The 72,089-nt window shown below is 39.6% G+C and overlaps 2 protein-coding genes and 2 long non-coding RNA genes across 4 annotated transcripts; all 4 read left to right on the top strand.

Annotated features, from left to right (window-relative positions):
* Window positions 1-19,176: 19,176 nt before the first annotated feature.
* Window positions 19,177-48,327, top strand: LOC311002235. Its single transcript, XR_014596232.1, has 3 exons — window positions 19,177-19,214; window positions 19,318-19,587; window positions 48,302-48,327. It is a non-coding gene; the product is annotated as an uncharacterized lncRNA (long non-coding RNA).
* Window positions 25,429-27,503, top strand: LOC311002231. The gene is made up of 7 exons (XR_014596228.1): window positions 25,429-25,501; window positions 25,768-25,815; window positions 25,909-25,971; window positions 26,080-26,139; window positions 26,687-26,749; window positions 26,976-27,044; window positions 27,147-27,503. It is a non-coding gene; the product is annotated as an uncharacterized lncRNA (long non-coding RNA).
* On the top strand, window positions 33,887-36,850 carry LOC311002223 (uncharacterized protein). Its single transcript, XM_083993511.1, has 10 exons — window positions 33,887-34,027; window positions 34,757-35,020; window positions 35,130-35,243; window positions 35,357-35,372; window positions 35,457-35,518; window positions 35,636-35,677; window positions 35,806-35,853; window positions 35,975-36,016; window positions 36,330-36,389; window positions 36,506-36,850. The coding sequence occupies exons 1-10, from the start codon at window positions 33,922-33,924 to the stop codon at window positions 36,511-36,513; spliced, it is 762 nt and encodes a 253-aa protein (XP_083849637.1). The 5' UTR covers window positions 33,887-33,921; the 3' UTR covers window positions 36,514-36,850.
* Window positions 38,178-44,223, top strand: LOC311001492 (Fc receptor-like protein 5; the record flags this gene model as incomplete). Its single annotated transcript, XM_083992580.1, has 13 exons — window positions 38,178-38,413; window positions 38,784-38,816; window positions 38,943-39,209; window positions 39,544-39,816; window positions 39,902-40,171; window positions 40,253-40,528; window positions 40,604-40,879; window positions 41,069-41,557; window positions 41,790-42,053; window positions 42,254-42,517; window positions 42,835-43,069; window positions 43,851-43,866; window positions 44,185-44,223. The coding sequence occupies exons 1-13, from the start codon at window positions 38,278-38,280 to the stop codon at window positions 44,221-44,223; spliced, it is 2,838 nt and encodes a 945-aa protein (XP_083848706.1). The 5' UTR covers window positions 38,178-38,277.
* Window positions 48,328-72,089: the final 23,762 nt, after the last annotated feature.

Raw genomic sequence — 72,089 nt, 5'->3', positions numbered from 1 at the left:
AATGTATCCATTAAATGTCACACTAGTCATAGCTACTAATGAATCAGAGTCAGTCTCTGATGGGGTGTGTGGCTTTTCACACACTCTGCTGTTCATGACACTGTTCCTATTGTGCGTGAGCTCATTTACTTCCTGTGAGAAGAAAACAAAACGCATTATGAACAAACTTGAAACAAGTATTGTACTGTGAAGTGAAGAGGGTCGGTGGTGGGTGGGCTGAACACTTCTCCTCGGTACAGAAACTCACCGGAAGAATGAACGTATTTTCAGATTGAACGAAGAAGCCAGTGGATTGCCAATATTTGCTGTACTCAAGTGATAGTGGTGAGAATGACTTGGTTTCATATCTGCTTTCAAAAACCGTGCTGTAAATGGGAGGTTGATTTATTTCTACAAGGAAGTGTTTCTATATTTTGCTCCTCGATCAATTTAAATGAAGCTGCTTTTACAGTAATTGTAAAATGACCGATACTTTGTGAGGCAAATGCAGAAACAGACAGAAACAGAAATGCCTGTCTACATGTGGCCTCACAAATGGCTTTTGACATTAGTGATGTTTCATTGAGACTGCTTCAACTGTCGTAACCGTCTGACTGCCCACGATAAGAAGACTCAGTGTCCAACTTGTCCACGAAAGAGTTTTTGAGTTGTTGTATTTGATGTTTTTGATGAGGGAAACCAAGAAATTCCTTTAGCCTCCCTAGCGTAGCTCTGAGCAGCTGACGGCTCTGCTCCGCCGTTCTAAAAATAGCTTACACTGACAATTAAAGATAATGAACCTACTGCTATGATTATAGCGATTATGGCAATGGGCTAATTTGTCAAAATGTTGAACTATCCCTTTAAAGAGAATTTCAAATTTTTATTTTCTGTACAACATGTCTCTCACATCTAAATGACACCTTTATTGGTGTAATAACTTTTGATTGAACCATTTGAACTTTGCTGACTCAACATAGAGATTGTGATTTTTTATTTAAATGTATCATTTTATGTTTATAATACTATATTTACAGTAGTTTATTGTGATTTTATTCCAGGTCCATGAACAGAAGAACATCGTCGACAAAACCAGAGAGACAAAAAGACATTTTATAGAGGTGAACAACAGTTTATATTTTTTTTAAAAAAGAAAACGTTTGGATTTGTTTTTCTTTTGCATATGAAAGGGTATCGAATGCATTTTATATTGATATATTATTACATTATATTTCTATGTGATGTGTTTGTACCATAATTTGTAGTGCAGGTTTCTCATTATTAAACAATTTGTACAGGTTTAGTTTCATTTTCCTCTGTTGCTCAGTTTGTTCATCATACTGTATGATGCCTCTGCTCAAAATAATCCTATAGCGAACACTTGTTATACATTACATTTGTATCTGGGTTTGCTTGTAAATATTATTGATGCACTTTTTAAAACTTGGAAGATAAACATAAGAGATGTGGAACATTCTGGAGTTGTCCTTCTGTAAATTTTATTTGTATATATTTTTCTAAATATTTATTTTGCATTGTATTCTCATTGTTTGAACTAAAATCATTTGGATCTGTGAATAAATACATTGTAGTAAATTCAAAAACCTTGGTTGGACTTTTGATTAAAAATATTGACTCTTGCAGGGGCCCATAAACTATTCCATGCCGAGGGTCCTCCAAATACTGTAGCATTAGCTTCTTTGCAAACCCACCAAGTTTTGAGGCTTGATGTCATGACATCATGAATGATATTTTGTCTGACAGGCAAGATTAGCATGACAAATAAGGTTTTGAGATGTTATATTATTATTGTAAATTATATTTCATAATAATGCTCAAAATATAATAATTAGATTTAATTCTGTTATTTTATTCCTCACCTTCCCTCCAATTTGATGAGTACTCGGGGGCCCTGGCCACCACTTTGAAAACCACTGGACTAGTGCACCTTTACTGGTCCACATCTGGATCCAGATGAGAGAGGCCACAGATGGAGCTGAAACTCATCATAGAGCAAGTTGGAGACTGTCCTCCAGTAAAAATCAAGCCCAATGGTCGTTTGTTTACGACCCATAGTTGTGTTTTATTGTAGGGCGACATCTAGTGGCTGCAGTATTTATGACAGGAGCAGAGGGAGAAGTGTAGTGTGGAGGGAGAAGTGTAGTGTAGTGTAGTGACGTATTGTGCTGTTGCTGCTTCCTTATTGTCCTCTCCACCTCTTGATGTGGTGTTGTTCTACACAGCACTGCCACCAGGTGTCACAATAGGTGAACAGCAACAACCTAACCCTTAATGAGTCATTACTTATGAGGCCGTTTAAGAAATAATTCACATTCACTCATACACACACTACTATAGTCTCTTACACATACTATTATATTCATACACACACACCACTATGTGAGAGTGTATAGTGGTGGTATCTGTGTATGAATATGTGTGTGTATCTGAGTATAATAGTGTTTGTAAGGGAGTATAGTGTGTATGTATGAGTATAATAGTGTGCATGAGAGTATAGTAGTGTGTGTATGAGTATAGTGTGCAAGAGAGTTTGATTGCAAGGGAAGTAAATTCTCAGTTTCTGATTGGTTCTTTGCAAGACCGCCGGAACTAGGAACTAAATTAATTTCCGTTTTGTTGTTGTTTTTTTTTACGTTGATCTGTTTGATTGATTTCCACCTTATAAAAATATAAACATATGGGACACAATGTTCACAGAATTGAGGGATAAAGCAGTTGTTAGATGTGACCGAAACATGGTGTTGTGATTCAGCTGCTTCGTGTTTGCTGCTCAGGGCGACCAAGTCTCGGCTCTTCCTCCGCTGTCTTTATCCCACAATGCTGTGAATATTGTATCCAATATGATTATATTTTTATATAGTGGAAAACAATCAAACGAGTCCATGTAAAAAAAAGAAAAGAAAAGAAAAAGTTCCTAATATATTTATTAAAACAGGGATCTCAGATTTCAGAACAGTCCTTTATCCCAAACTAAACAAGAGATTTGCATGTGATAAGCATGTGGTAGTGGTACTGTATGTTAGAGTGTCTGCTTACAGGTCAACTTCCTTATGTCTCGTATCCTTGTTCACAGCAGTGGTGTCTGATGGTTTTTCATCATAATTAGACCGCTCTGCTTAAAAGTCTGGGGGTGAGATGTTTCCTGTTTATATTTTAGATCGATAACACTTCTAAATTATACCTGACTTCACCCTTAAACTTTGTCATAGTTTGATCTTTAAAAAGATGTTTATCAGTTTGCATGTAATGACAGATATGTCTTTTTCATAGTCCAATGTTGTGACTAATGTTCACCTCAGACTGTTTTTAGGCAGCAGTTTGATCAGGCCCATTCAGACAAACACCATCAAGCAGAATGACGCTGGCTTATGATGACAGATAATATCATTCTGGCTCAGTAGATCTGTGTATATGCCAAATATATATTATATACAGTATATATAATATTAGCCTTGTGCTAAAAGGAGGAAAGAAAAAAAACATTTATTTTAAGTGAAGCAGATGACTTCCTCATCTCAGGCTCAGATCTGCGTTTTCAGATTTAGCTTTATTCTTGAAGTTCAGTTCCTCAATCTCAAAAATGAGTTGTTATGAATAACTGGGGGGTATCAATGCCTCACTGGGTAGATCATGTATCACCTCAGTGTTTATCTAAGTGGCTGTGTGTTCAAGTCTGATGCATGGCCCTTTGCTGCATATCATTCTCTGTCAATATCACACTCCCACCATCACACCCACAGCCCTCACTCTCCCCCTCTCTCCCTCTTCCTGTCACTCTTTCATTGTCCCTGTCAAGTGAAGACAGTCTTCCAAAAAAAGATTCTGATATGAATTTATTGACATTTAACTAAATTAACCCTTGTGCAAACTCTCATTCTCATCCTCAACGGGCAGAAATAAACAATAATAAAAGAGTAACTGAACTGTTTCACTCAGCCACAGGATTATCTGTACCATCTCTTTACCGAAAACAAGTTGTGCAGCAGCTCCAAGAAAAAATGGTGGCAAACAAAGAAGAAGTTCAGCGTGAGATGTCAATCAAGTGACATATTTCACACCTAGCCCACCACATTTACCAGAGGGCAGTGGGTAGAGCTCAAGAACACAGTGGAAACGTTTGTGACAAATTTTCTCATGCTCAATCTTTGCTTGTTGTTTTTTTCATTATACTGTATCTCAGATATGAACCACCAGCTTCTTTATAGCTACTACTATCCATTGTTAAAAACATTAAACAATTTCAAACACAGTATTCAAATTGCTACATTATCATTTTGCATTTAACTAGAGCTCTACCACATGATACATCCTTTATTGTACTGTAAATGAGACTACTTCTTCTTAACTCTGGGAACATGATGATGAAACTGCATAGCTCTTTCTATCACAGCAACACATCTGAATGTGTGAAGAGGAACTTATTCTTTCTCACATACTAAGAAGCAGTCAGTCTGCTTGTTTCTCCTCTGGCCCTAGTTACTAAGGTTTAACGTTGTTTGAAGAGAATCAAATATATTAATGTTTCACACTGCATTTATTAAAACTACATTGATTAATTGGTGTTTTCACAAATATTAGACCTGGACATTTTAATTGACCATATGACAGAATTGAATAATCTTGCTATAGGTAATATCAGTATTTTGATGTATTCAGCCAGCTGGTTCTCAAAGTTGCATGACTTGTATGGATCCACACTGCAGCTGTCAAGAAATACTTAATGTAAGAAGTAACTGTCTTATCTGACTTTAAAATGAATCATAGTTTAAGCCTGTATTACTTTGCTGAAGGAAAAGTATTGCTGTCTTTATTGTGCCCCCCTCCTCCTCCTACACTCACACCAGATGAAGCAGCCTAGGAAGCTTTTTAACCACAAGACCACCAGGAAGCGTTGGCCTGTGAGTTTTAGCAGACTGTTCAGGGGTCGTGGTAACTGTGGTTGAGTGTCAGTAAAATTTCTTTCACTTCTAAACAGATGCTTTACACTGCACAGAAAAACTATTAAATTAATAGCTACAAACTATAGAGCAAGCTAGTTTCTAAATGGGGTTGAGTTGAACTGATCTTTACTGTATATGCTAAACCACTGAGAAATGCAAAGAAAAACTATGAAGTTGTTTTTGACTTGTATGTAGTTCTGTTTTCTGAGACTGTATGTTTTTCATGAGTTCAGTCATACAGTCATTTTCTTGCCACCTTTGGCAGAGAAGATCCACAGATACTAAACTGATGTTATGAGCTGATTTTCATCATACTACTGTACTGTGATTTCATGGGCTTTTTAACACAATGCTGCTTCTTGAATGAAATTAACTCTGACCCTAACCCCAATTAATTTGAGCAATACACACACTTACAGAGATGCACACATGGTATTTCTGAATTACAGACTCTCCTTGTAATTGCCTGCTGGAATAATAGTGTGCCTCAAAATCTTTCTATGGCCACTGGATTTGAGTGTGTGAAAATTCACCATCACTTGCTGGTTCAATGAACACATGACACATGATAATTGTGCAGTTGGTTATGGTTAGATTCACCTCATGACACTGTGTATGCCATGTTTACTATTTCATTGTCACTGAACCACTGATATCATCACCATGCGTTTTGTTGTGTCAGTTAATAAGATTTGACAACACTTCATATAAGATGCATTAGGGAGTACTATGCACAGATGTACTGTTCATACTGCAGATACACACAACACACATGTTGAAAACATTAGAGGCATTGTGGATGCAAGATACACAGTCCTTTGCACAAGAGAGTAGACAAGGTAATATATTTATTTCAATGGGCAGGAAGTGTAAACATGACAACGTGTGCTGTGGTCAAAGCCATGAAGTTGTCTGAGCTGTGTGTAAAACGGAAGGAAGAACAGAGAGGCTAAACTCAGAAAGAGAAGTTGAGACAAATTCTGATCTCATTTTGTATGAAATGTAAATTCTTCTTTATCGTCCTTCTCTCTTTCTCTTTTTGCTGCCTTATTATTCATGCAAAGTGGAAACGTTGCTGTCGGTGCTGGATGTGAAGATGGGCCACACTTTGCTCTGTGTGCTGTCATCACTCTGTAAGTACATCAGTCATTTTACAATTCTGTGTCTTTCAGAGGCAGATTCATTATTTTATAAATGTGGTACTTTTGTTAACGTGACCATGGCTGCTGCTTATTCTTTTGTTCAAAGTGGTGGACTAAATGGATAACTGTACTGGTTATTCTGGACACATTCATACAGCACATGCACAGTAGCTTAATGTTTATACATTAGTTTAAAATGTATTAGCTGCATTTCATTTGAGATGGATGTTCTCTGCCTCCTCATAGATTTACAGAATATTGTTTAATAAATTTGTCTATAAGCAAAAGTTGCCTCTTCTGAATCTCCACTTGGTTCTTAAACGCTATAGTTTATGTTGATGTTTGTCATATTGATCATGTCTGATGAAGTTTCAATCTTGATTTTAGTGCTGAATACACTCTTATACGGAGAGGCTGAAGGTAACCAGTTCTTTTTTCCTGTTTTTCTCACTTATAGTCTTTAATATTAATTTCCTATTTATTACTGACTATTACTCTTAACCATTTGTTTTTGCATATGTAATTTGTTTTACATATTAATATGAATTATTTAAATGCCTAACCCAGGTGTAGGGGTGGGCGATATGATGATAATTATATTGTGAAGGATTTGAACGTGTTGACGATCTCTTAGCTGCAGTCCTGCATGCAGCACAGATGATCTCATTTACTGAGGGGAGAAAAAATGCTGCTGAGCCTAATGTCAATGCCTGATGAAAGGTGGAGAAAGTCCAAATGTGCTGCTTAAAGATTTAAAAAAGAATCATATGTTCAGTTTTACACATGAAGTAACTCTCACTTTGAGGTGTGGCTTGGTTCAGTTAACAAAATCAATAGAATAGAATAGAAATGCTGCAGAGGCATTTCTATAGAAATATACATTGATGAGGTGGAAATATTCGGCCCCAACATCCTGTTTGAAAACACATGTGTTTGTCAACTTAACATTTCACAGTATTTCAGTCCATTAAAATGTCTAAATAGATGTGTGGTTTGGAGTCAGTGTGTGGTGCTTTATGTGTTTACTTGATAAACCTGTGAATACAAAGAGACTAAATTGGATAAAATCAGATTAATTTAAGCAGAATATGACTGAGACATGTTTGTTTCCAGACTGTGATGAAACACATGTAAATATATTTTGATGGGACATTAAAACTCTTCTCCTTTTTCTAACTTGATCAGAGCGTGAACTGAAGGCCACTCTGACAGCAGACAGGACAGAGATACCAGCAGGGGGCAGCGTGACACTGACCTGTTCTCTGGACGATCCTGATGGTTGGAACTACGAGTTGTTCAGATACACTCAGATCTATAGAAATGGTGAATCAAACCCAGTGTTCAGTGTTTCCCAGGAAGGTGTTTACAGCTGTAGAGGATGGAGACCAGAGACAAATGATATCACAGCCTATAGTGACTCGGTCACCATTTATGAAACTGGTGAGTGAACTGATTTTCTCAGAGTAAAACAACATGGATTCTTTAAATCATAAAACAATACAGGGAGTGTGGAGGAGGTCAGTGGGTCCTGATGGATGAATGATTAAGGCCCATTAATCAGGACATCAATTAATAGTTGGTTAATTAGAGGAGTTGAGGGTCCTTTTTTAACACTGACTGCTTGTGGTTATAAACATCTGCAATTGGATAAAAATGTGACGACTTCATACTGGATTTATGGACTTGATATTCAACATCTAGTTTTTATGTTTATTTAGAAATCAGCTGATCTGAACATTAATGATACTCATTTGAATTTGTGCTGAAAAGTTTTCCCCTGATTTTAAACTTCTATTTGTTTTCTAACTGTGTAATTTTCAGTTTCCAGTAGAGTCACTGTGACTCTGCTGCCCAGCTGGTCTGTGATCTACAGAGGAGAGAAGATCACTGTCAGATGTGAGATCCAGGGAGGTGGAAACACTGAGCGGACGTATGAGTGGAGAACAACCAGCTCATACAAACCTCCATCAGTCAGAGAATTCACTATCAACAGTGTTACTGAGTCTCACAGAGGAGACTACAGCTGTAGAGGTAGAAGAGACTATTTGTTAACACAGTGGAGTGGAGTCAGGAGACTGACAGTATCAGGTGAGTTGAACTGTCTCTCGTTATGTGGTGACTCCTTTCTTTCCTAATGATTAACCAGTGAATCATGTGCTGTTTGTAACTCTCATGTGATGGTAGTAGATAATTGTTGGGTTTCAATTCAGCCATGTAATTGTTATTTTTGGTTCAATTTGTGTGTCAACTGAAAATCTCAACAAGTCATTACAAAGTGTTTTTGTTCCTTTCTACTGAAACTGTATCATATAGTTTGTCCATATTGTGTCCAACTTCCCAACAGACAAACCCAGGCCTGTCCTCACTGTGTCTCCATCATGGCTGAGTCCTGGAGCCTCAGTAACTCTCAAGTGTGAGGTTGGACTTAAATCTGCAGGATGGAGGTTCTTCTGGTCTAAGGCTGTTGCTGATCCATCACAGCTCTCCTACCGCTCTGAGCTGCTCCCTGGTAGCAGCAGTGGGACTGAACAGGATTCCTACATGGTCCATGGTCAGACACACACAGCAGGATATGTGTGTCGGGCTGGAAGAGGAGACCCAGTGGTTTACACTGAGACTAGTGAACCAACGTTTGTCTGGTCTGGAGGTCAGTTGGTTGTTTCTTGTGTTTTCTGTGAAGAATCAAATATTCAGTCATTACCTGAATTCAACCATGTTCTTGTCAGTGAACATTTCCTTAAACCAATGTTAATGCTACGAAACACATAGATTTTTAAGTTCATGTTCCCAGTTGAAGAAACGTACTGACAGTGGACCAGGTTAAGATCTAAGTTCCTTCTCTCCTCGTCTCCACATCCATGAAAACATGTCAAACCGAACAGCAGCTCCTTGATTGTTATGTTTCTTCATCTTGTTCCTGCTGATGTTTCTCAACAAAAAACAGATTAACAAAGGAATATGTACAATGAACTTGTTTTAATGTTAAAATCTTTATGTGTACAATGAATATGTACAATGAACTTTTTCAATGCTAATATCTTTGTGTGTGTGTTGTTGTTCAGACGTTGATCCATCAGCGTCTCCCACAGTGAGTCCTGACAGAGTGCAGCACTTCACCTCTCAGGAGATCTTAGTGAGATGTGAAGGAAACTCTACTGAGTGGAGACTGAGGAGGTTTCCTAAGAGTGATAATCTCACCTGTTCTGATCGGAGAATAAAGAACGGATCCTCATGTAAAATTTCAACATCCCAGCCCAGTGATGCAGTTTACTGGTGTGAGTCTGGATCAGGAGAGTTCAGCAACACAGTCAACATCACTACACACGGTACATTTTATTACATTTGACTTCTAGAACTTGATTCATTTATTTTATTGCACCATGTAATCCATGGTCCGTAACATAGACGAGTTCTTATCCAATCAAAACTTAATGTCACTGTCCAGTCAGTCTTGAGTGGAATTGTTACTAGTTGTAAATAAACACATTCAAAAATTAGGTCTTAAATTAAAATTCTTAATTAAATTCTACATTGTCATGAGGATAAAAACATATACATGTGCATATTCATCATTGTCTATATGCTGGTTTTTAAAGGTCTGCACCAGCTGATCTCTGACTGAAGCTTCATGTTCTGACTGTTTTACAGGTTCTGGTTTGATCCTGTTGAGCCCCGTCCATCCTGTGACTGAGGGACAGTCTGTTATTCTGAGCTGTGAATTCTGGACAAACAAAAAACCTTCCAGTGTGTTTTTCTATCAGAATAACAAACTGATCCAAAGTGACACCAGGACGGAGCTGGAGATCACTGCAGTGTCAAAGTCTGATGAAGGTTTCTACAGGTGTGAGTCCTCAGGACAAGAGTCTGCACAGAGCTGGGTGTCAGTCAGAGGTGAGTAGTGTTAACATGTCTGATTATTTTTCTATTTTGTACATTTATGTGTATGAGCTGTAGACAAAGATTTATGCCTATTACATTTTTAGCTTTGTCAAACTTGAATTCACCTGCTCATAAAAGTTAATTATGAATAATTTCATTTGATACTTTTATTAACATTATTATATTAATGTAATGTTTACAGCTGTACCAAGACCTGAGGACTCTTCTCTTCCTGTGTGGCCAGTCATTAAGCTATTTTTTGGACTAGTATTGATTATTGTCCTGCTGCTGTTTGTCTGCAGAAAAATAACAGGTGAGATATTGACTATTGATTAATAACGGATCACTTCTGATGTCACATCATAGAGCAGTGCCTCAGTTTTTAAATATGAATTCTACTCTGCTTTCCACAGGTCCATGTGTCAACAGGTTTGTACAACAAACTCGCATCTCCAATTAAAAGCACTTCTATATTTCACATCTTTATCATGTTTTACTTTGAAATGTTCCTGCTCATCACTGCTAATAGACGTTTTTAAACTCTATGTTTCAGACTCACTCAGACTAAGAGAGAGAATCAGGACTCAGTCCACCATGATGAAAATCAACAGCAGGTTAATTCCTCTTTCCTCCACGGTCAGTTGTTCATGTAGCTTCCAACACTTTCATATCTATTTGTAACTCACAAGAGACACTTGGAAATATTTTTGACATGAGGTGACTGATGTAACTTTGTTTAATTTTGATTGGCCCACTGGACAAGGTTCATTATAAACTTCTATTAATGTCCTAGACAATAAAAACATTATGTTTTTCAACTCAGTGTCACTAATATCACTGTTGAAACTGATATAAAATATCTGCAATGTTCATCTCAACAGGTCAATGTGACGGTGCAGAGCAGAGCTCTGACTATGTGAATTCAGATCCAGCCACAGGTAAAAACATTAACATCAGCTCTTTAACTTGTTTAATCGATTTCTCTTAACTTTTTTACTAAACAAACTTTTTTCTCATGATTGCGACTTTTTATTTATTCAATTTACCCTCTTGAAATATATAAATGCTCAATGTGCTTTGGTAGATATCGTTAAAGAGAATTTTAAGTTTATATTTTCTGTTCAACATGTCTCTCACATCTAAATTACACCTTTATTGGTGTAATAATTTTTGATTGAACTATTTGAACTTTGCTGATTCCACATAGAGATTGTGATTTTTTTATTTAAAGGTATCATTTTATGTATTTAATACTACATTTACAGTAGTTTATTGTGATTTTATTCCAGGTCCATGAACAGAAGAACATTGTCGACAAAACAAAAAACAAAGTTTAGGTTTATTTTTCTTTTGCATATGAAAGAGTATCGATATCTATGTGAAGTGTTTGTACCATAATTTGTAGTGCAGGTTTCTCATTATTAAACATTTACAGGTTTGGTTTTATTTTCCTCTGTTACTCAGTTTGTAGTACATCATACTGTATGGTGCCACTGCTCAAAATAATCCCAGAGGAAACACTTGTTATACATTTGTATCTGGGTTTGCTTGTAAATATTATTGATGCACTTTTTTTAATCTTGGAAGATAAACATAAGAGATGTGGAACATTTGAAAAACCTTTTCTGGAGTTGTCCTACTGTAAATTTTTGTATATATATATTTTTTAATATTTATTTTCATTGTTTGAACTAAAATCATTTGGATCTGTGAATAAATACATTGTAGTAAATTCAAAAACCTTTGTTGGATTTTTGATTAAAAATATTGACTCTTGCAGGGGCTCATAAACTATTCCATGCCGAGGGTCCTCTAAATTAGCCTCGTACTGTAAACCAGCCTCTCGCGGAAATGCATTTCATTTCATTTCTCGGGAGAGTCTGGCCTCATCCCCCCTCTAAGTGTTCGGGGTGGGCGGGAGCTGGGCGGGAGGAGTAGCAAAGACGGTTTAATATCTTTGGTAGTAGTGTTGACAGACAACCCCATTCAGCCAATCAGCAAGTTGGTGTAGTGACGGGGCTTTGCACCACTCGGTCCCTGATTGGCCGACGTGCTGTGTCAATCACAGCGGCGACGCTGATTGGCTCGGCCTTCTGAGGGTTTCAGTCCAAACGCTTAGAATGGGGATGAGGCCAGACTCTCCCTCGGAATGAAATGAAATGCACTTCCGCGAGAGGCTGGTTTACGAGGCTACCTCCAAATAGCATTAGCTTCTTTGCAAACCCACCAAGTTTTGAGGCTTGACGTCATGAATGACATTTTGTCTGGCAGGCAATTAGAAAGATTAGAATAGAAAATAAGGTCTTGAGATGTTATATTATTATTGTAAATTATATTTCGTAATAATGCTCAAAATATAATAATTAGATTTTATTCTGTTATTCAAGTTTTTTCTTAAAACAGAAGCGATCCGGTTGTTTTGGCTAACTTCTTGTCAGCCGATGGAGTTAGCAGTCCCCGCCCTCGTTCCTACGTCACCACATTCACGCGCATCCCTTGGCGGCACACACAGAGAGGACCGCCCCTTTATGCCGTTCTCTCTCCTCATTGGATAAAGGTTGTAGGATACAAGGAAAGTTTTCTCCTCGGCTTACAGCAGAGTGACTGACAGACCCGTGTTTCGGACCAAACACTCTATATAAGTGATTGCCGTCGGAAAATAGAACTATTTAAGACTCATATTAACACAAATATTCCGCTTACTTCTGCTTTAACCTCCTTCTAATTTGATGAGGACCCCCTATAGCACCAGGGGCCCTGGCCACCACTTTGAAAACCACTGGACTAGTGCACCATTGGTTGTTTGTTTACGACCCATAGTTGTGTTTTATAATTGTAAGGCGACATCTAGTGGCTGCAGTATTTATGACAGGAGCAGAGGGAGAAGTGTAGTATAGTGACGTATTGTGCTGTTGCTGCTTCCTTCTTGTCCTCTCCACCTCTTGATGTGGTGTTGTTATACACAGCACTGCCACCAGGTGTCACAATAGGTGAACAGCAACAACCTAACCCTTAATGAGTCATTACTTATGAGGCCGTTTAAGAAATAATTCACATTTACTCACACACACACCACTATACTCATACACACACTACTATAGTCTCTTACACATACTATTATACTCATACACACCACTATGTTAGAGTGTATAGTGGTGGTATCTGTGTATGAATATGTGTGTGTGTGAGTATAATGGTGTGCATGAGAGTATAGTGTGCATGTATGAGTATAGTGTGCAAGAGAGTTTGATTGCAAGGGAAGTAAATTCTCAGTATATGATTGGTTCTTTGCAAGACCGCCAAAACTAGGAACTAAATTCAGTTCGTTTTTTTTTTTTTTTTTTTTTTTTACGTTGATCTGTTCGATTATTTTCCACCATATAAAAATATAAACATATGGGACACAATGTTCACAGAATTGAGGGATAAAGCAGTTATTAGATGTGACTGAAACATGGTGTTGTGATTCATACTTCGCGTTTGCTGCTCAGGTCGACCAAGTCTCGGCTCTTCCTCCGCTGTCAGGTGGTGATGATCATAATGGGGACAATGCTTTATCCCACAATGCTGTGAATATTGTATCCCATATGATTATATTTTTATATAGTGGAATTACAATCGAACGAGTCCATGTTAAAAACTAGTTCATAATAGTTGTAATAACAATATATTTATTAAAACAGGGATCTCAGATTTCAGAACAGTCCTTTATTCCAAACTAAACAAGAGATTTGCATGTGATAAGCATGTGGTGGTGGTATGTTAGTGTCCGAGTTACAGTGTCAACTTCCTTGTGTCCTATATCCTTGTTCACTGGAGTGGTGTCTGATGGTTTATATTTTAGATCGATAACACTTCTAAATTATACCTGACTTCACCCTTAAATTTTGTCATAGTTTTGACCTTTAAAAAGATGTTTATCAGTTTGCTTGTAATGACAGATATGTCTTTTTCATAGTCCAATGTTGTGACTAATGTTCACCTCAGACTGTTTTTAGGCACAGCAGTTTGATCAGGCCCATTCAGACCAGCACCATCAAGCAGAATGACGCTGGCTTATGATGACAGATAATATCATTCTGGCTCAGTAGATTTGTGTAAATGACAGATATGCTAAATACTGTATGTTGGCCTTGTGCTAAAAGGAGGAAAGAAAAAAAAAACATCTATTCTAAATGAAGCAGATGACTTCCTCATCTCAGGCTCAGATCTGCGTTTTCAGATTTAGCTTTATTCTTGGAGTTCGGTTCCTCAATCTCAAAAATGAGTTGTTCTGAATAACTGGGGGGTATCAATGCCTCGCTGGGTAGATCATGTATAACCTCAGTGTTTATCTAAGTGGCTGTGTGTTCAAGTCTGATGCATGGCCCTTTGCTGCATTCTCTGTCAATATCACACCCCAGACCACACCATCACCGCCCCTCTCCCTCTCCCTCTCCCTCTCCCTCTCCCTCCCTCTCCCTCTCCCTCTCCCTCTCCCTCTCCCTCTCCCTCTCCCTCTCCCTCTCCCTCTCCCTCTCCCTCTCCCTCTCCCTCTCCCTCTCCCTCTCCCTCTCCCTCTCCCTCTCCCTCTCCCTCTCCCTCTCCCTCTCCCTCTCCCTCTCCCTCTCCCTGTCACTCTTTCACAGCAGCAGTGGCTCAGGTGGTAGAGCGGGTCGTCCAATGATCAGATGGTTGGCGGTTCGAATCCTGCTCTGTCTCCCGGTTGCTGCCGTAGTGTCCTTGGGCAAGACACCTTACCCACCTTGATATGAATTAATTGACTTTTAACTAAATTAACCCTCATGCAAACTCTCATTCTCATCCTCAACGGGCAGAAATAAACAATAATACAAGAGTAACTGAACTGTTTCACTCAGCCACAGGATTATCTGTACCATCTCTTTACCGAAAACAAGTTGTGCAGCAGCTCCAAGAAAAAATGGTGGCAAACAAAGAAGAAGTGGCCTTCTGTTCAGCGTGAGATGTCAATCAAGTGACATATTTCACACCTAGCCCACCACATTTACCAGAGGGCAGTGGGTAGAGCTCAAGAACACAGTGGGAACGTTTGTGACAAATATTCTCATGCTCAGTATTTGCCTGTTGTTTTTTCATGATATTTCAGATATGAACCACCAGCATCTTTATAGCTACTACTATCCATTGTTAAAAACATTAAACAATTTCAAACACAGTATTCAAATTGCTACATTATCATTTTGCATTTTGCATTTAACTAGACCTCTACCACATGATACATCCTTTATTGTACTTGTAAATGAGACTACTTCTTCTTAACTCTGGGAACATGGTGATGAAACTGCATAGCTCTTTCTATCACAGCAACACATCTGAATGTGTGAAGAGGAACTTAATCTTTCTCACACACTAAGAAGCAGTCAGTCTGCTTGTTTCTCCTCAGGCCCTAGTTACTAAGGTTTAAAGTTGTTTGAAGAGAATCAATTATATTTCACACTGCACTGATTAAAACTACATTGATTAATTGGTGTTTTCACAAATATTAGACCTGGACATGTTAATTGGCCATATGACAGAATTGTATCTTGCTATAGGTAATATTAGTATTGTATAGTATAGTGATATATTCAGTCAGCTGGTTCTCAAAGTTGCATGGCTTGTGTGTAACTGTATGGATCCACACTGCAGCTGTCAGAAAATACTTAATATAAGGAGTAACTGCTGTTGCTATCTTTATTGTGCCCCCTCCTCCTACACACAGACACACACCAGATGAAGCAGCCTAGGATGCTTTTTAACCACAAGACCACCAGGAAGCGTTGGCCTGTGAGTTTTAGCAGACGGTTCAGGGGTCGTGGTAACTGTGGTTGAATGTCAGTAAAAATTCTTTCACTTTTAAACAGATGCTTTACACTGTACAGAAAAACTATTAAATTATAATAGCTACTAACTGTAGAGCAAGCTAGTTTCTAAATGGGGTTGAATTGAACTGATCTCTACTGTATATGCTAAACCACCAAGAAGTGCAAAGAAAAACTATAAAGTTGTTTTTGAGTTGTATGTAGTTCTGTTTTCTGAGACTGTATTGTATGTTTTTCATGAGTTCAGTCGTACAGTCATTTTCTTGCCACCTTTGGCAGAGAAGATCCACAGATACTAAAGTGATGTTATGAGCTGATTTTCATCATAGTGCTGTAATGTGATTTCATGGGCTTTTTAACACAATACTGCTTCTTGAACGAAATTAACTAACCCTAATTAATTTGAGCATTACACACACATACTGTACAGAGACACACAGATGGTATTTCTGAATTACAGACTCTCCTTGTAATTGCCTGCTTGACTAATAGTGTACCTCAAAATCTTTCTGTGGCCACTGGATTTGAGTGTGTTGAAATTCACCATCACTTGCTGGTTCAATGAACACATGATAGTTGTGCAGTTGGTTATGGTTAGATTCACCTCCACATGACACTGTGTATGCCATGTTTACTATTTCAATATCACTGATACACTGATATCATCACCACATGTTTTGTTGTGTCAGTTAATAAGATTTGACAACACTTGTGCACTATGGAGAGTACTACTGTATGCACAGTACTGCACATACTGCACACAACACATGTGATGATGACAATATAAGGCATTATGGATGCAAGAGACACAATCCTTTGCACAAGAGACAAGTTGATATATGTATTTCAATGGGCAGGAAGTGTAAACATGACAACGTGTGCTGTGGTCAAAGCCATGAAGTTGTCTGAGCTGTGTGTAAAACGGAAGGAAGAACAGAGAGGCTGAACTCAGAAAGAGAAGTTGAGACGAATTCTGATCTCATTTTTGTATGAAATGTAACTTCTTCTTTATCGTCCTTCTCTCTTTCTCTTTTTGCTGCCTGATTATTTATGCAAAGTGGAAACGTTTCCCAGAAGCGGAGAGCAGAGCGACGGTGTCGGTGCTGGATGTGAAGATGGGCCACACTTTGCTGTGTGTGCTGTCTTTACTCTGTAAGTACATCAGTCATATTACAATTCTGTGTCTTTCAGAGGCAGATTCATTATTTTATAAATATGGTACTTTTGTTAACATGACTGGTTGCTGATTATTCTTTTGTTTAAAGTGGTGGACTAAATGGATAACTGTACTGGTTATTGGGACACATTTGTACAACACGTGCACACTATAGTCTAATGTTTATACATTAGTTTATAACTTTACATTTAATAGCTGCATTTCATTTGAGATGGATGTTCCCTGCCTCTTCATAGATTTACAGAATATTGTTTAATAAATTTGTCTATATGCAAAAGTTGCCTCTTCTGAATCTCCACTTGGTTCTTAAACGCTATAGTTTATGTTGATGTTTGTCATATTGATCATGTCTGATGAAGTTTCAATCTTGATTTTAGTGCTGAATACACTCTTATACGGAGAGGCTGAAGGTAACCAGTTATTTTTTCCCCTGTTTTTCTCACTTATAGTCTTTAATATTAATTTCCTATTTATTACTGACTATCACTCTTAACCATTTGTTTAGTGTGTGATTACATATTAAGTAGGTTCGGTCGCTCGTCAAATCTTATTAATCGGACCGAATAATATTATTGGTCAGACTTTTCTCATAATTATAGGAGAATGAAAAAAGAGTTTTTAACCCGGGTTTCTCTTACATTTTAATGTATCATCAGATTATTAATAGCATTTTAACTTAGACAAAGAAATGTGCAAAAGTTCCAGAAAAGTAAGAATAGCTTTAACATGAATTATTTAAATGCCTAACCCAGGTGTAGGGGTGGGCGATATGATGATAATAATTATATTGTGAGGGATTTGAACGTGTTGACGATCCCTTAGCTGCAGTCCTGCATGCAGCACAGATGATCTCATTTACTGAGGGAAGAAAAAAATGCTGCTGAGCCTAATGTCAATGCCTGAAGAAAGGTGGAGAAAGTCCAAATGTGCTTTTAAAAAGAATCATATTTTCAGTTTTTACACATGAAGTAATTCTCTCACTTTGAGGTGTGGCTTGGTGACTGACTGATACAGTATGTTTGGTCAAGTTAACAAAATCAATAGAATAGAAATGCTGCAGGGATATTTCTATAGAAATGTACATTAATGTGGTGGAAAAATCCGGCCCCAACATCCTGAATGAAAACATATGTGTTTGTTAACTTAACATTTCACAGTATTTCAGTCCCTTAAAAATGTCTAAATAGATGTGTGGTTTGGAGTCAGTGTGTGGTGCTTTATGTGTTTACTTGATGAACCTGTGAATACAAAGAGACCAAATTGGATGAAATCAGATTAATTTAAGCAGAATATTATGACTGAGACATGTTTGTTTCCAGACTGTGATGAAACACATGTAAATATATTTTGATGGAACATTCATTAAAACTCTTCTTGTTTTTCTAACTTGATCAGAGCGTAAACATAAGGCCACTCTGACAGCAGACAGGACAGAGATACCAGCAGGGGGCAGCGTGACTCTGACCTGTTCTCTGGACGATCCTGATGGTTGGAACTATGACATACTCAGAAACACTATGGTCTATAGAAATGGTGAATCAAACCCAGTGTTCAGTGTTTCCCAGGGAGGTAATTACAGCTGCAGAGGATGGAGACCAGAGACACATGATGCCACAGCTCATAGTGACCCAGTCACCATTCATGAAACTTGTGAGTGAACTGATTTTCTCTGAGTAAAACAACATGGATTCTTTAAATCATAAAACAATACATGGAGTGTGGAGGAGGTCAGTTAGAGTCCTGATGACATGAGGAGTTGAGGGTCCTTTTTTAACACTGACTGCTCGTGGTTATAAACATCTGCAATTGGATAAAAATGTGACGACTTCATACTGGATTTATGGACTTGATATTCAACATCTAGTTTTTATGTTTATTTAGAAATCAGCTGATCTGAACATTAATGATACTCATTTGAATTTGTGCTGAAAAGTTTTGCCCTGATTTTAAACTTCGATTTGTTTTCTAACTGTGTAATTTTCAGTTTCAGTCAATAGAGTCACTGTGACTCTGCTGCCCAGCTGGTCTGAGATCTACAGAGGAGAGAAGATCACTGTCAGATGTGAGATCCAGGGAGGTGGAGACACTGAGCGGACGTATGAGTGGAGAACAACCAGCTCATACAAACCTCCATCAGTCAGAGAATTCACTATCAACAGTGTTACTGAGTCTCACAGAGGAGACTACAGCTGTAGAGGTAGAAGAGACTATTTGTTAACATGGTGGAGTGGAGTCAGGACACTGACAGTATCAGGTGAGTTGAACTGTCTCTCGTTACGTTTACCATGGTCATGTGATGGTAGTAGCTGTTTTAATAAACTCATTTAATTGTTGTTGTTTTTGGTTCAATCTAACAGCTGATAAACCCAAGGCCAGACTGGGAGCAGGCACAACAATCATACCAGCAGGAGGCAGTGTGTTACTGACCTGCTCTGTGGACGGTCCTGATGACTGGAAATACGACTGGTTCAGACGAGTCTCACACTCTTCTAGAGCTGATCAAGTTAAAGACGTTAGATCAGACAGAGCTGTTGTATCAGAGGGAGGTCTGTACTACTGCAGAGGAGGGAGAGGAGAGCCAGAGTTTCACACAGAGAACAGTCAGGAGGTCCTCATTCAGGAAACTGGTGAGTTTGATCATTAACTGTAATACTCAATGTCTACTGATGATGGTGAACAAAGTTTGTTATGTAATATGAAAAATTATAATTATTATTATGTTTAATATAAGACACATACATTCATATACACCTGTTTGTTCAGGTCATTACTTATATGTTTTCATGTTTACTGTAGCCTACTGTATGTGTATTTATCTGTTTTTGTTGTTAAAGCTGTTGAATGATGTTTGTGTTGTTTATCAAGCTTTTCTTCAAAATTCAAACTCTCACAAAAACAACTGATTCAGAAATATAAACTTCTGATGTCAACAGTTTCCAGTAGAGTCACTGTGACTCTGCTGCCCAGCTGGTCTGTGATCTACAGAGGAGAGAAGATCACTGTCCGATGTGAGATCCAGGGAGGTGGAGACACTGAGTGGACGTATGAGTGGAGAACAACTAGCTCATACAAACCTCCATCACACAGAGAATTCACTATCAACAGTGTTACTGAGTCTGACAGAGGAGACTACAGCTGTAGAGGTAGAAGAGACTATTGGTTAACAGAGTGGAGCAGGAAACTGACAGTATCAGGTGAGTTAAACTGTCTCTCACTCATTCTGAAATAATTGTTTCTTAATGTTTTTATTGATCTAATTAGGATTTGTAAATATTGATCTGTCAATCACTTGTTTTGTTTTTATCTGTGAACTGAACAGCGAACAAACCCCGGGCCTCACTGAGAGCCAGTGACACAGTCCTACCAGCAGGGGGCAGTGTGACACTGACCTGCTCTGTGAACCCATCATCTGGTTGGAAATACAACTTGTACAGAGACAATAAACTCTCTGAACCTCTGAACCCACATGATGCTGCTTTCAAGACAAGTGGAGAGATCAGAGTCTCACAGGAAGGAGTCTACAGGTGCAGAGGAGGAAGAGGAGGAAGAGGAGACCCAGTCTACTACACAGAGGACAGTCAGGAAGTCAGGGTTGTTAACACTGGTGGGTATGGAAGTAAATAAACAGATAATCTGAGACTGACAAATATTGTGTGTGCTATTATGTCTGATTATTGAATCTTTTTGTCATTTTTCTGTTAAATTCTTGACCGTGATCAGTCCCAAACAGAGCTGTTGTGACTCTTCAACCCAACTGGCCTGAGATCTACAGAGGAGAGACGATCACTGTCAGCTGTGAGATCCAGGGAGGAGACACTGAGTGGACGTATGAGTGGGAAACACCAACCTCACTCAAACCTCCAGATCAACATGAATACAGGATCAGTCCTGCTTCATCATCCCACAGTGGAGACTACAGGTGTAGGGGCAGAGTGAAAAGTGATCGACTTAATAGAACAGAGTGGAGTGATTCAGTCAGACTGACAGTGTATGATGGTAAATCACATCATGTTTCATTTAAACTGAAAATCTCAACACGTCATTAAAAAGTGTTTTTGTTCTTTTCTACTGAAACTGTATCATAGAGTTTGTCCACATTGTGTCCAACTTCCCAACAGTCAAACCCAGGCCTGTCCTCACTGTGTCTCCATCATGGCTGAGTCCTGGAGCCTCAGTAACTCTCAAGTGTGAGGTTGGACTTAAATCTGCAGGATGGAGGTTCTTCTGGTCTAAGGCTGTTCCTGATCCATCACAGCTCTCCTACCGCTCTGAGCTGCTCCCTGGTAGCAGCAGTGGGACTGAACAGGATTCCTACATGGTCCATGGTCAGACACACACAGCAGGATATGTGTGTCGGGCTGGAAGAGGAGACCCAGTGGTTTACACTGAGACTAGTGAACCAACGTTTGTCTGGTCTGGAGGTCAGTTTGTTGTTTCTTGTGTTTTTTATGTCAAGAAGCTGTCATTACCTGATTTCATCCAGATCCTAAATATTAATGTTGATTCTGCCAAACAAATAGATTTTAATGTTCATGGCCCCAGTGGCAGAAACATACTGACCAGGTTAAGATCCAAGATCCCTCTCTCCTTTAAGCTTGTTAGGTATACTGGTACTAAAAAGGTACTGCGGTACTAAAGCAATAAAAAAGGTAGGAAAAAAACAGTACTTCTCTATGTGAATACCTGAAGCATAGAGCTGTCAGTGGTGACATGGAAGAGAAAACAGCAGAGAGCGAGAGAGAAATACAGGCTTCCCGCTATGTACATAGCAGTGGCCTGTATACTATACTGCCTATATATTTTTGGCCCAAACCTGGACCGAACAAGCACAACCGGTCAGATTAGTTGGGCCCGCAAGTCGAGAATTCAACTGAGGTTATAATTTATAACCCATACGTTTAACACCACAAGCTAACATGTCCTTTGTGTTCATAATCTCCTCTCCTTCAGCACTCATAACAAACACATGGCGATGGCACCAAACTACACAACACAAATGATTGGCTGTTTGCCTGTCACTGGTAGCGTCCAGGGATATTATAGGCTATTTAAATAAGCATGTTGCGCATTTAGTGCATACATGTCAAATTATCCAGCTGTTTACTTATCGCTATCATCCAGTCTAATATTCACAACTTTAAACCAATTTGTATCAAAGTTAGGATCACATGCAAACACTGTCCCATTTACAGTCAGTCATGTGTCCTGGGAGGATCAGGGAGCTATTAGCAGGGTTATACTGTAAATAAATAAATGTGTGTGTGTGTGTGTGTGTGTGTGTGTGTGTGTGTGTGTTCCCCCTTTATTTGGAAAAGTACCCATACCAAAATGTTGGTATTGGGACATCACTACTCTCCTTGTTTCCTTCTCTCTTTCCTTTGTCCTTCAGTTAATCTGAAAGTTTTCCAACCAACCAACAGAGAGATAGGAGGTTTCCACCTGAGTGTAGCTCCACTCTCGAGGTTTCCACCTGCCACTGAGTGTAGCTCCACTCTCCTCAGTGGAAACTTTTATTGTGGATATTTGAGTTTCATGTCACTGTCCGTGTTTGTTTTTAGTCGGTCAACAGACAGGACAATTGTACATGTAGACTTTACTCAGTACTGAACCACACAAACCTGGAAAATGAATACGTTGATAAAAAGAGACATAGGTGACAGAGCAGGTACAGACAAGATAAAAACAGATATAAAGCTAAGACATCAAGACTAAAAGAGGAAAATACTTTTTTACAGAGAGAAGAAAGATTGTGAAATATGTGTGTTTGTGTTTGACATGTTTTTCTTGGATGTTATTTATCTTCTTTCACTTTCAAAACACGAAGCAGCTCCATGTTTGTGCTGTTTCTTCCAAACACTTCATCTTGCTCCTGCTGATACTCAACAAACAACAGATTAACAATTAAATATGTACAATGAGCTTGTTTTAATGTTAAAATCTTTTTGTGTTGTTGTTGTTGTTCAGATGTTGATCCATCAGCGTCTCTCACAGTGAGTCCTGACAGAGTGCAGCACTTCACCTCTCAGGAGATCTTAGTGAGATGTGAGGGAAACTCTACTGAGTGGAGACTGAGGAGGTTTCCTAAGAGTGACTATTACTGTTCTGACCGGAGAATAAAGAACGGATCCTCATGTACAATTTACACATCCCAGCCCAGTGATGCAGTTTACTGGTGTGAGTCTGGATCAGGAGAGTTCAGCAACACAGTCAACATCACTACACATGGTACATTTTATTACATTTTGTCTCTTTTACACTTTTTGTAGAATCTGGTTTGTTCAGTAATTGTAGCTTCACAACACAAATCGCTTCCTGTTTGATCTGTAGATTTAATTCTTAATTAATGATGATTAAATGTCAATGTTCAGTCTGTTTTCTAGTCTTTGTCTCAGTTTACAAAACAACACAACATTTATTTTCTGTGACAAAGTACTAAAAAATGTTCCATCTTCTGTTCCTCCTTCAGATTATCATATACAAAATGTTAAATAAATTATTAGTTCGCTGAATATGGAGCTCCTGCACCTGCACCAACTGGGACTCAGTTTGTTTTGATGTTCTTTACAGTTTTAACTTTGAAGCTGTAGTAGAAAGACAAAAAACTCCCTGTTCTCTAGAGCTACAGTAATGAACTCTAACCCGGTCATCTGTGGCTGCAAATAAGCATCAACATCATCTCAGTCTCAAAAGGTGGTTGCAGAAACTGAAGCACTGTAGAGGTTGAAAAAATAAAAAGCCTTTATTTCAGCATGGCCTTAGATTTTTTATTTTAAAAACTTTACGTTGCGTTGTGGCCACAGGCCTTCATCAGGGCTGGTGTGAAATGGCGCACATATGTTAACCCCTAAAGGAAAAGATGACATGATCTACCTGGACCACAGTCAAAACCAGCTGAAACAAAGTACACATCAATTCTTGCCAGTAAATTACAATATATATATATATTTTTATTTAAACCTTTATTTTAACTCGTTGGTCACTGAGGTTTCCCTCATTTACAGGGACAACGACAATACACAACAACATTTCAGGAGAGGATGAGTGGAGAACCATACAAAATATCACACAATACAAACATAAACAACGCAAGCGCTTTAATATACACATACAGTAAATCATCACATTAAATTATATGAAGTCCTCACTCATAAGGACAGATACACATCCTGGGCCAAGGGACCAAAGAAAGGAGGAGAAATCAAATTAATCATTCAGGTCTGGGTCTTTCTCTTTGTAGGAGCTTTTTTATCCTGTCTCCTCCCATTATACAACCTGCTCTGGTTGATGCCTAAGATCTTTTAAGTAAATGCAACTACAGTGTTTAGTGTCTTTATAATGTAGAGCCATGGGATATTAGGGTCTCCCGTCCTAATAGCATGGGATCCCCACACTGCAGAGCACCAGAGGTAGAGACCGAGAGACTTTTCTCACCATGCAGCACTTAATGCATGTGCTTTTTGATGAACATCTTGGTCTCATATTTTTTCTGTAAACAAATGAAATCAAATATTGGATCTTAAATAATAATTTGTCACTAAAATAAGAATAAAACATTTACATTCTGTTTCTCATCTTTGTCTATCAGCTGGTTTTTAAAGGTCTGCACCAGCTGATCTCTGACTGAAGCTTCATGTTCTGACTGTTTTACAGGTCGTGAACATTCTGATATGATCCTGTTGAGCCCCGTCCATCCTGTGACTGAGGGAGAGTCTGTTATTCTGAGCTGTGAATTCAAGACAAACAAAAATCCTTCCAGTGTGTTTTTCTATCAGAATAACAAACTGATCCAAAACGACACCAGGACGGAGCTGAAGATCTCTGCAGTGTCAAAGTCTGATGAAGGTTTCTACAGGTGTGAGTCTTCAGGAAAGAAGTCTCCGCAGAGCTGGGTGTCAGTCAGAGGTGAGTAGTGTTAAAATGTTTGTCCTTTTTCTATTTTGTGAACTGTGTTGTTACACTGGTAACATAAAGTACTATGTTTATATGCCTGTGCTGTATATTGATTAGTTTCTGAATATTTTTTTTCCACCTGCCTTAAACTTTTAGGAAATGATTTTGTCAGTTATGATTTAAAGTTTTTCATTATTTGTAACATTTAATCTACGATATTTACATTTATAGCTGGGCCCAAACCTGAAAGCTCTTCATTTCCTGTGCTGCTGATTGTTTTGCTGCTTTGTGGAGTCGTACTGATTGTCGTCCTGCTCCTCTTGTGTCGTCACAGACGGTCCAAGGGTGAGACATCTATCCTCTGATGTTTAACAGTTTATTTCTGCTTTAAATATTAATGTAATATAAACTCAAGTCATTGTGACATAAAGCAGCAGGACAATTAATTAACATTCATCAAATGTCTTTTCCACAGATTTAGGCTTCATGAGGTCAGTTCAACACTCTTCTCTCTGGTCTTAAATATAACAGCAGTTCACTCTGTTTCTGTGTTAAATCTACTGTATTTATGATGTTATAGGTCGATCCAGTCAGAGAGCAACACCACAAATAACCAAAGCCAACATAGTGAATACGCCTCTCCTCTAAATGGTTGGTATCACAACAAGGCTGATTATTGTCGTTTTCATTTTTTTCTTTATCTATTCATTAACATTTCTTACACTCTGTGGAAGTGGAAGTCCATGAGAATGAGGATATCTTACTGACAGGGCACAATGAGTAATTAAAATATCTTATAGTCCAAGAACAAACAAATAAATATAAAACAATGGAGGATTTTTGTCAATAATATGATCTTTATTCTATATAATGGAGGTCAAACATCAATCTGACCTTGGTTTTCTTTGTTGCCACAGGTGAATCTCATCTCTATGATACAATCAGAACTGAAGATGCTGCAAATGGTACAGTTTCTACTTTTGGAGCCAGTCGCTTGAAATGATGCAACTGTTTTATTTGATATGAGACTCAGTAACTTAAACATGTCTTTATCACAGGTGCAGGTGCATCTCAGGACGTGACATATTCTTCTATTGAACTTAAAAATATTGGAAAGAAGCGTGAGTACTCCAGATATGTGTAATGTAGAAGATTAAAAAGTTTATTTGACCTGCAGGGTCTAAAACAATGACACATTTTCTTTCTTTTATAAATTCCCCCTTTAACAGCCAAGCAGCGTGAACCAGCCGAGACCTCTCTTTACTCTGATTTGAAGATTGGAGCTACAGGTGCAGTCTTGCTCATAATTTGTCTTGTTTCATATTCACTATGATGGGATTGTGATTGTTTGTCTGATGTCATTACCTTCCTGTACATTTCCATTTTGCAGACATGACATGAAACTGATTAGTTTCTCTTATGTTTTTTATTCTCTAGTCATCCTGTTTCACATTATGAAATACTGGAGCTTATATGTGGAAGTTCACCACCCTCCTTCTCCTTTCTGTCTTTCATAAATGAGCTGGTGCAATCATAGATAATTAAGTGTAAAAATAGTCTTTCACTGCCATCACTTTTTCACCCTTCAATCCGTGTTATGAATGTTTTTTTCTGAAAGTTTGTTCTTCATGGCACAGATTAAAACTGAATGAGATGTAAGAAAATTAGAAATACAAAAAACACACGAGATGTGGTATAGTTTGTGTGTGTTTTGACTTTCATGTCTATATCTGATGCCAGTCAAACGCGTCCTGAATTTCTTACACTTATTGCTGCATGTGAATGTGTCCATCAGTCCATCAGCTGTGTATCACAGAGATCTGGCTTCTGTTTTAGAAAACGGTGCCACATACGCCCAGGTCAACATCCTGAGCAAAGGAAAAGGCAAGAAAAAGAAAGGTTGGTAAAGTTTGTAGTCACTTGTGTTTTATGATCGTATATCTTTTTAGTAATGCATGTTTATTTTTTGTATTTATGCAGGACAACAGTTGCCTTATTACAGTACTCTACTACATGTCCAGTTTCAGCACAAGGATCATTACAGCACCTTTAGTTGACTTAGTGGAGACTTGAACTCTAATTTATCCTTGTTAACCGTCTCAATCTAATCATCTCTCGCTCACAGGAAAATCAACTCCTACTGCGACTGATGAAACTCTTTATTCTGAAGTGAAAACCACAGGAGCAGCTTCTGGTAATAATCATGTGTAATTATTTGAATATTGTCCTGATTTATGAACTCAACATTGTACTGTATCTTGGATAAACCTGTGTCTTTGTTTTCCTCTTCTCCCAGATCTGTGAAGAGCTGCGTCAACAAAACCAAAGAACTGGTCGACTGAACTTTCTGCAACCACTTACAAGTGTGTCCATATATCACACATGAATTTCCCTTTAGGGATTAATAAGTAATTCTTATATTATCTTATTTTATCTTACATGCTCACTTTTTATTGCCAGTAGCTTATAAACACATAGATTTAATATTGTTTTAGCACAAAGAACAAAACTTATGACATGTATTTACATTTAACATTTATAAGTGCCTACATCAGAATTTGTATTGCTTTATATAGTTTTTTTTATTATCATATATCTATTTATATCGTAATTTTTCTTTGTTAACTTGGTACCATTTTGTAATAAGACTCCCCTTATAAAATATTTATGAAGGTTTATATCTACTTTATTAAAAGTACAAGATGTTAAAGCATTTGCCTGATCTTACCAAATTGTGATCCTGCATCAATACAGGAAAACCGTATTATTACTTGTTTATTCTGATTTTTAAAGTGTTTACAACTGTATTAATCTATTTATTAATATCTATAAATCCTTCATAAAGGTCTTATGGTGGAGTGGTACCTTTTAGGTTTTAGTGAAGGATATGTTACAGGCTGCTCCAAAAAGCAGCAACAATTAACAGTTTTATATAATACAGTATTATATTACATCTTAAGTATATAAATATTTGTGCAGTGTATTTATTCAGTGTTAAATTTTAACTGCAAGCAAACATTATATTATATCCTCATATTCCTGCTACAGTGTATACATGTATGAATAGGATTTTAAGAAAGCGAAGGGGGATGAGTTGGTTTTGTTTGAAACTCACAGGCCACACAAAGTAGTGAAAATAAAAACCAAAGCGTCCTGGCATTTGGATTCTGTTTTCTAGTGATAGGTCATGTGACCTGTGATTGGCCACAACAACAAAGGTCAAAGCAAAATGACAGGTTAGTAAAGTCCAGTGCAGCTGTTCTTCCAGCTGTTGGAGCATGTGAGGTTCCAAAACACAAGAAGTGTTGCAGCTTTGACCTTGAGTGGCGTTGATTGATTATGATTCGGATTTTTTAGCTTTTCAATTATGACGACAGAGAGGAATCATCAATAGATTAATGTATATCGAGTGTTTGCAGTATTTAGGCAGCTGCTGTGTGTACAGATATCAGAGATGCAACATTTTTATGTATTTAACCTAAAGTGTAATCCAGCTGTTTTCAATAAAATGACAAGATGACTGAACTTTTGTGTCAATATTTATTCTCATATTTGTCCCTAATACGCAAGGTACCGCCTTCAATTCAGCAGATAGAAGTAACTGGGTGGCCCCAGCTGTTGTTAAATATCGAACATTTTTAGCAAAGTCAAAAAGTTTTCCTGTGTGGTTTCTGTATTTTAAATACAGTTTAAGTTTGAACAGTTTAAATAGACATTAATGTATCCATTAAATGTCACACTAGTCATAGCTACTAATGAATCAGAGACAGTCTCTGATGGGGTGTGTGGCTTTTCACACACTCTGTTTATGACACTGTTCCTATTGTGCGTGAGCTCATTTACTTCCTGTGAGAAGAAAGCAAAACACATTATGAACAAACTTGAAACAAGTATTGTGCTGTGAAGTGAAGAGGGTCGGTGGTGGGTGAGCTGAACACTTCTCCTCGGTACAGAAACTCACCGGAAGAATGAACGTATTTTCAGATTGAACGAAGAAGCCAGTGGATTGCCAAGATTTGCTGTACTCAAGTGATAGCGGTGAGAATGACTTGGTTTCATATCTGCTTTCAAAAACCGTGCTGTAAATGGGAGGTTGATTTATTTCCACAAGGAAGTGTTTCTATCTTTTGCTCCTCGATCAATTTAAATGAAGCTGCTTTTACAGTAATTGTAAAATGACCGATACTTTGTGAGGCAAATGCAGAAACAGACAGAAACAGAAACGCCTGTCTACATGTGGCCTCGATCACAAATGGTTTTTGGCCTCCTAGTGACGTTTCATTGAGACTGCGACAACTGTCGTAACCACGATAAGAAGACTCAGTGTTTGTCTTTGTTGTTTCAAAGGTAGAGTTGTGATTGCTTTTGATAAAGAACAGTGTGTTTATGTGGGTGGGCCTATACTCTCATCATAACGTGACATTTGGATGTATTTCCTAATGCATGAGGAGAAAGCCCAGTCAGCAGAAAGTGCCAGTCTGTTTGTTGATGACTTTGGAAAAGCTGAAACACAGTCGCAGTAAACTTTATTGCCCTCTCCGGCCATTACAGTTGAAATGTGATTAATCAAAAGTGTCACATAAAATTCAAATTCAAACTCTTGTTTCTGCAGCGACAGAAGAAGTGTGAAAATGTTAAAGTACATGCTGCAAAAAAAAAAAATCCAGTCGGCTTAGAGTAAAAGGGAAGGAAGCAGAGACAAGTTTAACTCAGAAGAAGAAGAAGTTGGAGGGGGGCAGCCAGTGAAATATTTATATGAGATGTGACTTCTGTTTCTTCACAGTCCTTTGGTTTCTGTTCATGTGCTGCGGTTGGAAGCTTTCTCTCAACAAAACAAAGAAACTTCTCTGATATAAAGGACTGGATGTGAGGATGGGACAGACTTCCCCCTGTGTGCTCGGGTTGTTCTGTGAGTATGAATGTCCATTGATGTTTATTTATGTTTTTCTTTATACTGTTATTGTTTAAACAGACTGACTGGTTGGTTTTGTATGACGTAGCTTGGAAGATCATCACGTTTTTTGCTTCATCTCAAATTTACCCAAAATTACCCAACTTCATGAACTCTTTAGTTATTTACTTTGATTATTGTTCACTGGTTATTCCTGGGTTTTTTTTCTGACAAATCTCCACCATTTTAGTGCTGATGAGCCTCTACTCTGGACATGCTGAAGGTAATTTATCACCTGCACTTTCTATTGCCCTTCCATGTATCAGTATCTATGTCGAGTCTATCCACACACTGGATCAACAGATTATGTGTCGTATATGTTGTATTTCTAACTGTGTGCTGTTGTATGAATGTTTGTGTTTTTCTAGATTTTGTGTTGACCCTCGAGCCGAACTGGTCCACCTTCTTCACCGGAGAGTCTGTTACCTTTATATGTGACGTGAAGGAAGGAAAAGAAACTGACTGGCAATACAGAATCAATAAGGACAATCTGGGATTTTTTCAGTACCGTTCCAATAAACGTTTCATATTACCTCTCCAGACAGGCTACAGTGGTGAATACCAGTGCTTTGCTTACCACAGGCGAACATATGTAGAAAAGAGGAGTAACAGTGTCACTTTGAGTGTATCAGGTAAGTCATCAATGTTGTTTTATCATTTTATCATTAGCGTTTGTATTTGAGCACTTTTCATAACTATGTACTGTAAAAAGAAACAGGATAATGAGATAATCATATACTATAATCTTATACTGTAAACTTGAAATCTCAACAAGGGCTATTGTATTTTTTCCTGCTGCTTTCATGACAAAAAATATGCTGCCAGTATTTTTAAAATTATTAAAGTAAAAATATGGAGACGTGATGACAGGGCTGATGTGGAAGTGGTTTATTTACAGATGATGTCATGTGCTGTAGTATTCATTTGATAATTAACTTGATTTTGTTTCTTATATAGGAGATATACCCAGGGCCACACTGCTAGCAGGTGTAACAACCATACCAGTAGGTGGCAGCGTTACTCTGACCTGCTCTGTGGACAAACCTGCTGAATGGAGATATTACTGGTACAGAAGAACCTCAGACTCTGATGAAGATCTGAGCAGGAGAGATGGTGATCAGAGCAGAGAGATCAGAGTCTCACAAGGAGGAATCTACTGGTGCAGAGGAGGTCGAGGAAATCCAGTCTTCTACACTCATGGAAGTGAAGTCACCATTGAGATAACTTGTGAGTTTGATAATTGTGTTTGGACTAAAATTAAAATGTGTTCTTGATTATAGTTTTAATGTTTTTTCTATTTCTGGTGTGAACAGTTTCCAACAGAGTCACATTGACTTCACAACCGAGCTGGAGTCAGATGTTCAGTGGAGAGACGATCACACTCACATGTGATATCGAGGGAGGTGGAGACACTGAGTGGTGGTATGAATGGAAAAGGACAACACCCTGGTCAACCCCACATCAGACATATGTTAATTACTGGAGAACCAGTGATCTCTATGGGGAGTACAAGTGTAGAGGTAGAAACAGAAGAGACTGGTACTCTTCAACACAGTGGAGTGAAGGCATCTCAAAGACAGTGTCATGTAAGTCATTTATTTGTTTTGGTCTTATCTACTAGTGTCTGCAGGTAAAATAGAAACACAGACCACAGAGAATGAAGCTGAATGAGTCCGTGTGAAAATTCAAGTGTCGTTACCATAATGGGAGACACTAATTTGCTTCTGGGAAAGTCTCAAGTAATTTACAGCTAACATGAAAACTGTTTGCATTGAGATTTTATGACTAAACATTTTTACTCAACAGCAGCTAAACCAAAGGCTGAGCTGACAGCCAGTGGCCGAGAGATCTCAGAAGGGGGCAGTGTGACACTGACCTGCTCTGTGAAGCCATCATCAGCTGGTTGGATCTACAGCTGGTACAGAGGTGATCAGTCTTATACAACTCTGACGAGACAAGACGCTGTTTTCCTCTCATCTGGAGGAATCAGTGTGTCACGGGGAGGACTGTACAGGTGCAGAGGAGGAAGAGGAAACCCAGTTTACTACTCAGAGGACAGTGATTCAATCAGTATCAATAACATTGGTGAGTTACATGAATGTTTTTCAGAATATAAAATGCAGAAAAAGCCAAAACTAACTTATGTTAGTTTGATTGATGTTGGTGAATCTTCAACAGTCCCAAACAGAGCTGTTGTGACTCTTCAACCCAACTGGTCTGAGATCTACAGAGGAGAGACGATCACTGTCAGCTGTGAGATCCAGGGAGGAGACACTGAGTGGACGTATGAGTGGAAAACACCAACCTCACTCAAACCTCCAGATCAACATGAATACAGGATCAGTCCTGCTTCATCATCCCACAGTGGAGACTACAGCTGTAGGGGCAGAGTGAAAAGTGATGGACTTAATACAACAGAGTGGAGTGATTCAGTCAGACTGACAGTGTATGATGGTAAATACATCATGTTTCATTGAAACTGAAAATCTCAACAAGTCATTAAAAAATGTTTTTGTTCCTTTCTACTGAAACGGTATCATAGTTTGTCCATATTGTGTCCAACTTCCCAACAGACAAACCTGTCCTCACTGTGTCTCCATCATGGCTGAGTCCTGGAGCCTCAGTAACTCTCAAGTGTGAGGTTGGACTTAAATCTGCAGGATGGAGGTTCTTCTGGTCTAAGGCTGTTCCTGATCCATCACAGCTCTCCTACCGCTCTGAGCTGCTCCCTGGTAGCAGCAGTGGGACTGAACAGGATTCCTACATGGTCCATGGTCAGACACACACAGCAGGATATGTGTGTCGGGCTGGAAGAGGAGACCCAGTGGTTTACACTGAGGCTAGTGAACCAACGTTTGTCTGGTCTGGAGGTCAGTTTGGTTTCCTGCTCTTTCTGTTCACTTGAGTCTTTTCAGTTTTGAACAAACATCTTAAAAACTAAAGACTTTTTACCTGCAGCAGATGTTTCTCAGGAGATAAAGCAGGTTATGAACTAATTGAAAGATGAACTAGAAAAAGCATTTCCAAGAATGGAAATGGTGTGAATGCTGAAACCAGCTGAATGCTGTTGCAGAATTAGCAAATAGTGATCACCATACAAATGTTTGACCGAGGTAGGAATCGAACCCACAACCTCATGGTCAGTAGACTTTCACTCTGTCTCAGAGCCACAGTATACACACAGTTACAGAGACTGTTGTCTGTTCATGAGCTGCACTCTGTCTCACTCTGAAGTTAACGAGCCCAAAGCTGCACCTGTTGGAAACACACTGTGTCAACACCAAGAAAGCTTGAGAGTCAAGCTTGAATGACTTACAATGGAAATTTCTGTGAATTTCAGGCTGAGAGCAGCAGTTTCAACATGAAGCAAGTTATCAGAAGTCAACAGAGGACGACTGGGAAAATAATCCGCTATAATTGTTGTTGAGGCAAGATTTGAACCAGGAATTGAACCCACAACTTTATGATTACTAATTCTTCACTCTGCCGCTTCGCCACAGAGAGCACAGACATAAGCATGTTGCCACTGTGAATGCCTTCAGCATTCACACTAATGATTTGAAGTGTAACATCCAAACTGATGACACTGAACATTATATACACTCCTTATGGCTGTATACATGGATGGATGATAAGTTCTTAACATATTGAGTATTAATCAAATCTCTGACAAATATAACTAGCTTTCAATAGTGGTAACTTGCAAAATCAAATAATCTCTATTTATTCCCCTGCATCCTCTGCTGCAGGTTTTCTTCCTGTCTTCTTTTGTTGGGGCAAAAGCTTAGGACGCCCCCTGCAGGTGGCAGAAATGTATAGCATGTCAGCTCTGTGCTATTATAATGCATGTTCTTCTTTGCACTGGTTATCATGTATTAGAAACATTTAATCCTATTTAGTACAAGAATAAATGCACAACAGATTATTTTTCTGACCCTTCATTGTGTCTTGTTTTCCAGATGTTGATCCATCGGCATCTCTCACAGTGAGTCCTGACAGTGCACAACACTTCACCTCCGACTCTGTCTCACTGAGCTGTGAGGGAAACTCTACTGAGTGGAGCGTGAGGAGGTTCATTGATGACAACAGCTACCTGTCTCCCTGCTCTTCCTGGGGCACAATGACTGGATCAAAATGCAATATGTATTGTCTAGAGAACACTGCAGTTTACTGGTGCGAGTCTGGATCAGGAGAGTTCAGCAATGCAGTCAACATCACTGCACGCTGTGAGTTTGTGATTTCTTTCTGTGTCCTGTATTTTCAGTCTTCAGGTTCAGTTCATGATCTGTCTGTATCATTAAGAATCATTGCATGTTTCTTCTCACTTCCTTTTGAACATTAAGACAATTGAAGTTGTTCATGATGTATGACTTAAAGGGATAGTTCAACATTTTGGCAAATTGGCCGATTGCTATAATCGTTTTAGCAGTAGGTTCGTTACCTTTAATTGTTTTAGAGGCAAATACAGAGACTGCTTGCTGAAAAACTGCCCCCAAAAGAACGTGCATCAGTGGTTTTGCATGAATTTGCCTCGAAAACAACTCTGTCTGGTAACGTTCTGTTATTATCTCATAGCGTGGTGAATGTGCAGCTCACAACTTGTCCACCAGAGCATTTTGGAGTTCTTGGATTGTGTATTTGATGAGTTTAATGAGGGAAACCAAGAAATGCATGAGCCTCCATAGCGTAGCTCTGAGCAGCTTGCGGCTCTTCTGCTGCTCTAAAAATAGCTTGCACCGACAATAACTGTAAAGGTAATGAACCTACTGCTATGACTATAGGGATTATGACTATGGGCCAATTTGCCAAAATGTTGAACTATTCCTTTAATCCAAATATTACAGCTTTGTCAGGCCTGTGAATGCTGCTTCTATCTTCAGAGACGACATGTGATCTCATCTGATGTTTTCTGTCTTGAATGAACCGTTCTTCCTCATTTCTGAATGTTTTTACAGATAATGGTGTTATCCTGGTCAGTCCCGTCCGCCCTGTGGCCGAGGGAAAGTCCGTTACTCTGAGCTGCAAGTTGAGGCCAGAGGAAGTTCCTCCTTATGTGTTTTTCTATAAAGATGGCAAACTAATCCAAAATGACACCAGACAGGAGCTGACTATCCCTGAGGTGTCGAAGTCCCACGAAGGTTTTTATTCATGTGAGGGAAAACGTCTAGGGCGGTCTTCACAGAGCAAAACGTCACCAGAAAGTTGGCTGTCAGTGAAATGTGAGTATTCAAACAGTTGAAATGTAAAAATCATAAATTATGTGGTAAACATGAGTTGGGGTTTTGTTGCAATGCTGAGGCTTGAAGTGATGTTGATTATTGATTATAGCTGTGTCCAGACCGGAGAACTCTTCATTTTCTGTGCCGCTGACTGTTGGGTTGGTTTCTGGGCTTTTACTGATCATTCTCCTGCTGCTGTTGTTTCGCCGCATCAAGTCAAAAGGTGAGATCTCTCTCCTTCTGAACAGACTAATGATGTAATTACATTTTCTGTAGCAACAAGCGACCATTTGCATTATAAAACTGTGTAACAGCATATGTCTTTTTTTCCCACAGATTCCTGCTTTAACAGGTTGGTACGACACTTTCTTCTCTTATTTTTGAACATCTCAACTGTCCATTCATCTATTTATTTATATATTTACATATTTGAAAGGTCTCAAAGCACCAATCAGAGCCCTCCTACAGACCACACAAACAAACAGGATGAAAATCAATGTGAGAAACTTCCCATAATTCAGATTAATTATTGACTCAAATCCCAAGATTTTGTATTACATGTAATATGATTTGAATGATTTATGTGACATTGGCTTGACTTTCAATCCTCTGTAGGTCTCTATGAAATAATCAAAGGCCCTGAGGACACAGGGAATGGTACAGTATAAACCTTTTGTTGAACTTAGAGCATTTAGAAATATTAGAATTATGGTGTTAAAAGTTGAAGAGTTGTAAATGATTGATAATTGACAATCTCTTATGTTAAAATGATATGTGCATTTTAGGTGAATCCAGGGATACTGCAAGTTCTGTGGAGTTTAAAAATGTCGTGAGTAAGTGCCGCAAACATAAAATACCTCAGAGATTTCTCTTTTTGATACTGTGGTGCGGTGTCGATTTATACTTATACAGTACATACACTGTATCTAACATGAACTGTGGCTCCTGTTTCAGATGAAAACCTCATCTATGCCCAGTTACTCTTCCAGAAAAAAGGTAACACAATGTCATGTGACCTCTGTGTCCATCTGAGACAGTTATATTTCAATATTTATAAATTGATAGTTTTAATAGTTTTAATAGTGCTCATATTTGCTTATTTTCTTCATTATCACTATATGCAATCCCTCCTATCAAATAGTTTTTAATGTCCAACAACTGCTATTGTAACCAGGAGCACATTTTCTCTTGTTTGTTGCTGTAGTTATTTAATATGATTAATATTATGTATACAAACAGTATAAACCATTAGCAGAACATTTAAATGTTACAGGTAAACAATTCAATCAAATCATATCTCTGTTCACAGGAAAAAAACCTCCCCCATCAGCTAATGAAACAGTTTATTCTGAAATCAAAGTTGGATCAGGTAATTATTCATTGATTACATTAATGCATGTGTCTTAAGTATATGACACGAACATGACAAAGGAGTCGTTCATTTTTCATTACCTTATTTCTCTTTCCTCTTTGTTTTTCTCCCAGATCCATAAAGATGTTGACAAAACCACTTGAACGTATGACCGCATGAAAACAATATGTCAATTTTGTCAATATGTATTTCCTACTGTCATTTCTGTAATGTAAAGAGCACCATATTAACTTCATCCATTTTACTTGGTGAAAAGACAAACTATAATGTAATATAATAATGTAATAGAAGAGGTTTTAAAGGTTCTGTCGACAGCAGCAGAAAAAAGTCCCTGTGAATTTTTGAGCTTCAGTTCTCAGACAGTGACGTTTTCAGTGTTAGATTACAAAAAAAACTTAACATGTTACAACATTTAATTTATTGTATATGATGAACTTGTATCAAACTCCACATGCTGTTTTTTTAAATGTATATTTTCCTATAGGTACTACTGTGCTTTTCGTTGTTTTCAACAATTGTATTGTTGCTTTATATGTCAATAAACTTGTTGTTCCAGTTGTAGGTGTTGACAGTTCTGTTGTTCCTATTTGTTGGCTGCTCTCTTTACTCTGTGTTGATTTGATGAATGAACCTTTGTATTTCTCAATTGGTACTGTCCAACCACCACACCGGACGCAACTATTGCTGGGTTTCAAATCTGGCCGTGGTTGGATCAAACCAAAAATATCTACCCACACAAACGGTGGTTTAACCCAGTTCTGTAACTTTTATGACTTTTTATGACTAACACTGATGACTAAATCTGATGAGGTACATTTAAATTCCCTCTTCCTCTTTTATTAAACAGACGCCAAGAAGACGTTTTTCGAAACCAGAGCAATGGCAGCTGTCTTTGTTGCAGTTTCATTTACTGTTTTTAAATTTTTCATTTAACACTCTCTGCATAATGTCTTGCATGTGCAGAATATTTCTACTTGTTTGTTTTTGTGTGTTAAAATATTGGTCACAGATCTGAGTGTCATGATGATGCATGATGCTCTCGATTGAAAGATTATCTGGCAACACAAAGGAGATGTAAAGCCGAGTCTAGTCTTGGTTCGTTTCTTCTCAGGCCTCTGCTGAAAAAGCTTTTTCTAAAAAAAATATCTTTGACGCTTTAGTAATTTTCCTCTTTGTATCAAAGTGTCTGCCAAATGAGTAAATGTATAATATGTGTTTAAAAGTCCAACTGCTGCAGTAGACAGCTCTCCTGGGCTTTGACGACTACGATGATCATCTACGCTGATGACATTTGACTCTTTATCTGACAAATGCTTTGTGTGCTCTGTAAAATGTTGTCTGTGCAGCTGCCATAAGGCAACTTGAATCAGCTTTCCTTATGGTCCTATATTGTGCTCTTTTTCGTTCTCTTGTTAGCACAAAATCTATTTCAAATGTCAGACATGTGAGACGAAGAGTTGTTAATGCATTAACACAAGTTTACTCCTCTGATTTTCATTTTCACTTTGAAGGGTGAAGCTTTAAGAACTGGTAGCATTTGACATACCAGTCAGTTAGAGGCAGCATTGCACTTCAGCTTTCCTCCAAGAACTCTATCACTGGCCTATTGTAGATATTTCATTTTTATCACCATCATCATTGCTGTTGTCAAATGCAAAATGTTCAGTAATTATTTGCATTATCAGCCATGTTGTGTCATCCCAGTTGTGTCTGACATGCCGTGACTATGTGATGCCACTTCTCTCTGGTGGCACGAGAGGAAGCGTCAAGTGGTTGGTTGAAACTCATGGTCATGGTGGTGGCAGCTCTGTGTAAAAAAAGAAGGAACCTGAAAAGCTAAAAACAGAGAAAGAAGTGGAAAACTTTTTCTCTCACCTCAACATGAATGTTCTTTCCTTGCAGTTCCCTGTTTCTCTTCCTGCTGCAGTTTTTGTCTCGTCTGCTTTTCAGAAGCAGAGCGGTAACGTCAGTGCTGGACGACAGGATGGGACACACTTTGCTCTGTGCTCTGTCATTGTTCTGTAAGTAACTTTTGTTGAACTTTCACTGTTGTGAGTTAATATTACATAAGGGAAAATGTAGTAATAGCTTTGTGTTTAGATACCAATGATTATTATTTGTCTGCAGAGGTGGATAGCGGTGAGTTACAATTTTGCTCTCGTGTAGTTTATATTCATTACAGGTGTATTTACATCATCCGATTGCAATAATATCAGTCAAGATTAAAAAAAAAAAAAAAAAAAATCTAGTCACTTCTCAAGTATTTTTTTTATTAGCAGTTACTTTGACTACTTTTTATCTCTGTTCACTTTTTTGGCAACTCTCTGTATTTGCTGATTTTAAAAAGTTTCATAATTTCTGATGAGATACTGACTTTTATTTTAATTTTAGTGCTGACACTCCTTGACTTCGGATGCGGTAGAGGTGAATTAACTATTTTCTTTTCTGTGTTCATCCTGAGTAAGAAATTGCATTTTCCTAAAACGAAACTTTAGGTGGTTGTCTTTTAAAAAAAAATGTGTTATGTTGTATGTCTGTGCTGGGTTGCAGATGCTGTCTTGACCTTTGAACCCAGCTCAACCTATTTATTCACTGGAGAGTCCGTTACCTTCATATGTGACATGAGGGAGGGAACTGACACTGACTGGTTTTACACATTGAACCGGAACGGTCAACAACTCGTCTCCTTCGCTTCAAACAAGTCGTACTCTCTTCAGCTCACGGTCGACCTGAGTGGTGATTATCAGTGCATCGGTCACCACAGAGCCGCTGCACATTTAACAAAACAGAGTAATAATGTCACTCTGTCAGTTTCAGGTAGGATATCACATTTCCATCACCTGTAGAACAGACATGTAAGATCATCACAAGAACTGCTTATTTCACTGGTTTTTACTGCTTGTTAGTAAGTTGGCCTTTTTAAAAAAAAAAGTTGTCTCTTTTTAGTTGTCAGATTGATCGTATTAAGTCATATACCTTCCTTCCCTAAATACAAGATTAGCCACTGCAGTGTCGCAACATGACTGCATGACTGCAGAGTATGCCATGTCAAAGCAAATCCTACAAATCCGTAATCCATATACACCAATAAGATAATGAGTACTAACAATGGATTAAATTATAATAAATGAAACTATTCTTGACCAAACAGCTGACAGACCCACGGCCTCTCTTGGAGCAGATAGGACATCCATACCAGCAGGTGGTGCTGTGAAGCTCACCTGTTCTGTTGAGGGCTCCACAGACTGGAAGTATGACTGGTTCAGACAAAGTACTTCAGACTCCTATGAATCTCAGGTGGCAACAGAAAACGTGCAAGACTTTGTCAGCATCTCACGTGTCGGCATGTACCGGTGCAGAGGAAGAAGAGGAAACCCAGTTTTCTTCAGTCAGTTCAGTGACGTGGTTCGCATTCAGAAAACTTGTGAGTTGCACGTCACATGACATTTTCACTGTTGATTTGATTTCTCTCTTTGAATATTTACTGAATTGTTTTTTTGTGTGCACAGTGCCCTACAAGACCTTTGTGACCCAGAGACACAACTGGACTCATTTATACAGTGGTGAGACAATCATTCTCAGATGTGAGGTCCAGGGACATGGAGACACTGAGTGGGAATATGAGTGGAGAACAACCAGCCTTAACACACCTCCCACACATGGTGAATACAGGATCAGTAGTGCTTCTGTTTCCTATATTGGAAACTACTGGTGCAAAGCAAGACAGGACTTGTACTCCTCCACAGATTGGAGTGTTACCTTCACACTGACGGTGTCAGGTAAACCGGATTTTCTATTGTAATATAAATTGTTTTGTGTGTTAATCTACAGAAAACTGAAGTAGTTATTCTATTTAACAGCCTTTAAACCGAGGCCCACAGTTTTGGCAGATAAGAGAACGATACCAGTAAAAGGCAATGTAACGCTGACATGCTCTTTGGAGAACTCTGCTGAGTGGAAATACGACTGGTTCAGACATAGCTCGCACGCCTCTGAAGCTCAGCTAACAGCTAGAGAAGAAGAAAGCAGGAGCGTTATCAGTGTGTCACAAGGAGGCATCTACAGCTGCAGAGGAAAGAGAGGAGACACCGTTTACTTCACAGAGCTCAGCAATTCAGTCACAATTGAGAGAAGAGGTAAGTGTTTTAGTTTGGAGTAATACAGCATGAAGGATCAGTGTTGGTTCAGCTTCTCTCTTATTTCTTGGACAGTTTCCAACAAGGCTGTTGTGTCCCTGCAACCCAACTGGCCTTTGATATTCATTGGCGAGACCGTTACCTTTAGATGTGGGATCATTGGAGGTGGAAGCACTGAGTGGGAGTATGAATGGAGCAAACCCAAGTCAAGCACAGTTTCAACAAACCTTGAATACAGTGTCGTCACCGCATCTGTGTCCAACAGTGGGAATTACAGGTGTATGGGTAAAGAGAAATCGGACTTGTACTCATCAACAGAGTGGAGCAGCGTCATCACGCTGATGGTTTCTGGTAAGTGGAAAGTATTGACATGGGACATTTTGTTTCCAATATTTATTCTATGTGTTTCAAAATCTCTTTTTTTTCCCTTTTAATTTTGTGGCCGACATTCAGTAAAAACCCAAAGATTTGCGATCATGTAAAGGTCTTTAACAGAATCAGTGAGAGCTGATCTGAATAATTACCCATTTATATTGACAGAAAGACCAACAGCTCACCTGAGTGCTGACAACACAGCCTTTCCAGCAGGGGGCAGTGTGGTCCTCACCTGCTCCGTCAGCCCGTCATCCCCTGGTTGGAGTTACGACTGGTACAGAGGCGAGAAACCCTCTTTACCCCTGACGGCACAAGATGCTGATTTCCACTCAAATGGACAAATCAGTGTCTCACAGGAAGGACTGTACCGGTGCAGAGCAGGGAGAGGAGACCCAGTCTACTACACAGAGTACAGTGACTCGGTCAGTATTCAACAGTCAGTCAACAATAAGAACCCTGTTGTCACTCTGCAACCCAACTGGCCCAATATATACACTGGAGAGACGATCACACTTCGATGTGAGATCCAGGGAGGAGACGCTGAGTGGGAGTACGAATGGATGACAACAAGCAGATATAAACTTCTAAACAACTATGAAAACAGAATTAAGTTGTCAACATCATCATCATCATCAAGTGGTGACCACTACTGGTGTAAGGGCAGACAGAAACACACACAAATGAATTCGACAGGATGGAGTATCCCCCTCAAATTAAGAGTGGTTTACTGTAAGTCAAGTTATCTGTCATTCACACAATAAAACCATGAATGTCTAAAAAAAACTATGCTTAAAACTTGATTTAAACATGGTGTTCAAATAAAGTGTGTTAATCATGTAGCGTCAAGACATTTTATAACTTGTCCTATTTTGAATTTTTCCATCAGATAAACCCAGGCCTGTCCTCACTGTGTCTCCATCATGGCTGAGTCCTGGAGCCTCAGTAACTCTCAAGTGTGAGGTTGAACATCCATCTGCCGGATGGAGGTTCTTCTGGTCTAAGGCTGTTCCCACACTCAGCCAAGTCACTTACAACCGCCACCGCTTTAGATATGGAGACTGGACAGATTTTCATGGCCGCCGTCAATACAGCTCTGAGCTGCTCCCTGGTAGCAGCAGTGGGACTGAACAGGATTCCTACATGGTCCATGGTCAGACACACACAGCAGGATATGTGTGTCGGGCTGGAAGAGGAGACCCAGTGGTTTACACTGAGACTAGTGAACCAACGTTTGTCTGGTCTGGAGGTCAGTTTGTTAATGTGTTTCTTTTTCTTTTTTCATAAATAACTTGTTTTGTTTTCAACACACCTTGATCTTGTTCTAAGTTGAACCTTTTACATGTTTTCCAGATGTTGATCCATCAGCGTCTCTCACAGTGAGTCCTGACAGAGTGCAGCACTTCAATTACGACATGGTCTCACTGAGCTGTGAGGGAAACTCTACTGAGTGGAGAGTGAGGCGGTTTCCTGACTATGGCTTCCTGCCTTCATACTGCTCCAATTTGCAAACTGGGTCCATCTGCAACCTCCATCATATTAGACCTGGTGATGCAGTTTACTGGTGTGAGTCTGGATCAGGAGAGTTCAGCAATGGGGTCAACATCACTGTAACTGGTAGGTTTCTATTACTCATTAATACTATTTTGTATAGGATTTTAAACATAGTGACAAATGTTTAAATGTGGATTAATAAGATCTAAATGTAAATCTGTTTAATGGTTATACCTTCATTTCTGCAATCATTTAACACATTACAGATTACCTTAAACCAGACTTAATTGATTTATATCATGTAGGAAGTAATGTAGGAAGAAAGTTTTATAAAAAGCAGAATAAACTATCGTCATTGTGTGGTCATTGTAATTTTTACCAATTAATATGATGTCAGACTCTTTACAGTATATTGTTTATTTCTTTTTATGGCTTTACAGTTCAGGATATTATCTTGGTGAGCCCCGTCCATCCTGTGAATGAGGGCGACTCTGTTTCTCTTGACTGCAAACTGACCAAAGAAAACTTGTCTTCAACTGTGACTTTCTACAAAAATGGCAAACTCATTCACAACGACAACAGAGGGGAGCTGAAGATTTCTGCAGCGTCGAAGTCAGACGAAGGCTTCTACAAGTGTCAACATTCAGCAGGAAATGAGTCAGTGGAGAGTTGGATGTTAGTAAAGTGTGAGTGTGACTAATACAGTTTTCATTTACAGTATGTGTCCGTCAGCGTAAGAAAGAGAAGTTGCTAAATCTGCCACTCACACAGCAGCTACACGGAAGTGCATTATATATATATATATATACATCGAAACCCATCCCAAGTAAAGCTAATGATGATCCATGGTGCTTTACATGAAAAGTAAAACCAGAAAAAAAGGATCCAAAGTGAACATAACAAGTTCAGAACAACTAGTTAATACAAATAAAATGACTTATATGAAAACAATAATAAAGGATATAACAATGTTTTAGATGACCAGATAAAGAAATGCTTTTTGAGATTTGAGAGACACTTAAAGTTAAATTAAAAGCGTGATTTGGGTTGGGGGAGCTGTAATTGGGGGCAGAGCCATTTAAGGCTTTAAAAGTCAGCAATTGAAATGAAAATGATTAAACAATCTTTCTGTTTTTTTGGTCACGCATTGCACTACATCCTGAACTGAGGTCCTCTCTTGTAAATCATCGATACTTATCATTTGTTGCAGCTTCTCAAATAAACCCTGACCATCTGATTGTGCCGCTGACCGTCGGCCTGGTTTGTGGTGTCACACTGATTATTCTCCTCCCACTACTGCTGTGCTGGTTCAGGAAGTCAAAGAGTGAGACACTTTAAGTTTTTTTCTTACTTTATTAAACCTCATTTCCCCGTCATTGAGCAAGTGACTCCGTTTGCAAGTCATCATCCAATCAAAGCATTGAATGTAATGTGATGATTTTTGTCTTGTTCGCAGATGCATGTTGCAACAGGTTGGTACAACTCGCTCTTGTCTTATCTTCTACATAACATAACACTTTCTGTTGTTGTTTTGATTTTTAAATGAGCTTTTATTAGTTAATAACGACATGTTTCAGCCTTGTCCAGTCTGAGCGAGCCAATCAGAGCTCTGCTACAAACCGACCTGTCAAACAAGATGAAAATCAACAGCAGATATACTCGTCTCTTCTCCACGGTCAGCCCTCCATCTAATCATCAATACTTTCAAAGTTATTTCTGAACCAGCTGAAGTCCTTTTAAAATGTTGCTGAAGTTTACACTGCCATTGATTCATTTTCGTTGTCTTGCAGGTGACGTTTGTGTCTACGAAACAATCGGAGGCTCCGTAAACGCAGGTAATGGTAGCCTACAGTATAAATTTCAGTTCATGCAGAGATGTCCAGGATGATTTGATTGTAACTGAGTGACTCTGCTATAGTGTCGGGCTTCAGAAAAAACAAGTGTTTACATAACGGTATCTATATATTTTGGATCTTGTGCAAATTTAATTATGTTTTCTTTTCTGTATCACCCTACCAGGAAGTAGAGACGATCCAGGGGACAGCTCTGACTACTGTAATGAAAATCCAAATTCAGCTACAGGTACAAATATAAGCCACTGGCTACTGGCTAATTTTTGTTGAAATAAATGTTTGCATTATCATTATTACACCATACAACAGTTCAAGTTGAGTATAGACTTCAAATGAATGTCAGTGATGTCTTCAATTTCCTTCAGCAATGTTGTGTTAATGTTACATTATGTGCTACATGCTACTAGTATTTATTTGTGGTGATTATCATTTTGTTTTAGGTCCATAAAGAAGTTATCATTAAGGAAAACAAAAGAAACATGGACAGCAGTGTGAAAAAGATGATTTAAATTCAGTTTTCTACACAGTTTTGCAGCAAATCATATGTAAGCATGGCATCATTGGAATAAATGATGAAGATTAGATGGCATAGGACTGTAGTTTTAAAGCAACCTCTGATGTTACACATTTGTATTAATCATTATTCACACCTCTGTTACTTTGATGTCTAAGACTTTACAGTATAGAAACATAACCACGATTCACTGTGGAATCTTTTGAAGGTATTTGCATATTTATTTTACATTGTATCATTTTTTGTTGTTTTATCAAACTGTTTTCAAGCAATATCAAATTTGTAAATAATGGATTTGTAAATAAATATTATGAAGTAAAGTCAAAAACCTTGGTTGGATTTTCTGAAACTAATATTGACCAATGCAACTTTACTTGTCCACATCTGAGGCCAGGTGATAGGAGATACGTGTTTGGTCAGTCAGAGTAAATCATATTCTGGCTTCTGTTCAAAGTACCTTAATATTAGAACCACAAGCCTTATAATCCCCTGCAATTACATTGTTTCTAGTCACCAACAGTTCTGTCAATGGAAAAAATAAGAATGAATTCTTAGTAGTGCTAGTCCTTCTTCATATTATGTTGTGTTGGGGTTGGGGTGGGATGGGTTGAAGGTGGAGGGGTAGATTGAGTGATTATGGCAGCACCGTCCGTCGCACCTACGTCACACCCTGCTCTCATATCGAGCTTTGAAGGCGATGTTTACTGGATTGTTATTTTTGGTAGACTGTATTATCAACTACAGGTCTTCTGTATACCTGGAGATTATGTACATAGCGGTTCCCAGATGTTTACAAAAAACAAAGGGATAGTTCAACATTTTGGCAAATTGGCCCATTGCAATGATCCCTATAGTCATAGCAGTAGGTTTGTTACCTTTAATTGTCGGTGCAAGCTATTTTTAGAGCAGTCGAGCCGAGCCGAGCCACGAGCTTCTCAGAGCTACACTACTCAGGCTCATGGGATTTCTTGGTTTAACCTTGACATTCACCATGCTATGAGATAACTACGGAACAGGCAGTTTTTCGGCAAACAGCCTCTGCATTTGCCTTGAAAACAACGCTGTCTCGTAATGTTCCGTTATTATCTCATAGCGTGGTGAATGTGCGGGCCACCACTTGTCCACGAGAGCGTTTTGTAGTTGTTAGATTGTGTATTTGATGATTTTGATGAGGGAAACCAAGAAATCCCATGAGCCTCTGTAGGTGTGAGCAGCTTGCGACTCTGCTCCGCCGTTCTAAAAATAGCTTGCACTGGCAATTAAAGTTAACGATCCTACTTCTATAGGGATCATGGCAATGGGCCAATTTGCAAAAATGTTGAACTATCCCTTTCAAGTTTTTACAGGTCAGTGTGTCATGATAAACATGTAGAGGAAGGGGGGGGATGTTACTGGTCTGTTTTTAGATGTGTGTTGACAGATGAGGTATTTAACACCTGTAGTTGACCACATGCACCAGATAGAGGTATAGGGAGTTTTCAATATGCAGAATAGTGTGGGAATGTTTGTCTTTAGGTGATGAGGCTTCTTCTTTTCTACTTTCAAACACATCCGGTCTGAATGTGGCGATGACACTGCCTGATCACATCAGCTCATCTTCATGCGTAAAGAGGAACTTTGCTTTGACCAGTACCACAAAGGCTTAATTCTTGTTGTTGAGTGGTTAAGTGAACAATTAATTCTACTATTTTGATCACATTTGACATCAGATACTCTGTAGAGAGGATGAAGCAGGTTCATGCATACAGTACGTAGATACACACAACACACCTGATGGGCCAGACACCAACCTATGCACTAGAGACAGACTACTATTTTAGCAGAGAGCAGGAAGTGTAATGGTGTTAAAGTGCTGTGGTCATGTAGTGGTCTATATGTGTGAAACAAAGAGAAGAACAGAGAGGCTGCACTTAGAGGGAATCGAGCAAAACTCAGATCTCATACATATGTGAAATGTAACTTCCTCTTCTTCTGTACCATCTCTCTCTCCCTTTTTTTGTTATTTTTAATGTAAAGTAGAAACATTTCCAGAAGCAGAGTGATGTGTCGGTGCTGGATGTGAAGATGGGCCACACTTTGCTCTGTGTGCTGTCATTACTCTGTGAGTACATCAGTCGTTTTACAATTCTGTGTCTTTTAGATTATTGATTTTAGCACCGTCGTAGTTTTGTTAATGTGACCAGAGCTACATGGAAAACTAAACAGGTTACTTCTGCTTATTTGGACAATGCATGTCCATTATGTAGACTAATGTAAACTGAAGTTATTTGTTTCATTTTGCATGTATTTCTTTTGAGATTTTTGTTTACTGCCTCTTCAGAAATGTAAAGAATAATGTCGATCATTTCTGATTCAATCTTTATTTTAGTGCTGAATACACTCTTCTGCGGAGAAGCTGAAGGTAACCAGCTCCATCCTCCTTTTATATCCTTATAGTTAAATAGTATCTAGTAAATATTAAATTCCTACTTGTCACCAGTCATCGCTCTTAATCATATCCTCTTTGTGTTTGTATGTGATCCTTTAATTCGTTTTAAATATCAATGCAAATGATTTACAATGGCAGTGTTGTGTACATGATACATATTACTGAAGAGAAAAACTGCTGCTGACCCTAATGTCAAACTGCATTTACTGAAAAGTTTCTTATTTCCTGCATCTATTAGATCTATCTGTCAACAAAGCAGCCTGATTAACAGTTCTCTCACTTTGAGGTGTGGCTTGGTGTGCTGACTGACACAGTGTGTTTTTGGTTGGAGCTGTCAAAATTGAACGAATAGAAATGATTCACATTTACATTGGTGGATTAATAACCTTGTATATGAACATGTGTGTGTTAACCTACAGTAATATTTCACAGTATTTCATTTAATTAAAATGTCTAAATAGATGTGTGGTTTGGAATCAGTGGTGCTTTATGTATTTACTTGATAAACCTGTGGATACAAAGAGACTAAATTGGGTGAAATCAGATTAATTTAAGCAGAATATTATGACTGTGACATTATGTTTGTTTCCAGACTGTGATGATACACATGTAAATATATTTTGATGGAACTCTTTTTCTATTTCTTACTTAATCTTCAGAGCGTGACTTGAAGGCCACTCTGACAGCAGACAGGACAGTGATACCAGCAGGGGGCAGCGTGACTCTGACCTGTTCTGTGGACGGTCCTGCTGGTTTGAACTATGACTTAGTCAGAAAGTCCTATCACTATGGTGAATCAAACCCAGTGTTCAGTGTTTCCCAGGGAGGTGTTTACAGCTGCAGAGGACAGAGACCAGAAACACATGATGTCAAAGCTAGTGACTCCATCACAATTTTTGAAACTGGTGAGTGAAACAACAGGACTTTTTTTTTTGTTTTACATGACCCCCCTGTCGGAGTCAGTACATTTTGCTGTGTCTTTGGAAAAACATTATTTCATATGTCTGCTTATTTTTTCACCAGGGTTTGTTGATATAGCTAGCGAGCTATGTTTTTTTAAAATTTGGTTTTGTCATTGAGGATGTTTTCATACTGTGCATTTTTGTCAACAGTTTCCAATACAGTCACTGTGACTCTGCTGCCCAGCTGGTCTGTGATCTACAGAGGAGAGAAGATCACTGTCAGATGTGAGATCCAGGGAGGTGGAGACACTGAGTGGACGTATGAGTGGAGAACAACCAGCTCATACAAACCTCCATCACTCAGAGAATTCACTATCAACAGTGTTACTGAGTCTCACAGAGGAGACTACAGCTGTAGAGGTGGAGGAGACTATTTGTTGACACAGTGGAGTGGAGTCAGGAAACTGACAGTATCAGGTGAGTTCAACTGTTTGTCATTATGTGGTGACTCCTTTCTTTCCTTAATCAATTATCAACCAATGCATCATGTGCTGTTTGTAACATTTATTTGTTTTTGTTTGTGGTTGATAAACAGCTGATAAACCCAAGGCCAGACTGGGAGCAGACACAACAACCATACCAGCAGGAGGCAGTGTGACACTGACCTGCTCTGTGGACGGTCCTGATGACTGGAAATACGACTGGTTCAGACGAGTCTCACACTCTTCTAGAGCTGATCAAGTTAAAGACGTTACATCAGACAGAGCTGTTGTATCAGAGGGAGGTCTGTACTACTGCAGAGGAGGGAGAGGAGAGCCAGAGTTTCACACAGAGAACAGTCAGGAGGTCCTCATTCAGAAAACTGGTGAGTTTAAAGCAGAAGTGAGTGATATATTTGTGTTAATATAAGTCTTAAATAGTTATATCTTCCGACAGCAATCACTTACATAGAGTGTTTGGACTGAAACACGGGTCTCTCAGTCCCTCTGCTCTGCTCTGAGCCGAGGAGAAAACATTTATCGTATCCTATCCTTTTATCCAATGAGGAGAGAGAACGGCATGCAGGGCTGTGTGTGCAGCCAAGGAACGCCGTGAATGTGGCGACGTAGGGACGAGGACTGTTATGGTGCGTTCAAGGAAACTTGTATTTTTCCGACCGTGAAGTCATACCAGTTCGATCTGGTACGAATTCACCGGTCGGAAGTTACGAGTGGCCGTTATAGTGACTTTCACCGGTAAAACAGGTCGGAAAAACACGAGTGGGTTGCCTGAAACGCTACAAAGTCGTAAGTTGTGACTTGAAGCTGTAATTTACGATTTTAAAAGCCTGCCTGGAACGCAGCATTAGCGAAAACGACCGGACCACTTACTTCTGCTTTAATCATAAACTGTAATACTCAATGTCTGCTGTCGATGATTGTGAACACAGTTTGTTATGTAATAAGAAAAATAATAACAATATGTTTAATATATCTAAGACACATACATTCATATACACTTGTTTGTTCAGGTCATTACTTATATGTGTTCATGTTTACTGTAGCCTACTGTATGTGTATTTATCTGTTTTTGTTGTTAAAGCCGTTGAATGATGTTTGTGTTGTTGCCCAAGCTTTTCTTCAAAATCCAAACTCTCACAAAAACAACTGATTCAGAAATATAAACTTCTGACATCAACAGTCTCCAGTAGAGCCACTGTGACTCTGCTGCCCAGCTGGTCTGTGATCTACAGAGGAGAGAAGATCACTGTCAGATGTGAGATCCAGGGAGGTGGAGACACTGAGTGGACGTATGAGTGGAGAACAACCAGCTCATACAAACCTCCATCACTCAGAGAATTCACTATCAACAGTGTTACTGAGTCTCACAGAGGAGATTACTGGTGCCAGGGTCAGAAGGACTATTGGTTAACACAGTGGGGAAAAATCACATTGACTGTATCGTGTAAGTGTGACTTTCATCCATATGAAAATGTTGTTTTACAACTTTAAAAATATGTTTCATCTGAACAAAACAATAAAATAATAAATAAAATAAATGCACTTTATACATACAGTAAATGTTGCTCCAGACACTCAGTAAACTGTGTGTTGTAACAAAAGAACTGAAAATGAGCTTTTGCTGAAATATGTCAAATGAAATTCAACTTTTTCATCACAGTCACAAAAGAGAAGATTTTTTTTTGAGCAGCAAATCCTGTTTAACCTTTGACTTGTCTTATTATTCTCTGTGAACTGAACAGTAAACAAACCCCGGGCCTCACTGAGAGCCAGTGACAGAGTCCTACCAGCAGGGGGCAGTGTGACACTGACCTGCTCTGTGAACCCATCATCTGGTTGGAAATACAACTTGTACAGAGACAATAAACTCTCTGAATCTCTGAACCCACATGATGCTGCTTTTAAGACAAGTGGAGAGATCAGAGTCTCACAGGAAGGAGTCTACAGGTGCAGAGGAGGAAGAGGAGGAAGAGGAGACCCAGTCTACTACACAGAGGACAGTCAGGAAGTCAGGGTTGTTAACACTGGTGAGTATGGAAATAATTAACTAATTTTATATTAATGAAAAAACATTAAGGTGGAGACTAGCAATCTGATGTTTAATTAAATTTTTGTCATTTTGTTGTTAAATTCTCGACATGATCAGTCCCAAACAGAGCTGTTGTGACTCTTCAACCCAACTGGCCTGAGATCTACAGAGGAGAGACGATCACTGTCAGCTGTGAGATCCAGGGAGGAGACACTGAGTGGACGTATGAGTGGGAAACACCAACCTCACTCAAACCTCCAGATCAACATGAATACAGGATCAGTCCTGCTTCATCATCCCACAGTGGAGACTACAGCTGTAGGGGCAGAGTGAAAAGTGATGGACTTAATACAACAGAGTGGAGTGATTCAGTCAGACTGACAGTGTATGATGGTAAATCACATCATGTTTCATTAAAAAGTGTTTTTGTTACTTTCTACTGAAACTGTATCATATAGTTTGTCCATGTTGTGTCCAACTTCCCAACAGTCAAACCCAGGCCTGTCCTCACTGTGTCTCCATCATGGCTGAGTCCTGGAGCCTCAGTAACTCTCAAGTGTGAGGTTGGACTTAAATCTGCAGGATGGAGGTTCTTCTGGTCTAAGGCTGTTGCTGATCCATCACAGCTCTCCTACCGCTCTGAGCTGCTCCCTGGTAGCAGCAGTGGGACTGAACAGGATTCCTACATGGTCCATGGTCAGACACACACAGCAGGATATGTGTGTCGGGCTGGAAGAGGAGACCCAGTGGTTTACACTGAGACTAGTGAACCAACGTTTGTCTGGTCTGGAGGTCAGTTGGTTGAGATGATACGTGTTTGTTCCAAAGATGATGTTTCTGATACTCGACAAAGGAATATGTACAATTAGCTTTTTCAATGCTAATATCTTTATGTTGTTGTTGTTGTTCAGATGTTGATCCATCAGCGTCTCTCACAGTGAGTCCTGACAGAGTGCAGCACTTCACCTATCAGGAGATCTTAGTGAGATGTGAGGGAAACTTTACTGAGTGGAGACTGAGGAGGTTTCCTAAGAGTGGCTATTGGACCTGTTCTGACCAGAGAATAAAGAACGGATCCTCATGTATAATTTCCACATCCCAGCCCAGTGATGCAGTTTACTGGTGTGAGTCTGGATCAGGAGAGTTCAGCAACACAGTCAACATCACTACACGTGGTACATTTATTGTCTTTTATACTTTTTGTATCTGAATAATTTTCAATGTCTCATGTGATTGAATTTATTTTGGAGTTGAGTTGTTACATCAACAGTGAGTTTGGTCTGTGTCTCTGCTTCATGGTTTGTTCAGTAATTGTATAGCTTCAGATTTAACATCAATTGGTTCTTAGCTAATGATGATTAAATGTCAATATTCAGTCTGTCTTCTTCATAACTGAGCACTAAAATTCAATTGTCTTTTTTTAACTTCAGTTTGAAATAGTTTAAAATAATAATAAGTTAGCTGAATAGAGAGCTCCTCTACCTGGGATTAAGATTGTTTTTTACTGTTGGTTACGTTGACTGTTCATTGGTAAAAAAAAAACCCAAAAAGAACTCTAACCCGGTCATCCGTGGCTGCAACTAAGCATCAACACCATAAGTCTCATGTCTTATTTGTAAACAAACAAACAAACAAAGTTTCATGTTCTGACTGTTTTACAGGTTCTGGTTTGATCCTGTCGAGCCCCGTCCATCCTGTGACTGAGGGAGAGTCTGTTATTCTGAGCTGTGAATTCAGGACAAACAAAACTCCTTCCAATGTGTTTTTCTATCAGAATAACAAACTGATCCAAAACGACACCAGGACGGAGCTGAATATCTCTGCAGTGTCAAAGTCTGATGAAGGTTTCTACAGGTGTGAGTCCTCAGGAAAGAAGTCTGCACAGAGCTGGGTGTCAGTCACAGGTGAGTTGTGTTAAAGTACTGTATGTTTCTGTTTTGTACATCTATCCGAGTTGTAGATCTTTACTTAGACTTGATTTGTGTCTCAATTTTATTGATACTTTTATTAATTAATATTGAATGTTTACAACAGTGCCCAAACCTCAACACTCTTCACTTCCTGTGTGGCTGATCATTTTGCTGGTTTGTGGAATAGTATTGATTATTTTCCCGCTGCTGTTTGTCTGCAGAAGATCAACAGGTGATATAATGAATAATTATTGATCAGTTCTGATGTCACATCATAGAGCAGTGCCTCAGTTTTTAATATGATTCTACTCTGCTTTTCACAGGTCCATGTGTCAACAGGTTTGTACAACAAACTCTCATCTCCAATTAAAAGCACTTCTATATTTCACATCTTTATCATGTTTTACTTTGAAATGTTCCTGATCATCACTGCTAATAGACGTTTTTTAAACTCCATGTTTCAGAGTCACTCAGACTCAGAGAGAGAATCAGGACTCAGTCCACCATGATGAAAACCAACAGCAGGTTTATTCCTCTCTCCTCCACGGTCAGTTGTTCATGTAGCTTCCAACACTTTCACATCCATTGAGGAAGTTGTTTCAGTTTAAATCACAGACATGAGGTGACTGATGGGACTTTGTTTTCATTGACCTGTAGGTGACGTCTGCGTCTATGAATCAATCAGAGGCTCTGAAAACACTGGACAAGGTTCAATATAAACTTTTACTAATGTCCAAGACAATAAAAACATAATTTCAGGTCAGACACTAATGTCACATCTCATATGTCTGTAATGTTCATCTCAACAGGTCAGTGTGACGGTGCCGAGCAGAGCTCTGACTATGTGAATTCAGATCCAGCCACAGGTACAAACATTAACCTAATCTTTTTCTGTTCAATTTTCTTTTTATTGACAAAAACTTTTTCTCTTAATTGTGACTTTAATTTATTTTATTTTCTTCTTTTATATGCTCTGGAAGATATCGTTAAAGAAAATTTTGAGTTTATATTTTCTGTTAAACATGCCTCTCACATCTAAATCACATGTGTACTTAAGGTGTTTTCTGTCTCCACATAGATATTGTGATTTGAATGTAGTGTATACTGTACCGTATTTACAGACATTAAAAAAAAAAAATTCTTCCAGGTTAATGAATAGAAGAACATCATCGACGAAACAACAGCAACATGGACAACAAGACATTTTATGGAGGTGAACAAAAGATAATATTAAAAAAAGTTTAAGAGTTTTGTTTTGGAGCATGAATGTTTATTGAAAGCAATAAAATGTTTGTACCATAGGTTGTACAGGTTTCTCATTTTTAATTAAACAGTACTAGTTATTTTATATTCCTCTGTTGCTCAGATTGTACATCATATGGTGCAAAATTTAACATCAGTGTCAAGTTTGATAAAAATTATGTAATGAGCGGTGAAAATGAAGCAATATTACACAATTCACATATTCAGCTCATACAGTGGTTGTATTTTGCTTAACAACATGTAGTTGTGAGAAGAGCAGCATGTAGAGACATCTAGAGACCTTTCTTATATGTCACATGATTGTAGCTTTAAAGGCAGCTATGATGTTACACATTTGTAACATCATACGTACATACGTATGCTTGTAGATAGACACACTTTTTTTTTTATCAAGATAGAAAATCTGTGGAACCTTTTCTGGTGTTGTGTCATTGTACATTTTATTTGCTTAAGGATATATATATTTTTTAGCATTTTCCTAACATTTATTGTAATTGTGTCAAAATCATTTGGATTTGTGAATAAATACAATGAAGTAAAGTCAAAAACCCTGGTTGGATTTTCTGTTGTTGACTAGTGCACCTTTAATGGTCCACATGGATCCAGGTGAGAGAGGCCACATAGGAGCTCATCATAGAGCAAGTTGGGGACTGACTGTCCTCCAGAAAAATTCAAGGACAGGACAATATGACCTAGTTATGTTTTATTGTAAGGCGACATCTAGTGGTCGCAGTAATTGTGACAAGAGCAGGAAGGAGGGAGGAGTGTGGTGACGTATTATGCTGTTGTTGCTTCCTTATTGTCCTCTCTACCTCTTGTAGGCCTATTATACACAGCGCTGCCACAGGTGTCACAATAGGTGAACAGCAGCAACCACAGGTCCTTAAAGGGATAGTTCAGTTTGCCTCAGTTTGTGTAAGGTATTGCCTCTGTATAATATCTGCAGTAGACAGCTCTTTGCTCTCCCACAGTTAGCCATACCAGTGCATAGTGCTGGACAGAGATACAGGTGATAAACCTACTGTGAAGGACCCAAACTAATGGCTCTTTTCCACTACACAATTGCAGCACTACTCGACTCGATCCGACCCGGTTTGGCCATTTTCCATTACAGTTGAGAACGCCATAGTACCTCCTCAATGTGGGGGGGGTTGGCTGCTATGGCTGCTCTGTCCCCCCCCCCCCCCCCCCGAGACATGGAAGTCTGCTAACCGGTAGCTTCTCTAGTTGTAGCAACTTTAGCAATGACCGCACCATAACAAACAGCGCAGTCTATTTATCCACGTACAACCAATCAAAAAGCCACTCATAGCCACAAATAATGCTCAGGACAGCACCATACTTATACAAACAGGGTCCCAGCACATAATACGAGGCATCAAACATCTGTTAGCTTTACCTAATCAGGCACGTGCACACATAGGGCCCAAAGGGTGCTTGAGCCCCTGCCCTTTTTGCCTCGTATTAAAAAGTGCCCTTTTTTATGTTTTTTTTTTTTTCAATAAATGCATTCCTGTTGTGCATGAGGATGTAAACAACCGCGCTGTAAAAATGCCACGGTTATCTACCGTACGCTTTTCCTTGTAATACACACGGTATTGTGTATGTACGTTGGTGTGTGTGTTGTCCGCTGCTGCTCCGCTCCGTCCCTCACTGAGGGGCGGGGGGGGGGGGGGGGGCTGCCCCGCGGAGCGCGCTCCCTCACATGCACGTCCAGCATGTCCAGAGAGAGAGAGAGAGAGAAGCTGCTGCCTCATCGATAACCCGCACATGAGACGTGACAGTGGAGCGACTTGTGTCGAATCTCGTGAGTTATAAATCCACCAACATAACTTCGGTTCTGACAAGTCGCCGTCCACTTATTCTATGAGCTTAATAAGAGTCATATTTAAGAAAAGCGCCCATTTGTGTTTGTTTAGCTGACTGCTTGTTAAGAGTTAAGCCCCACCCCGTCCTCTTTCTAACATTACCTGAATGTAGTGAACAACAGCAACAGGAGGAATCACTCACTCAGCTTGATTTCACTGACTATTTGAATTTGTTTCCAGATATTGAGTTACTGGTAATTGTGACTTTGCTGTTGTAAATATTGCTGCTGTTGGTAAATATGCACAGTAGCAGTCACAGTAGTCATTTCTTGGTTTTGTGTGTGTAGCCTGTAGGCTTAGCCTACTTTTTTTTTTTTTTTTGCAAGCCATGTTAATGTGCACCCAATACCATATTAGCCTTAGCCACCAGTTCAGAAGTCATGACTCTGTTTCGGGAAGTTGGGAAATTGGTCCAGCATGTTGACTGCAGTCCTGAAGGCGTGCAGGCTTTCTTTACCGACTAAATAGTAACTGTAATTTATTTTAATTTATTTATTTTGATATCAAGGCCTGAAAAAATTGTACACTGCCCTTTTCTGATGTTGAGCCCCTGCCCCTCTATAGTCATGTGCACGTCCCTGTACCTAATCATTTCTATTGAAAAGAGATGAAAGAGTAGACACGGCACATCCAGTTCAAAAGGTGCTGGCCTCAAAATTGTAGACAGGAAAGGCAAAAGAAGGAGACCGCACACAATAGCTCCCTTATGTGCAGATTTATTAGCACATCAAAAGTTCAAAAGTAACGTTTCGAGCCCACAGACTGATGTCTGATGAAGAGCTGTGGGCTCGAAACGTTACTTTTGAACTTTTGATGTGCTAATAAATCTGCACATAAGGGAGCTATTGTGTGCGGTCTCCTTCTTTTGCCTTTCCTATTGAAAAGAGATGAAACCAACTCACCCACTCTCCTCCAGTTATACGCTATGCAGTAACTTTCCACATCCAGCATAGCATCCAGGCACTGACAACACACGTCCGAGGCCGAATGGCAGCACAAACATCTGGTTTCAGCGGACCAGACCACACTTGATCCCCCCAGGTTCAGCACATAGACTCCACCGCAGCTCTCCCTCTTTCACTCTTCTCCTCCATTTCCTTCAGCTCGTCTTCAGTAAACTCGGTCTCAAACTGATAGCGGCGCCCATCGAAATGAAACCAGTCGTAGTTGTTCTCAAACTCCATGAACTCAGTCGTCGTTGTTCTCAAACTCCATAAATGGAGGAGAAAAGTGAGAGAGGGAGAGCTGCTGGTGGAGTCTATGTGCTGGACCTATAATGAAGTGGTCAGTGTGGTCACTGCCTGCCAGTGTACTGTTTTAAACACATTTTACATCAGATACTCTGTGGCGAGGATTAAGCGCATTAATGCATACGTAGATACACACAACACACCTCATGGGCCAGACACCAACCTATGCACTAGAGACAGACCACAATATTTTAGCAGAGAGCAGGAAGGTTAAATATATCAAAGTGCTGTGGTCATGTAGTGGTCTGAGCTTTACGTGAAACAAAGAGAAGAACAGAGAGGCTGTACTTAGACGGAATCGAGCAGAACTTCCTCCTCTTCTCTCTCAATTATTTTTAATGTAAAGTAGAGACATTTCTAGAAGCAGAGCGTCGGTGTCGGTGCTGGATGTGAAGATGGGCCACACTTTGCACTGTGTGCTGTCATTACTCTGTGAGTACATCAGTTGTTTTACAATTCTGTGTCTTTCAGATTCATGATTTTAGCATTGTCGTAGTTTTGTTGATGTGACCAGAGCTACACTGAAAACTGAGCATACAAATTTGTACACGCACATTATAAAGTCTAACGTAATGTTTAATTTATTTGCTTTATTTTACATTTTCATTTGAGTTTTATGTTTCCTGCCTCTTCAGAAATTTACAGAATATTGTTTCAGAAATTTGTAAAGAGCTGCCTCTAGGTTTTTAAACGCTGCGGTCTTTGATGATGTTTGTCAGGTTGATCATGTCTGATGAGTTTTCAATCTTTATTTTAGTGCTGAATACACTCTTCTACGGAGAGGCTGAAGGTAACAACTTATTTTTCTTTCCTGTATTTTCTCAGTTATATTGTCGTAATTATTATCACTCAATCATTCTTAATCATATCCTCTGATCCTCTAATTTATCTCATATATTAATGCAAATTATTTACAGTAGCCTAAATGACTGGAGAAGTACCCAGGAGTGTGAATGTATTTTATACTTTTTTTTTTTAATTTTTTTAAATAATTGATTGTATTGTAATTCATTTGTAGTAGTGAACCATCAGAGACACTGATGAGAAAGAGAAAAAAACAGATAGTTATTTGCTGCAGTCCTGCATGCAGCACACATGATCTCACTCAACTACCACAGTGTCTCTTTTGGTCTTATAACGTCATAAACTGTCAACTGTCCCACTTATTGGACACTCTGGTTACTCTCACCATAGACCACAGTCCATGTAAGCACAATCTTAGCCACAGCAGAATCAGACACTGACATGCAGTCATTTCCTGCATGTCCCTAACCCTTTGTGTCTCTAATGTCCTACCTCAATAAAGTTCTTAAAAATATACAAAAATACATCTTTAAGAAATGCCCGAGATGAAAGAAGTGGGAGGTAAAACCAACATGAGCTAATTTACACTCAATATACATATAACTGTCACTTTGTTTGTAATTATGGCCAGAGGTTTAAGTGAAGCACATTTATCTCTTGATCATAGTCCGTATAATCTCAGTTTGCTCATGTTTTAGTACTTAGTGAATGAATGAATCAAACTTTATTATTGTGTCATGCATACATGAGCTTACAAGACAAGAAATCAAAGAAATATGACAACAAACAAACAAAAATACAATTAAAACAGCCAGATCCTCAGGAGCAATCAAATCATTTTTGAAGTTAAAAAAGTATTATTCCCCCCCAACCCCCACCCACCCCCAAAATGATTGATTGATTATTTGATTTTTAATTTGTTGTTTTCAAACTGTGTCATTTTTATGTCAGTTTTCAGAGTCACTGTGACTCTGCTGCCCAGCTGGTCTGTGATCTACAGAGGAGAGAAGGTCGTTGTCAGATGTGAGATCCAGGGAGGTGGAGACACTGGGCCCTAGTTTGCTGGCGCAGCGCAGGTGGCGCAAGGTAGCGCAGCCGGTCTAATGCAAGTTTCGACCAGCGCAGCCTAGCGCAAAGTCAGATTGGAAGATTGGCAGATCGCGCTGCGCTGAGATAGGCGTGGCCGCGCAGCAGGGGGAGGCGTCACAGATTCAGCTTGGTGCAGTGGAAGTTTCGTCCGAAAATGTCCCGCCGAAGTTGCGCTGAAAGCTCGCCACCTCCAACCAGGTCTAGGGCTCTACTTTGGTAGACTAGGTGCAGGCGAGGCGCATCTGCCCTGCGCCTCGCCTTCGCTTCGCCAACGGGGAGTGGCCAGGAGCAGATTGCGATTTTGCTTCGAGACGCAGCGGAGCGCATCCCGCCTACTTCCCTCCCACCGGCGCAAATGGCATAGAGGGAGGAGAGAAGGCGTGGAGTGGGTTTGACACAGCCGAGTCAGATCTTCACCAATCAAATGAGCTCCTCTCCTCGCCTTTAAATCCGCCGCGCGCGCAAGGCGGACGTTTGATTTCACCGTGGAAGAGAAGATTTGAATCAGCACCTACAGATTACAGCATAGACAGTACATCTATTATCGATTGTCCCGTCACACTTATGACACATCAAAGGCTGCACAGATGAAAGATGAGGATGGATTACTGCTGTGTTGACACTACACGATTATCTGCTATATTTATGTATTTACTTATTGATTTATTGAGCCGCATCGTCACGCGACCATAACAAATAAAACTGAAAACAAATAAACCACAAGCAGCCTGGCATCATAGTGAGCAGATATTCACAACTCCATCTCAGGTAAATTCTAAAGAAAAAAGAAAAAGAGAGACGCTCCGTGATCTCCGTTCGCACAGCTGTTTGTTGTGATCTGTGCACACCTGTTTAAATATAGGTTACTAAATATGAGTGTCTTTATTAATGGAAAAGGGGTGTGTGTGTGTTTTTTTTTGTTTTTTTTACTGGGCAACAGCTCTCAATCTGTCAGAGCAAGTGAGACGGGAGGAAACTGATGTTCTCGTCCGGTCCAAGCTGGCAGTGTCAGGTCGCGCGAACAGACCTCACGGGCTGATGATGCAAAAGTAGTCTGGGAGGGAGGAGGGAGGAGGAGGGAGCAGGTCTATCTATCTATCTAACCTATATTTAAACACGTGTGCACAGATCACAGCATAAACAAACAGCGCTGTGCGCGTAACGGAGGCATTTCAGTTTTATTTGTTATGGTCGCGTGACGATGCGGCGCTGGCCCCTAATAAATCAATAAGTAAATAAATAAATAAATAAATAGCTGATCATCTGCAACGGCACAGTGTGTAGTGTCAACACCTGCTCTTGGGACATCCACGGCTGTCTCAGTCCCTCCCTTCATCTGTGTTAATTCAGTCAGGCTGAGTTTCCATTACGCATGCCTTTGATCTGCCATCAGTGTGACGGGACAATCTATATAGATATAGGTGTATGTGCTGATTCAGATACAATAAATAGGGGTTATTGTGATGATTATTATTATTATTGTTGTTGTTAATTGCATTTAAATGTGCCTGGAAGTGTGGAAATCTGCCTGTGAGGTCTTGGTGACGTGGGCGCACTGCGCGCTGGGCAGTCAAAATACCAGTCCGCTGGCTGCGCTTCGCCTTGCGCTGAGACTAGACCAGGTTGGAGCTGGCGAGCTTTCGGCGCACTCTCCGCGCGGTCTATCTGTAACAAATTGTCACTGCGCCACGGCGAATCTGTCGACACCTCCCCCTGCTGCGCGACCACTCCCATCTCAGCGCACAGCAGTCTGCCAATTTACCGAATCCGCTGCGCACCTTGTTGCACTGGACGAAAATGCCACTGCGCCAGCTGCGTCAGGGCTCGCTTCGCTGCGCCCCCATGAGTTGCGCCAGCAAAATAGGGCCCCTAGTCTCAGCGCAGCGCGGAGCGCAGCAGGTGCAGTGCAAGTTTGGCTGACTGACCTGCAGTGCACACACGTCACCAAGACCTCACAGGCAGATCTCCACAGTTCCAGACACATTTCAATGCAATAAATATCCACAATAACCACTATTTAATGCAACTAATGGAATCAACACGTGAATTTATATCTATATAGATTGTCCCGTCACATCTGACGTCAGATCAAAGCAGAGATCAAAGGCTGTGGCACGCGTAATGGAAACTCCACCTGAATTAACACAGCAGGGACGAACTGGCACTGAAAAGCAGCTGTGGATGTCCCAAAAGCAGGACTGAGGGTGAATGACTGCATGTCGCTGCCGTGTTGAGATACCACTCTGCCCTTGTGATGATCGCTTTATTTATTTATTTATTTACTTATTAATTTATTAACGCCAGCGACCGCATCAGGCAGCCGTAATGAAAAACAAAACACAAATCTTCATCTCTCTTAGTCCACCACCACTGCCTCGGTATCAGATAGTCAGTATATAGCCTACTACAGTATACTCTCTATCACAGAAAAAAAGAGAAAAAAAGAGACGGACAGAGAGAGAGAGAGAGAGAGAGAGAGAGAGGGAGAGAGAGAGCGTCCTTTACGCGGATTTCATCCGTTACGCATGGTGTTTGTTTATCTTTGTCTCATCATCTTGCACAGGGTTTGAATAAATGTGAGTTTCTTTATTAGTTTATTAGTTGTTGTTTCTTATACTATTGGGCAGGGGTTCTCAGTGTATCAGATCAAACCTGATTAAGGATATTTGTATTATTATTAGTAAACTCATTGTTGGTCACTCTGAGCTCGGACCTCCGGGGAAACAGCTGTTTCCTCCGGGGAGAGGTTCGGCCTCTGGCGTCGCTGTTTCCTCCGTCCATGTCAAAGTATAAAATGACAAACTTGCAGCGCGCATCACCCGCCGCGCAGTTAAAGGTGAGGAGAGGAGCTCCTTTGATTGGTGAAGATCTGACTCGGCTGTGTCAAACCCACTCCACGCCTTTCTCTCCTCCTCCTGTCTCCCTTCCGCCCTCTCTCCTCCCTCTTTGCCGTTTGCGCCGGTGGGAGGGACGAGGGGAGGGATTGCGCTGGCGTAAGTCTGACTGCGCGGCCCACCAAACTTGCGAAATGGACCTGGGCCACACCCCGTTGGCGTGGCGAAGCTGCGCTGACGTTAGACTTCACCTGGTCGACGAAACTAGGGCCCACTGAGTGGACGTATGAGTGGAGCACAACCAGCTCATACACACCTCCATCAGTCAGAGAATTCACTATCACCAGTGTTACTCAGTATCACAGTGGAGACTACAGCTGTAGAGGTAGAAGAGACTATGGGCTCTACTTTGGTAGACTAGGTGCAGGCGAGGCGCATCTGCCCTGCGCCTCGCCTTCGCTTCGCCAACGGGGAGTGGCCAGGAGCAGATTGCGATTTTGCTTCGAGACGCAGCGGAGCGCATCCCGCCTACTTCCCTCCCACCGGCGCAAATGGCATAGAGGGAGGAGAGAAGGCGTGGAGTGGGTTTGACACAGCCGAGTCAGATCTTCACCAATCAAATGAGCTCCTCTCCTCGCCTTTAAATCCGCCGCGCGCGCAAGGCGGACGTTTGATTTCACCGTGGAAGAGAAGATTTGAATCAGCACATACAGATTACAGCATAGACATTCAGCATATCTACAGTATATCGATTGTCCCGTCACACTGATGACAGATCAAAGGCTGCACAGATGAAAGATGAGGATGGATTACTGCTGTGTTGACACTACACGATTATCTGCTATATTTATGTATTTACTTATTGATTTATTGAGCCGCATCGTCACGCGACCATAACAAATAAAACTGAAAACAAATAAACTATCATTTCTCACAGCAAACCACAATCAGCCTGGCATAGTGCTCATAGTGAGCAGATATTAACATCTCCCCTCTCAGGTAAATTCTAAAGAAAAAAGAAAAAGAGAGACGCTCCGCGATGCATCCATTACGCACAGCTGTTTGTGCACACGTGTTTAAATATAGGTTACTAAATATGAGTGTCTTTATTAATGGAAAAGGGGTGTGTGTGTTTTGTTTTTTGTTTTTTTTTACTGGGCAACAGCTCTCAATCTGTCAGAGCAAGTGAGACGGGAGGAAACTGATGTTCTGGTCCGGTCCAAGCTGGCAGTGTCAGGTCACGCGAACAGACCTCACGGGCTGATGGTGCAAAAGTAGTCTGGGAGGGAGGAGGTTATGATGTTTGCTCTGACAGATTGCTGTTGCCCAGTAAAAAAAAAACAAACACACACAGCCCTTTTCCATTAATAAAGACACTCATATTTAGTAACCTATATTTAAACAAGTGTGCACAGATCACAACATAACAAACAGCTGTGCGTAACGAGGCATCGCGGAGCGTCTCTCTTTTTCTTTTTTCTTTAGAATTTACCTGAGATGGAGATGTTAATATCTGCTCACTATGGTGCAGAGGCTGATTGTGGTTTGCTGTGAGAGATGATAGTTTATTTGTTTTCAGTTGTATTTGTTATGGTCGCGTGACGATGCGGCGCTGGCCCCTAATAAATCAATAAGTAAATAAATAAATAAATAAATAGCTGATCATCTGCAACGGCACAGTGTGTAGTGTCAACACCTGCTCTTGGGACATCCACGGCTGTCTCAGTCCCTCCCTGGTTTCATCTGTGTTAATTCAGTCAGGCTGAGTTTCCATTACGCATGCGGACAGCCTTTGATGGTCATCAGTGTGACGGGACAATCTATATAGATATAGGTGTATGTGCTGATTCAGATACAATAAATAGGGGTTATTGTGATGATTATTATTATTATTAATTGCATTTAAATGTGCCTGGAAGTGTGGAAATCTGCCTGTGAGGTCTTGGTGACGTGTCTGCACTGCGCGCTGGGCAGTCAAATTGCCACTGCGCTGGCTGCGCTTCGCCTTGCGCTGACATTAGACCAGGTTGGAGCTGGCGAGCTTTCGGCGCACTCTCCGCGCGGTCTATCGGCAACAAATTGTCACTGCGCCACGGCGAATCTGTCGACACCTCCCCCTGCTGCGCGACCACTCCCATCTCAGCGCACAGCAGTCCACCAATTTACCGAATCCGCTGCGCACCTTGTTGCACTGGAGGAAAATGCCACTGCGCCAGCTGCGTCAGGGCTCGCTTCGCTGCGCCCCCGTGAGTTGCGCCAAGAAATTAGGGCCCTATAACTTAACACAGTGGAGTAGAGTCAGGAAACTGACAGTATCAGGTGAGTTACACTGTGTCTCACTCCCTCTGAAAATGTTGTTTCTTAATGTTTTCATTGATCTAAATAGGAGCTGTAAATATTAATCTGTCAGTCAATGGTCTAAAAGTTTTTAGTGAAGTAACATGATTTTAAAAAAAAGATAGTGTGTAGTTTTCCTTAACTATAGAAATATTAAATCAGAAGTAAGCGGAATGTTTGTGTTAATATAAGTCTTAAATAGTTATATCTTCCGACAGCAATCACTTCTATAGAGTGTTTGGTCTGAAACACTCTGCTCACAGTCACTCACAGAAAACTTTCCTTCTATCCTACAACCTTTATCCAATGAGGAGAGAGAACGGCATAAAGGGGCGGTCCTCTCTGTGTGTGCAGCCAAGGGATGCGGGTGACGTATAGGGACGAGGGCGGGGACTGGTAACTCCATCGGCTGACTTACATCGGATCGCTTACTTCTGCTTTAATATTCATAGTCAAAGGCACAAAATTGATAACGAGGATGCTCTCTCTCTCTGACAGCTGCCCACTTGTTTATATCTGATATGCTCCGCCTGGCTCCATCTAGTGGCCGAATTAAGAATTTGGATTTACGATAATGCTCCTTTAAAGTTTCTATGTAAAAAAACAGAATCACATCCTAATTGTTTTTGTTGGTTTCTTTTGTTTTTTTGCTTTTAACTCAACAGGAAATAAACCCACGGCCACTCTGACAGCAGACAGCACAGATTTACCAGCAGGGGGCGGAGTGACTCTGACCTGCTCTGTGGATCAGTCCAACAGCTGGAAATACGACTGGTTCAGACGAACCTCTGACTCTGCTACACCTCAGATTGTAGGAGAAACAGACCGGTCAACCATGACACAGGGAGGCATCTACACCTGCAGAGGAAGGAGAGGAGAACCAGTGTTCAACACACACGAAAGCAACAAAATCACCATTAAGGAAACTGGTGAGTTTAGTCATTGGAAAACATTCACTGTAAATCTGTTCTTCTGTTTAGCAGTAGTGCACAAGAGACATTTTGTTACCGACAGCAAACAAAAAACAAACTTGACAATCTTAAGATGGAGGTGTGAGGAAAATAATGAAAAATAAAACAGAATCTGAATATAAACTTGAACAATAATTTCAAAGTGTGTTGCATTGTTCACCAAACCAAGGGTGATTATTTTAAAGGGATAGTTCACCCAAAATTCAAATTTCACTCATTACTGTATCTACTCACCATGTCAACTAAGGGCTGGGAGAAGTTTCCGTGTCCTCCGTGCCTTCTCTGAGTTACAGCGGGGCTCAGTGCAGCACTGCATGTCCATATGATGGTTGCGAACGGGGCTAACTTTTCTTCTAGACTTATTTAATTTTTTTTCTGAACATTTTCTCATGTTGGGGCTTCAATACAAATGGGACATTACAGACAAGCTGTGTGGAGGTATTTGGATGGTTTTTAGTGTGTCTTTTTGGACGAAGAAAAGTGAGCCCCGTTTGAAATTGTCATATGGACAAGACATGCAGTGCTGTGCGGAGCCCCGCTGTAATTCCGAGAAGGCACGGAGGACTCTGAAACTTCTCCTAGCCCTTAGTTGACATGAGGGTGAGTAGATACAGTAATGAGTGAAATTTGAATTTTGGGTGAACTATCCCTTTAAGATAAAATAGCGAAGAAAATAATGACTTTCTGTTTCTCTAACAATAAATGTGCATTTTTATCAACAGTTCCCAACAGAGTCAGTGTGACTTTTCAACCCAGCTGGTCTGAGATCTACAGAGGAGAGAAGATCACTGTCAGATGTGAGATCCAGGGAGGAGACACTGGGTGGACGTATGAGTGGAAAACACCAACCTCACTCAAACCTCCATCACTCAGAGAATTCACTATCAACAGTGTTACTGAGTCTCACAGAGGAGACTACAGCTGTAGAGGTAGAAGAGACTATTTGTTAACAGAGTGGAGTGGATTCAGGAAACTGACAGTATCAGGTGAGTTAAGCTAAATGGCTTAAAGTAACTATGTCATGTGATATAGTGAAATGTTATCACGTTCCCAAAGTAAGTTACATTTTTCCTATATAATAGATTATATTCATTATTATAATTATATTATAGATCGTTCAAAGGTTGCGTGTGGGGTGCCACAGGGTACATTACTGGGACCATTTCTGTTAATTTTGTATATTAATGACATTTGTTTGGTTTTAAATGCACTGAAGTGCATTCTTTTTGTGTATGATGCCACTATCTATTGTAGTTGGCACAATTTTCAAATTCTTTTGGATACAGTGAACACTGCAGATAATTAAAACATGTTTTGATATTAACAAATTATCCCTTCACCAAATTATCTCTTCACTTTAGCAAAATAATAATAAATGCATATCTGGAAATAGATTTCAATACAATACAAATTATGCATAAAGCAAAAAAAATGGACAGTTACCACTAAGTTTTCAGAGGTTGTTTAAAATGAGTTACCGTCAATACAGATTAAAGGCAGATTTACATTTGAAAAACCAAAGATGAGAACAAATGTTGGAAATCAATCCTTGTCACTGTAAGGGATGATCCTGTGGAATAACAGTTCAGAAAATGTTGAGACATATTACATTTTATTTTATTTTATTTATGCAGTATCTAATGCTTTGTGACATAATAGGTGTAGGCATAAGCTTCAGCTTCAGCGTAGACCCTTTAGGTTGAAAACCAAATATTTTGTTTTGTTCTTGTTACGTTGTTTATAGTTAATGGACTTTAAAGTTTCTATGTAAAAAAACAGAATCACATCCTAATTGTTTTTGTTGGTTTCTTTTGTTTTTTTGCTTTTAACTCAACAGGAAATAAACCCACGGCCACTCTGACAGCAGACAGGACAGATTTACCAGCAGGGGGCGGAGTGACTCTGACCTGCTCTGTGGATCGGTCCAACAGCTGGAAATACACCTGGTTCAGACGAACATCTGACTCTGCTACACCTCAGATTGTAGGAGAAACAGACTGGTCAACCATGACACAGGGAGGCATCTACACCTGCAGAGGAAGGAGAGGAGAACCAGAGTTCACCACACACGAAAGCAACAAAATCACCATTAAGGAAACTGGTGAGTTTAGTCATTGGAAAACTCTGACTCTTCTACATCTGAGAGTATAGGAGAAACAGGCCTACGAGAGACATATATAAAACAAGGTGGAATCTACACCTGCAAAGGAAAAAGAGGAGAACCGGAGTTCTTTGCAAAAGAAAGTAGAAGCATCACCATCCAGGAAACAGGTTAAGAAGCTCCATACCAGTTCTACTAGACATATTAAAGGGATAGCAGCATTTTTTAAGTGGGGTTGTATGATCTACAAGTAGCCCCCAAGTACTTTAATTGCAGTAGAAGACTCTCTGCAGTCCTCCTGTTAGCAACGCCAGCCCATAGCCCTGCCCAGAGATTTACAACATACATTGTTGTGAATGGACCCAAAGAAATGGCCTATTTTCGTGGCCTAAAAGAGGTTTTACCTGAAAAAAAAACACAGTTCCCTTTTTCGCTTTAATATAATTTTTTCCAGCCCTTCAAAGTGCAGGAAAAACGCAGTTTTTATTTGGACCTAACCAACTGCTGATCGGCGGGCGCTAACCCTGGGCGGAGGGATACGTGAGTTGGTTAGGTCCAAATAAAAACTGTGTTTTTCCTGCACTTTGAAGGGCTGGAAAAAATTATATTATACTGTAGCGAACAATGGAACTGTGTATTTTTTTCCCACATAAAACCTCTTTTAAACTGCGAAAATAGGCCGTTTCTTTGGGTCCATTCACAACAATGTATGTTGTAAATCTCTGGGCAGGGCTATGGGCTGGCTTTCTCGTTATACATTTCCTGCAGTTGAAAAATCGTTAAATATCTTGGCATTTTTGAAAGACAGATTTCTAACTTGATATGTTACACCAACAGTTGCCAAGAAGGCCAGTGTGACCCTGCAACCCAACTGGTCTCTGATATACTGTGGAGAGAATGTCACTGTCAGATGTGAGATCCAGGGAGAAGACACTGAGTGGACGTATGAATGGAGAACACACAATTCAAGAGACTTACCACCATCACACAGTGAATTCGCCATCAGCAGTGTTACTGACAGAAGAGACTACAGGTGCCGAGGAAAAAGGGACTATTTCTTAACAGAATGGAGTGATGCCCTCATATTGTCTATATCATGTACGTTGGTTTGTCCTTCATCCATGAAAAAGTTTGTTTTACAACTTTAAAAACATGTGTCCTCTCTGCATAAGGCACCAAAACTACTTCCTCTGACATTGGCCCCTTTCACTAATGCACATGACATAAACAGTCATTTCTAACAGTTACATTTTGTTGTTGGGGGGCATGGTAGTAATTACGACAAAAACAAGTGGAAAGGTGCAGTGATGTGGCATAAGGACAGATGAATGGTAAAATACTGGGCTTAAATTTTGGGCAGTAGGATTCAATTCCCAGTAAGTTGTAAGTTGTTTCTTTTATGAGCCTTCAACAAAGTCACATTAATAGTAATAATAGAAGTGTTTAAGGAAATTGAGTTAAAACTATATTTTCCTACAATAATCCTATTTAACCTTTGACTTGTTTTTTCTCAAACAAGCAAACAAACCCCGGGCCTCACTGACAGCAAGTGACAGAGTCCTACCAGCAGGGGGCAGTGTAACACTGACCTGCTCTGTGAACCCATCATCTGGTTGGAAATACAACTTGTACAGAGACAATAAACTCTCTGAACCTCTGAACCCACATGATGCTGCTTTCAAGACAAGTGGAGAAATCAGAGTCTCACAGGAAGGAGTCTACAGGTGCAGAGGAGGAAGAGGAGACCCAGTCTACTACACAGAGGACAGTCAGGAAGTCAGGGTTGTTAACACTGGTGAGTATGGAAATAAACAGATTATGCAGAACAAATGTATTGTCTACATGATGCATCTTTAAGATGAAAACAAAATAATTATTTTGATATGTTGTTATTATTGACCATGATCAGCTCCAAACAGAGCTGTTGTGACTCTTCAACCCAACTGGCCTGAGATCTACAGAGGAGAGACGATCACTGTCAGATGTGAGATCCAGGGAGGAGACACTGAGTGGACGTATGAGTGGAAAACACCAACCTCACTCAAACCTCCAGATCAACATGAATACAGGATCAGTCCTGCTTCATCATCCCACAGTGGAGACTACAGCTGTAGGGGCAGAGTGAAAAGTGATCGACTTACTACAACAGAGTGGAGTGATTCAGTCAGACTGACAGTGTATGATGGTAAATCACATATTTCATTTAAACTGAAAATCTAAACAAGTCATTAAAAAATGTTTTTGTTCCTTTCTACTGAAACTGTATCATAGTTTGTCCATATTGTGTCCAACTTCCCAACAGTCAAACCCAGGCCTGTCCTCACTGTGTCTCCATCATGGCTGAGTCCTGGAGCCTCAGTAACTCTCAAGTGTGAGGTTGGACTTAAATCTGCAGGATGGAGGTTCTTCTGGTCTAAGGCTGTTCCTGATCCATCACAGCTCTCCTACCGCTCTGAGCTGCTCCCTGGTAGCAGCAGTGGGACTGAACAGGATTCCTACATGGTCCATGGTCAGACACACACAGCAGGATATGTGTGTCGGGCTGGAAGAGGAGACCCAGTGGTTTACACTGAGACTAGTGAACCAACGTTTGTCTGGTCTGGAGGTCAGTTGGTTGAGATGATACGTGTTTGTTTCAAAGACCTTTTTTACTTAACAAACATAAGATTAACAAAGGAATATGTAGACTAATCTTAATATCTTTGTGTGTGTGTGTTATTGTTGTTCAGATGTTGATCCATCAGCGTCTCTCACAGTGAGTCCTGACAGAGTGCAGCACTTCAACTACCAGGAGTTCTCACTGAGATGTGAGGGAAACTCTACTGAGTGGAGACTGAAGAGGTTTCCTAAGAGTGACTCTTTGACCTGTTCTGACCAGATAATAAGGAACGGATCCTCATGTGAAATTTCCCCATCCCAGCCCAGTGATGCAGTTTACTGGTGTGAGTCTGGATCAGGAGAGTTCAGCAACACAGTCAACATCACTACACATGGTACATTTTATTACATTTAGTCTTTATTTCTCTTTTTGTCAACGCTACTCTAACCCTGCTATCTGTGGCTGCAGCTGAACATCAACATCATTTCAGTATCATCTTTTAGTAGAAATCATATCAATTATTCAAAATGATATAATGATTCTGTCAAATAAATCATCACTGAATAAGAACTAGAAAGAGAATATCCTAAGGAAAATGAAAGCTGAAGTGATGCTGAATTAGCTGAAGAAGTTGTTGAAACAATGCTGAGTTAGCCGAAGAAACTGCTTAAAAGCAATATTGAAAAAGTTGACACTAAACCTGAAATGTCTAACTTGTAAACCGAGAGATTAATGGCTTTTTAAGGGCTAACATTAAAATCAAAGAAGAAGAGGATGAAATCCTGCATGTTTAAGTGTAACAGTTGAAGAGTTTGAAGAGTTGAAATCTGCAGCTAACCTGACAGAAAATAATATTGATGATAGTGCTATCATAGCTGAAGCAATACCCGAGAATAGATTAAAAAAATTAAACTTGCAAAAAGGAGGTAGATTTTGTATGAAATGGCTGGAAATGAATTCATGCAGATGAGTATGAAAAAAATGAAAAGTTGATGTCTACTCAAATATATTTAAAATGGATAGCTTAAAAACATTGTTGTTCACTAATGAATGTTAAGCAATATCTGAAGGTAAAAGAACATATAAGCAGGAGGCTGAATGACATGACGTGGTGGGAAAATACCCGAATAGTGTTAGATAAGAGTACAAAATGTGTTATTATGAATCTAAAAGCAGTAGAAATGTTGAAAGGGCTGAAAATCCTGCATGTGTAGCATTTGAAGAGTCTGAAGAGTTAAAGTCGGCTGTAAAAAGCACTGCAACCTGACAGCTACAGACTGTTACAGAACTGCAAATGTCCTTTTGGTATTTCTTGGAGTAAAATTTGTTGATACAGTTAGAAACGGGAGAAATTTCAGCTTTTCTCAGAAAATGAGCTTGTTTGGTATGGGAGTCAATGGGCAGCAGGGAGGGATCTGGCAGCACTGAGAGGCTCGCAATTCAAATTCTGTAAACCTCTCTGGATTTTTGAGCACATTGTGTGAGAGAAGACACGTTTGTCCACAATTATAGCACTGGTAGACAGTAATTCGTGATGAGACTAGCATGGAAAGAGAAAATGATTTTTAGACCCTCTCCCACTTCAGCTGATGATGTCACCCACTCTTGTCCTTAACATTCCACACAATACACATCCATTATGAAGTTGAATTTTGTCTGAAATTATCATGAACTTTGAAAGGTAATTAATCAATAATGGTAGAAGATATTAAAAAGTTGAATGCAGGTTGAATAGTTGAAAGTTTTGTGAATGTTTTAGAAATTGGTCTGGTTAAAGTATGATAAAATAATCATAGAAATTGAAGATTTTAAGTTTGAAGCTGAATGTTTCTATGTTTGAATAGCACAAAATATGTAAAAGTACTGACAGAAGATGCAAGATTAATACAACCTACAGTATACATTTGAAGAACAATTAACAAACAATAAAATATATACATGCAGTTTCACACCATGGTCTATAAGCTGCTTTAGGTCTACACCAGCTGATCTCTGACTGAAGCTTCATATTCTGACGGATTTACAGGTAACTATTTACGTGGTTTGATCCTGTTGAGCCCCGTCCATCCTGTGACTGAGGGAGAGTCTGTTATTCTGGGCTGTAAATCCAAGGAAAAAGAAAAACTATTCAGTGTGTTTTTCTATCAGAATAACAATCTGATCCAAAGTGACACCAGGACAGAGCTGAATATCTCTGCAGTGTCAAAGTCTGATGAAGGTTTCTACAGGTGTGAGTCCTCAGGACAAAAGTCTCCTCAAAGCTGGGTGTCAGTCAAAGGTGAGAAGTCTTAAAATGTTTGATTCTTTTCCTATTTTGCACATGACCTGTGGATCTCACTTGGTCTCACCTGTTTCTCGATTTTCTGAAATGATTTTGGTGATTCTGCTCATAAAACTTCCTAAATATGTTTATTGATATTTTTTATTAACTTTCAATTAATAT

This window comes from Trachurus trachurus, assembly GCF_905171665.1.
Source record: "Trachurus trachurus genome assembly, chromosome: 18".
NCBI lineage: Eukaryota > Metazoa > Chordata > Actinopteri > Carangiformes > Carangidae > Trachurus > Trachurus trachurus.
The sequence above is the reverse complement of the archived record's forward strand: the minus strand, read 5'-3'. Positions and strand labels throughout refer to the sequence as shown.

Coding starts and splice junctions, on each gene's coding strand:
- LOC311002223 (XM_083993511.1), top strand. CDS start 33,922: ATGACTGGATCAAAATGCAATATGTATTGTCTAGAGAACACTGCAGTT. Junction 35,854..35,974: donor GGAGTTTAAAAATGTCGTGA/GTAAGTGCCGCA, acceptor CTCCTGTTTCAG/ATGAAAACCTCATCTATGCC. Junction 36,017..36,329: donor GTTACTCTTCCAGAAAAAAG/GTAACACAATGT, acceptor CTCTGTTCACAG/GAAAAAAACCTCCCCCATCA.